We start from the raw sequence: 72,089 nt of genomic DNA on the forward strand, positions 1-72,089 counted from the left end.
TTAAATAAGCAAAGAAAGGATAAATTGAAGATAGTAAAAGATGTATCAGACCCAACTACGTTAAGAAACAACATGTGTGATAAACAAGGTACAAGTTGAGAAAGATTAGCTAATAAGGAAGGAGATGTCAGATGACAGTAGAGAGAAGTAAGAAACGACGATAACCAGTTAAGGAAGAAAGGTGATATTGTCAGATGATAGCAAAGATTAAAAGTCGTAGATTGTGCTTATAAAAGTAAATACTCATAGAAGTACGAATGAAGTAAGTACGTCATTAAAGGTGTAATCGATACGTCGTGACTATTCACGTATAAAAGAGATAAGTAGCGACCCGATGACGATTAAGAATGAGACAATAGAGTTGGAAAGTATCAAGTGAGGATTAATCGACGCTAATGATGATCAGGAAGATCACGACCAGTTGTAGATGACGAAAGAAGACGAGATGAGAGCAACAATAAGAAGATTCTCAGCTATGCTACGATAGGAGACTACTATGAGCAAGATAGACAATCGATTAGTGATAAGTGTAAGGTCACAGCTTTAGGCGGAAAGCTAAGAGTTAAAGTAAAAGAAAAATCTATGATTAACACATAGTAATGGACGTCAAGGGAGATATAAGAATAATTTAAAAGTCCCAACAAGTTTATGAAAATTCGAGGACGAATTTTTATAAGGGGGGAAGAATGTAATACCCCAAAATATTTAATTATATAATTGGACCACGTGTCCATTTTGGATTTGCCAGAGTGGCAAAATCAGAAAGTTTTCCGATAAATAAGTTTTAGTAGGTCGGTTTGGAAAGGATTATATGCGAGGAATTTAATAATATATTTCAATTCTAAAGACAGAATTGGAATTGAAAAGAAAAATGTCAAGAAAAGCCCAAAATAAAGTGCAGGGACCAAAGTGGTAATTTAGCCACTTTGTGTCGGAAAATGAAATATTGGATTTTGACGGAAAAGTGTTAATATCGAGCTTTGTATTATTTATCGGATATAAATAATACTTATAAGTCGTAATAAAAGAGTTTATCGATTTAGGTATGGACTAAATCGTATAAAAGAAAAGTTTAAAGGATAATGATAAGAAACAAAAAGAACAAGGATCAAAGTGAGCTTTTAGCCATTTAATATAAGAGTTTACCATTTGAGTAAAGAAAGGAATCAGCGAGAAGGAAAGGACTCCAGAAGCTTCAAACCATCGCCGATTACGATCTTTTCGTCGCCGTTTCGCCGTTCGGTGTCCGTTTCGAACGATTTTCGCGTCGATCTCTTCGGAATTCAAGCCTCTATCTCTCCCAAGCATCAAAACAAGGTTAGTTACACGTTTCTACCATGAAAAATGAAGATTTAGTGGCTGTTTTACCGTTTCTATCGTGATCATATTGGATTCGCCGTTTTGGAGCGTTTTGTGTTGATTTCGAAGTGATAAAAGTGTTATTAATGTGTCTAAATGATCTAGGTATGTTTTGGAATGAATTTGAAGTGATTTGGGGCTTCGGAAATGGTCCAGGAGCCTCAAAATCGTCGTCCCCGAAGGGTGCACGACGTGCTGAAATTCAGCACGTCGTGCTGGTGCGCGACGTGCACCACAAGGGTGCACGACGTGCACCACAGGGGTGCACGATGTGCCAAGCTGGCACGACGTGCCCTACTTCGACGCCGACCTCCGTGGGACTTCCGGGAGCGAAAATGAGCTTCCGATAGCTTGATTTGGGTATGAAACTCAGTCAAATGTCTTGAAATGGATGTAGAACATTATAAAAGTGAATACTAATATAATAAGTAAGAAGTCGGTTAAGAAAATTATATAATTCCTAAATACGAGGAATAGTACTCGATAAGTCGTAAGTACGACTAAGGATCATCGAGTTTTCGAGCAAACTAGAAGTGAAATCTAATCAACCTAAACTATGAACTTAAAAGTATTATACATATAAACATGAAATCCATGTCTAACTATTAGAAGTTTTATCAGACGTGTCAACGAGCAGAGAGGTCAGTAGACGTGGACTAGCGAGGGCATATCATTTCATAGACCACGTCATTGATTGGATTGCGGTCACTGTGAGTTGCACTTTACTTTCGTGTATTATACATATAAAGTTATTTTGTATAGATATATATATACTGTTTACACGCATCGCATTACATATAATTGATTGAAAGGTTATATGCTTTATTAATTTCTATATGCGAGAACTAGTATGCGATCCGAAGAAACTAGCTACCTATTGGGTGTCAATAGGCTGTGTGATCACCAGTATCGAGTCAGTCTAGTATGTTTGCATTGAGAAATGACTTGACACAGCTGGGAGCTGTTGATGAATATGAAATTTACGATTGGGTTATGATTTCGATACGAGAGTGAACTCGGCTACGGTGTAGCCTGGAAGTCCCCGTATCTAGTGGCTGGGCCACCAGCGAGTTGGACTCGCAATTGATATTTACGATTGGGTTGAATGAGATATTATTATTTGAGAGATGTGTCGCATGCTAGGATATTAGTTTCGTACGGATCAAATACACGTTTATATGTTTTATATTATTGTTTTCTTGAGATGCGATGCTATGTTTTAAATTAATACCGTTAGTAAAATGCAAACTCACTCAGTATTTTCCCAAATACTGACCCCTCACCATTGATGTCTTTCAGGTACTTAGTACGTGGACCTAGCTAGAGGCCAAATTGGAAATCCAGAAGTCAATTGTATATGTTTAGTTTCTGACTTCTGTGAGTGCTGCAGTAGTGGTCCCGTGTTGACAGAGTCGTAGCCTAGTCAGCAGTACATTTTGAATGTACATATTACTTGCTGTCCAGTTTATACGTTTTTGTAGGCTACGTGTTTTATATGTTGTGCACGGCACTAGGTGCCAGTGATATGTTGGATCACTAACTGATGTATATAGTACCGCGAGGCCAGTTCGTACGAGGTACGGTAACTAGAGCCCGCGAGGATAATAAAACAGTTAGTGTAAATGTTTGTGTATACATGTTATGTATTCTTGCTTCTGTTGCTTTATGCTATTTGTTTATCATTTGCGAAAAATTAATATTGATTTAAGGCTTGCTACGGGCTCCGGAGCTACCACTCCCGTTCCCTAGCGCCGGTTGCGGCTCAATATTTTGGGTCGTGACAATCTTACTTTTATCTTTTATTGAGTTTGGCACGGTGGGAAGGAGATGGTTTCCGACTCTAGCCGGCCATCATCTTCTTCCTATCCGGTCGTAGTTTTATTTCTCCGTTTTTAATAAAGTGCCTTTTTTATGGAGTTTTGTATGGTTTGATCTTTTTTTATTGTCATTTTTGAGTGATTTGTTCGATATACAGTTGTGTTTCCTAAATTTTTAGATTGTTCAATTTTTTTTAGCAATTGTTCAACCTTCATATTCAAATTCTTAAAGATTCAAACTTTTTGTATCGTTTGAAGTATACTACTAGCGGAACAAGAGATGAATAAAAGTTCTAAAAGTACGGTAGGTGTCGGGAAATTCTCAACACTTGAATTCTTCCTGAATATATGTCACCTGCAAAATTTGTATCTTTTAATTTTTATTATTATTTCGTTTCTTTTCGTAGATCAATTATAGCGTTTTAGTTTGTTTTTTATTTTTTTGTAATTCGATCTGCGATGTATTTTAACGATTTAAGTTGTAATCTGTTTGCTGTCTCAATATATTATATTTTGATACAAAAAAAAATATATTCTCCGTTGTACTAATTACTAAAAGAACACATGAAATTAATAAATTATACAACAGCATAAGTGGCGGAGCGTATGAGAGACGCGCCACCTATATAGGAAGGGAGAGACTATTAGGGACTAGAGTAGAGAGAGGAGTTTGACAACACATGCAGATGTCATGTGAACACCTGCCAACCAGGCAGCCCTTCAACCTCTCTTCAAGGCCCTGTCTCCTGGACCTACCCCACACACCTGTCCCACATTTACTCAATCACGTTCTTCCACGTGTCGTATTTCTTTCCATGCCACGTTGATTTTGACCCCATCTCCCACCATCCATTTGCATGGCTTGGTCTCTCTGGTTTGTTGTTTGAGTCTAGAGATTGAGGAAATAAAGCTTTACAGGCCCATTTATGAAATGAATATCAATTATTTTAGAAAATATCAGTAAACATAAAATAATATGCATAATGAAAATCAACAATAATATAAATGGCTTTTTATTATTAAAAAGACATTAATAATAAAAAAATTACAACTTCAATGAATTATTCAAAATTAGGATTTCTCAAAGCTTAAATTTCAGATTCAAACTTTTTAACAAATCAAAATTGTTGTGTTTAAAATGAAAACATTTTGAATAAATAAAAATATAAAAATATAGATGGTGCTCAAAACTTTTTAATATTTGAAATTGTTGAATTTATTATATGTTAATATCTTATTTTGAACTTATTATTTTTATTTCATATTAATTTGAAGTCTACAATTTTATCTCAAAAAAAGTATATGATTTATTGTTTTTATTATAATAAAACTAAATCAATCGAATTAGTACGTTCATCGTGATATTTTACAAAAATAATTGAAAACGATACCCCCTATTTTTTAATTTGAAAAAAATGATAAAATTCAAATTCTAGATTCAATAAAAAATACAGAAACTCTTATTAGCAAGTCCCACCTATTTAATGAAACAAATTATACATTCTATATTAAAGAATGCTTAGAAGATGCTAAACTATATAGTTATGTATCTATAAATGGGAATGGGGGATGTAACTAATTATAGGATATAACTAAATTTTTAAATATTATTTATAGGTAAGAGAGATTCTGGGTGAGACTTTCCTTCGGTTAGGCAGGCATTGACATATGGGACCAAATAACTAAAGTGACCCCTCTAATAGAATTATTATTGACTTTATATTATATAATTATTGTTCTAGTATTAAAATAATTATTGGGTTGAGAGATTTGAGTATTTGATAGCGCATAGAAAAAATTGCCAGCTGATAATTTGATTTATCAATAGCATATATGATACAATGGTAAACTAAATGCCAGCTTTTTTTATATTCTTTTAGGATCTCTTTTTGTTTTTTTTGTTATTTTACACCAATTAAAAATTGAGAAATATTTAAATTTTAAATTCGGATCTTCAATACATAAGAGTGTTAAAATTTACATGATATCAAGAGAGTTTTATGATCTATATAATTCAACTCGACTGAAAATTTAGTTACTCGATAATTATTATAATGATGATTGAATAATATGTGGTTGATAAGTATATGCTAGGCAACCAACGAGCTATAACTCAAATGGTATAAGCGCTGGCAGCAAACTGCTAGGTCGTGGGTTTGATTCCTCTCATAAGCGCCGCCTCTCTTCGATTATCAAAAAAAAATTATATTTTCTTAACACAATTTCACTAATAATGATTGGATTAAGGATAAAACTAAAAAAGTGTCAAAGCATATTAACACACCAAGAAATAAAACAATGACAGGACATATAGAGGAATGGTAATTAATTAATAATTGTAAATTTCTTAATGAAAAAAGAAAGAATAAAAAATGAGAAAATAATTGGAGTGTGTTTTTTTTTATTTAGATATACTAGCTAGACAAGAAAATAAAGAGAAATGAAAAAAAAATATCCATCTTTCATTTTTTTTTGTAAGCATAACGCGTCTTTTGTAGAATTCCATGAAAAATCACATAAATAAGCCTAAAAAAATTAAAATTACAATAGATATAGGACATGAGAGCTTTACGGGTAGGCCGACTTTTCTTTCACAGATATCATAATTTTTCTATTCAGTAATTGTTACATCGATTTTTTTTTAATTTTCCAATATGAATTGAGTTTACATATTTAATTATTTTTATTTTTATAATAAAATACATAAAGAAGACAACAACCTTATTAACGGGACATAATATAAAATGTTAGCAAACATATTGAACTACTCCATCTTATCATGAACTAACCAGGTTGATGTTAGAATTATTAGATAAAATTTACTGTTTTTGAGATTATTTTATTTGTTTAATCAGTTCCCAACAATTATATCCTTAAATTTCCTTTTTAAAAAAAAATATCCTTAAATTTGGCCTTTAATCTACTAAATAAAGATATAATTTTGTGTTTTAGTGATCCAAAATTAAGATAGAAATTAACATTAGATGCATTTTGTAATTAAACAGAATTCCAACTAATGCAAATACAATTTCATACTAAAACTTTATTTAGAATATATTTATAAAAACAAAAAATATCATCATTTGAAATGTTACTTTGAGATGATTTTACTTGAGCCAAATGTCAACGGTAAATAGGACAACGTGGCAGGATGCTAATGGTTAGTGAAAATAGTAAAAGTCAAAGAAATTGAAGGATGATGTCAGATTAGCGTCACCCAAATTAGCCAGCTCTATTGGATGGTTGATCTGATAGGTCTGACCAAAACGGCGTCGGTTGGGTGTCCTTTATTTTGAGAAAATAAATATTGCCTTTTTTATTCATCTATTTTTCAGATAGGAAGAGACATAGAAATGAAAGGAAGATAGTCACGTGAGGAAGAGAATGCAGCGTAACTTGTGCCTATATGACCCTAGCCTACGTGGCCTATGTCTGATTAAGTAATGAATATGGTACTACTACCCTACGTGGAAACCGGACAAAATTTATGGGCCAAATTTATTTTAGGATTTTTAAATTATATTATTTTGATTTATCGGGTTCTTCAATTTTTATTTACTTATCTTAAATTTTTACTTTTTGATTCATTAGATCCTTTTGGTCCTTCAACGAAAAACTATTTAAGGAATAAATAAATCAAAAAATAAATATCTGAATAAGTCAAACAGAAATTGAGAAATCTAATAAATAAAAATTGTATAATTTAGAGATTTTAAAATAAATTTAACCAAAATTAGATTCAAATATATTTTGAATTTTGTTTTTATAAAGTGATATGTGAAATAGACTTTCATCTGTCTATATTTCAAGTTATTAGAAGAATGTTTATAATATAATTGCAAAATTAAAATTTGAAATTCCCATTGTCCGTTTAGAGTTTATTTTGTTACTCTTACGCTTTGATTTTTTAATTTCGAATCTTGTTTCAGCTTTTTTTATTTAATTTATAAAATGGTTTAAAGTAGTTTCGAAAATATAGTTTTTCAACCATTTCTAAGAAACAGTTTATAAAATAATTTCAATCGGTTTTAAATCGTTTTTTTTATCTTATTCTACAAACAATTTCAAAATAAATTTAAAATTATTTGTTAACAGTTTATTTGGAAACCTTCCACATATGTTGTAATTCACATTGTCGTTTCCCATTTTTAAAATTCAGTCAACATGATCTTCCATTTTGTTTCTTCAATGATTTAGTCACTTGGTACATTTTTGGCGTTAGACTATTGACATCAAAACTGAACGAAAGGACTAAGCTGTTGATGAAAACAAAAGTGAAGAAATAAATTGTTTGATTTTTCAAATAAGAAGAGAAAAAAAATATAAATTATGACATATGTGACAGAGTCTCAAAATAATGTGATCTGATAGAGTAAATTATTTTAAGACCCACCACATATATCATAATTTTTCAGTTGAAATCTTTAACTCAGTTGACTAACACAAAAAATAGACGGAGGGACTAGATCGTTAGACGGAAAAAATGGAGGACCAAACTGTTTGGTTTTCAAACATGAGGAATGAAAGTATGAATTATAAAATAAATAAGGGGTCTCATAATATTTCTCTCTTTATCTTAACATTTCTAAAATAATAGCTTCAAAAAATAAATGGTTTTTAAACAATGTTTTCAATAGTTTATAGAAGGGTTAATAGTAAGTTAAATTCAAAACTTCAAGTTGTTGTAATTTTAACCTAAGATAATTATTTTTAGGATTAGTTGCATATAAAATCACTATTTTTATATGTTTTAATCACGTCCTTTAAAAAGTGTTAATTAAAATCAGCATCTTTTATTTTTTTTGCAAATTTATCTCCGGTGAAAAAATTCGGTATTTTTTCCTCTTAAATAAATGTCATAATCTGACTATTGTCCTAATTAAGACAAAAAAATACATTTCTCTTATTTTTTTATTCCAGTTGTCAAATTAATAAAGATACACCGAATTTTCACATTCGTGATAGATTTGCAAAAAATGAAAGGTATTGATTTTATTTGATATTTTTTAAAAATATAGTTAAAATAAAAAAAACGTATAAAAATAATGATTATATGAAACTAATCCTAATTTTTCTAGTAATGTTCTAATTTAAACATTTTATTGTAAATCTGAATTTAACCAGCCAAATTACACCAAATCCGACTCGTTTATTGATAGAATGAGGATGCACTTAAAAAGACAATCTTTTTCTCGCTTAGATATGAATGAAGGTCTTTGGATGGCATGCCCTGTTGGACTTTTGTGCAAAAGGACTGTTTCATCCACACACGACATTTTTTTTTAGAATTAAGATTGCATTATATTAATGATTACAAGTTCGTTGACTAAAAAAGGAATACTTCCGTCAAACACGCAATCCCTACCAAAAAAATTACCCCATTTGACTAACGAATGAGCCACTTGATTACAAATTCGATTCGTATAATGAAAACTCACAACGCGATCTTCGCACTCAGCCAAACAATCGTCCACTACGACTTGTAAGTAATCAGCCACGTCGCAAGGACTACAAAGTCTGTTTACAACATTCATTGCATCCATTTCACATATAATCATATTATAGTTCAGGGATTCAGTAAGCCTCAAGCCAAAATTGACACCTTTTGCTTATGCAATTTCAGCATTGGTGCATCCTTTCAAAATTGAGACCCTAGAACGTATCACAGCACTCGTAGAATCTCTGCAAACTGCACTAAGAACCGATAAACCTTTCTCCAGCGATACTGCAGCATCAACATTGATTTTAACAAATAAAGGGGGAGGGGATTGCCAGACACTGTTGGCAAAACTCTTCAAACCAGTCCTTCGTTTAACGCCGCTACTGCTAGACAAAAGCATCGAAGGAATGCAGTTGAATAAACTGTGTGTGGGCATCCGCTGGTTCACGAAGACGATATTGTTGCGGTCGTTCCAAATTAACCACAAAGACATGACGAATACCTAAGCATACTCCACCTTTAACAGACTGAACATCAACAAAAGCCACTCTGGAACAGTTCTAGACTGAAAACTATCTACCCTCACATTAAGCGGCGACATGAGCCATATTCCTCGAACAACTTCACACTCTTTTAGACAATGGATATCTGTTTCCTCCACATTTTTGCACCTCGGACAGAAAACAGAAATCGAGGTCTTCTTCTTCACCAAGTTTACATTACAAGAAAGAGTATTGTGCCCAAGACGCCACAAAAAATGTTCAACTTTCGGAGGTATAGAGAACCATATTGCTTTCCATAACCCTGCATTAGAGTTAGAATTAGATATCTCTTCTCACTAGATTCACAGCAACATAATACGCCGATTTAACTGTGAACATTCCCATCTTGTTGTGTGGCCAAAAAAGCTTATCCGGAGGCGGCCGCTTACTAATTGGAATCTGCAGAATGTTGGCACACACGACATTCTAGTTAGCAAATTCTAATTATAAAAATAATTCAAATCTTTGACTATGTTTACAGTTTTAACCATATGTTTTAATTTTTATAATATTATTTTAATTTTATCATTCGCTGTAATTCTAGCCAATTTGTTTTTCTAATCAATTAAATTATCTCATTTTCAGTTGAATTATATTCTAATTCCACAATTAGATAAATATATTTTCTAAAATTTCAAAATTTAACTTTTATTTTAAAAAAATAAAAAATAATATTAAAATCTAACTCTAAATTCTCTAATTTTTGATGGTTTAAGCAAAACAAAAATTGAATTGATTGAGATAAATGGTTACAATTGAGTAAAATATTAAAACCAGTATATTATTATAAGGCTAAATGAATAAAAGAGGCCAAACCTTTATTTCACAAAAATTCAAATTTTTCAATTTTATTTAATTTGTCTTGAAACGCAGGATTTCGTTTCAATTATGTCCAACTTTAAAATGGCACGCGATTTTTCTTATGTGGCACCTACGTGGCATGTCACATATATGCCACCATGGCAAATACTAAGTAAAAAGTTCAAATAAGTTTTTAGTTTTTTTAAAATATATTTACACCCTCAAACTTCAAATCGTTTCAACTTAATTTTTAAATTTAATTAAAAAATAAAAATAAATTTTTACACCTTCCACCGTTTTCCAGCCGCCCCACCACCGTCGCCAAACCACTGCCGCCAAAATTTTATTTTTTGGCCACGCTGGATATTTTTAATGAATTTATTTAGGTTTGATTGAGTTATTTTTTTAATTAAATTTAAATATTAAGTTGAAACAATTTGGAAGTTTGAGGGTGTAAATATTTTTGAAGTATTTATCATGATGACACATGTGTGGCACACCATTATATAAGCAAAATCGCGTGTCATTTTAGAGTTGGAAATCATTGAAACGAAATGCCGCGTTTCAGGACAAATTGGATAAAAGTAAAATTTTTGAATTTTTATGAAATTTTCATAAAAGATTTGTCTTTTTTAGTCATTTGATTTTATTATAAAAATTAAAAAATTTAATTTTAATTTCAACTATTCATAAAAATATGAATTTCTTTACAAACAATAATTGCTGATTAGGATACCATGTGTATAAATGGAGAAATTTTTAGGTGAATCTAATCCACCACATAGGACGATGAACCGTCCACAAATAATGTGCTACGTGGCATAATTATAATAAATGGCCCATTTATTTATTAATACATCATTTATTGTATTTATAATTAAATTTAAAGACTCATTAATTACAATGACGTGTTAATAAATGAATGAAGCATTTATTATAATTATGCCACGTTATATATTATTTGTAGATGATTCATAATTTTACGTAGTGCACTAAGTTCACCTAAGAATTTCTCGTGTAAATGAAACAATCAATTGGCACAAAAATTCACAATGGCAATACCACCTTGGATGGTAGAATTCGGTTGTTCAAAATTGGCTATTATTATAATAAAATGTTGAAATTAAAACATCATTATAAAAATTAAATTTTTTAATTAAAATTACAATAATTTAAAAATATTTAAATTTAATTTGCTAGCATCTTCAACAATGCTATTTATTTTAAAGAGCATTTTTATATAAAAAGAACAATTTATTGATAATAGAGAGTAAAAATTTAATTTTTTTTAACGCTCTCTAAATTTATTTATTTCTATAGTTTTTTTGACCTTTTTTTTTTCTCTTCGGCTCCTTTTTACTTATTAAAACCATGTCGTATGTACATCCATAACACATATTAGAAATAAATTAAATTTTTATTCCTTTTTTTATTGTTCTTTATTTTTCGCTGATCGCTGTAGTTCTTTTTCTAATTCCGCCTCATACCATTAAAATTTTCCAATTTAGCCTTCTTCAACTTAAAACAAAAAAAGAAGAATGGAAAAGAGATGGAGTTTGGATTTTGAATAGAATAATCTTGAACAGGCTGCACTTTCGACCATTGCGTATTTGAATCCTTCTCAATTGGTGATTGTGAGTCAGACTTATCGAGTTTAGCGATTTGAGAGCTGCATCGCCTGCCACTCCGGTCGAGTTCACTTTCAGAACCAACGAAAAAAAGAAAAAAAAAAAATATTAAATGAAAAAAGAAGAAGTTAGATATATTTTAATAAAAAAAGAAAGATATTTTTATAAAAAGAGTAAATATATTCCTTTACTTAAAAAAAAAATTATTTTTATTTTTGTAACTACTTGCTATTAATGAATGATTATTTTTATCAAAAAAAGAAGAAGAAATGACTGCAATTGAGTAAAAACACGACCTCGGTTTATTCAAATATACAGAATCAAGTGTAAATACAAACTGTTGGCTACACAAATCAAGTGTGGATGCAAACCCAATACACATTCGTACAATTTATACTTCCACAAGTATGAGCAATGAGCATGATCTCTCACCCTAATGCTTGTCGTCTTCATCGAGAAATCCTAATCAAGAACTAACAACATCGCCAAAGTCTTAAATCTACCCATCTGAAAATGCATAACAGTCGTCAGCATCATCAGTGACCATCTCAATATCTGAAAATCCATAAGGGTCATCCTCGTCAGATAATACATATTCTGGAAGTTCGGGATTATAAGGATAGTCATCAGTGGGATCATTGGGAGACCGCACATCTCTGATCTGCTCAGCACATCTTCTCCCTAGCTTTCCTTTCAAATTTACATTGAAACATTGGCGAAGGTCGAGGAATTCAAGATGTGGACAGCCATTAAGAATGGCCTGCACACCATGATTTGTCAGTCTATTTCCAAAAATCTGGAGGTACCGTAAATTAGGCATATGATTTGCAATAGCCAGAGCCTCGTCGTTATCCTCAACATGTGGGCATTTGTACCCCTGGCAGTTCAACTTCAACGATATAAGAAGAGGACAAGAAACTGCAACACCTTTAAGTGCTTCCTTCGATAACGAGCAGTATGAAAGTTCCAGTTCCTCCAGTAACGGAAATCTACTGGCTGCTTCAGCAAGAGCTTCGTCTCCCAAGCTATAGCTAGATACAATCCGAAGTTGTTTGAGATTTTTTGCCCTGTCATCAGAGACCACAACATCCGAAATCAGCAAACTGACAGTAATGCATAACTGATGTATTTACTTAGCAGTTAAACTTGGACAATAACACGGACAAAGATATAAAATGGGTGGTAATTTTGTTCGACATTTTAATCATTGTTTAACGGCTGAAAGAATTCAGAGCCTAAGCATCTTCTCAGATAAACTTAATAAATGTTGCAAAACATTCATATGGATATCTTGACACAGATAGTATATGCATTCACAACTTTTTATATATTTACATAATCCAAAAAATCTAGCACCGCAAATAAGCAACTATACACAATCATCTCAATCAAAGACCGAGAAATAAAAGAATCAACAAAAAGAACATTACCGAGTCTAAATATTAATTCTGTACATCAAATGTCTAACTCTGTAATTCAACCATCGCCTATTCGCGTGTCAAGGAGGGATACCAACAAGTAAGCTTATTTATGTTCAAGTTCATGCTCATTTTTGTTAATGGCTAATTTATCTAAAATTAAGTTGATTTTTGACTGATGAAATGACTCTACCCGTTTTACATATTGATTTATCATGGACTTTTGATAATTTTTGGTCCTGAACGTGATGTGATTCTCTCTGCATAATGCATCTGCACTTAAAAATTCGAGTGCAGAGCTCAAATTTTTTATTAAAATAAGCAGATCATGTCTAACCGCCATGTAATTTAAGGGCGAACCATTGAACCACCATCTCCACATCAAATGGAATTCTTAAGCACACAAGTAAGGAGCTAATTCCCCAGCCACAAAATTGATAATTATAATGATTACCTTATATTTTAGTTTCAGAACACCAAAAGAAAAAACAGCGGATGCAAATAATTTATTTAGATACATTAGACAGTTTAAAACGTATGTCTTAAGATGGCACATCAACATTAAATCATGAAAAAGATAAATAAGCAAAAGTAAAGCTTGCTACTAGTCATTCTTTAAAATCCCTCTACTTAAAATAGTTGCTCTTCCAACACAAAAAGATTAAGTATATAGGTAGAATCCTAGTTGTTTACTCAACATAATTAAGAAACCTAAGCTACCATTTCGTAAATCATTCTAGTAAGTTTATAGGTAGAATTAAAGAACTAATCACCGTTGGCACCCCAATTATCAGTATGTATGCAAAAATACAAGACTAAGTCAAAGGAAAAGAGCCTAAATCCAAGAATAAAGTGCAAAATAGCAATTTCTAATGTAACAAAGAGAGCATTATGGATCATGTCCAATCCCAATTCAACGATAATTTATTCCATTCAATGGTTGTGTCACGTCATTTTCACAAGCCAATGAGCGTTTGAGATGAGTAATACTCAATTATTGCTTATTTTATCATTCACTTTTTTAACACGTCTAACGTGGAACAACCGTTGTGATGTATAATTATTCTGATCCGACATAATTTTTTCCTATAAACAAGACCCACTTCATCAATCTTGACAAATAATTAAAAGATAATCATCAATTTAATGCACAATCTTGCTACTTCCATTTAATCAAACGCATACGACTTTATGAAGCATCAGACAATAAAACCCTAACATCCAGACCAAAGAACATGCAATTGAACGAAAATCAATAACCACAAGCAAAAAAAGAATCAAAAGATTACCTGTGCGAGACATAATTGATAAGTGAATCAGTTGCAATGTACTCAATCCTTAACGAAACCAAGCCACCGCAACTCCGATCAACGGCATTCTTGCATAATGCTTCAAGATTATAAGTTCGCGTATTATAATAATCACCATCCGGGAGCACATTAATGGATCTCCACGTTGCCGGATCCTTGCAGACATTACACCATGAAGAACATACAAATTGAGCAGAGACTAGCATTTCAATTGCGCCTATTTTACTAAGAATTAATGCAATCACATCGCCTGGTAGCTCCGCCCAATTCCGGTTAGGGTTTTGCGGTGGTGGCGAAGGGTTTGATTCCATTTATTTGGGTAATTTTAAAGATGAGAATTTGGGGATTTGCAGTTGTGTTTTTAGTTTTTTTTGGGGTTTTGGAAATTTATACCGATGAGAAAGCCTCGCAACTTTAATATACTTTGTTGGCTAAAGGTACGAATTGAATCCTCATGTTAGATTTTAATTTTACTTTAGACCTTAATGTTTCTTTTATTTCTATTTAGACCATGATATTATAGAACAAATCAAATTAGATATTGTCTTAATAAATTTTTACTTTACCTTTTATCATTCGTTGATGTGGGACACATTATAATAAGGTTAACTACACAAATCATCCAATTTTAAGTTTTAATTACATCAGCTATTCATAATTTTATTTTTACAAAAGGCGAAATAAAATATTGGTTGAATTTCATATAGTAAATTTCACCAAAAGCCATTCAAATATTGGGGATGTTTTTATTTTAACCGAGAAGTTTGCATTAGCCCTTAGTAATCGCAAAAATTTCTTAAAAATTACAAAATTCATATTTATTACTTCGTACATCAAAACTTAAATTTCAAAAACGTTGTGGGTTAAACTCATTTTTCTCTCTCATCTCTCTAAACTCTCTTTTTCTTTTCAGAAACCCTAGCCGCAACAAGAGGGAGGTGATTTTGGCCATTTTTTGGTTCAAAATCACCTCCCTACCTTCTCGTTTTCTGTTCAAATCTCGTATTTAGTTTATTTTGCGTTAATAATCACAGATCTGAGATCTGTTGGTATTTTTATTTCTTCCTTTATGGATGTTTTGTCTTCCTTTGTGGAGTTCTGCCTCTTACCCTTTATGGGTTCTGCTATTTCCTTGATGAAATTATCTACGGAGCGTAGATCTGAAGTGCTATCAGTAGAAATCTTATTTCTAATATTCTCTCAATCGGACTCATTCAAAGACCAAAGAGTCGATTTCTGGTTTAAAATAACCTTTGAGTGGAGCGGGCGGATCGCCGAGTTGCATATTCAAAGAGCTCCGTCAATGCGATTGAAGAAATTAGATATGATTTTCTGTTATTTTACTGATGTTCTATTATTGTACTTCTTGAATGTATTGATTTGTTCAATATTTGATCAAGTTGTATTTTTATTTCCCTATTAATGAAATTTTCATTATTCTCAAAAAAAAAAAACTTAAATTTCAATTGTCTTATAAAAATAGTTAAAAGTTAAAAGTTTACTTTCCAATATCCATAATCTCTATAATACTTATAGTATCAAACGTAATAAATTATTTAAATTTACCTATCCTCTTGTTGTTTTATTTATTTCCTTATAAAAAAATAAAGTTTGATTACTTAAAAACCATACACGTTGATTTTTTTCGTTTACACTTTCACGTTGAAAAAAACCAATTGCATCATTTTTTGGATTTTTAGGTTTTGTCTCTATCTCAAAGCACTAAATTGATATTTTTTTATTTAAAAAAAGTTTAAAAAAATTCTTCAATTTTAATTTATATACTAATTACATGTTAATGTTATTAATAGTACAAAAACACATTCTTTGTTAAAAAATTCAACTAGTAATAATTGTTTAATTTATATTAATCACCAATAATTTTTAAAATCAAAATCCGTAAAACTACACAATTTACATAAAATAAAATTTATTAAAATTTTCCCAAAAAAAAAATTCGATTTTCTCCTCGAAGGAAGAGATCAAACTCCTCCTCCTTGCAGATACTCATCAGGAGAACCGAAAAAAAAATATAATTTTTTCAAAGTCAGTGACAGTGACAGATTCATAAATCAAAAAAGCATGGTGGTGGGTCGGAAATGTTTTGTTTTTTAATTTTTTGATAATTTTTTTTTAAAAAAATTGTTAGAACTTATTTGAATATTTTTAAAACTGAAAGACTTGTTTGTATTATTCCAAATAAAAGAAGTATGATATAACCGTTTTATTTAGTAATTTTTAATATTTTTATCCTTAAATTCATTAAATCGTCAATTGTACCCTTGTTGGGGTAGAGACAAAACCTCAAAACCTAACAAATGGTTCTTTTTCAACATGGGGTGTAAATGAAAAAAAATTCAATATGGGTCGATTTAAAATAATTAGGCCAAAATATAATGTATTAGACAATAATTTTTTTTTTGTATTTAAAATTATATTTCCTCCGTCCTGTTTAAGAAGGGACAAATGAATTTTGCACCAAAATTAATAATGTAAGACAGTATTTTATTTTATCATATATATCCCTATTAATTAGTGTAATCTCACCTAATAATAGTATGATAAATTGAATTGTATTTAATGGATATTGAAATAACTAAAGTGCTTTAAAAAAAAAAACTAAAGGGATAAATTAGTACTCTGTTCGTTTTTTTTATGAATAATTATATAACGCAACGGTTGCGCCACTTCATTCGTGCAACAAACCAATAAGGCGTTAGCCATGTGCAAATGTTTAATGATAAAAAAAAAAAAAATTTCCTATCGCAAATGATTGTTGGCTTGTTATAAAAGTGACGTGACATATCCGTTGTGTGGGATAAACACTCTTTTTTTATCCATGTACGTTTTATCTTCAATACACACTCAAAAAACAAATCCAAACGGCGCCGTTAGAAAGATGTAGTGACAGTGTGATTCTAATTTAGCGACAGTAACGCTTCCTGCTAAAGTTAAAAATTAATTTATCATAAAATGAAAACATTATCTCCTTGTAATATAGCTCACCTCCAGTAAAGAGGTAGTTGTTAAAACCAGCAGCGCAAAAATGGCGAATTTAGGCGGGAAAATGGCCGGCCAGGTTATCAAATTCGGCGGCAACGGTTTCGGCCAGATTTTGACAGCTGCTGCCGTGGCTCTCCTTCTCCGCCTTTTCTCCGGTCCAGGTCCTGCTCTTTCACCCGGGGACGATGAAAAGAACAGCGGCTTCGACGGAGAAGACGAACAACAAACTCCGATGACCGATAAAATTGTTCCGGTTGCAATCCGATGGAGCAACATTACTTGTTGTCTATCCAATAAATCAGACAGCCAAGTAAATTATATCAAACTTCATTTATTTTCGATTGTTATTTTTTAATTTAACATTGATTTTAATTACTTTTAAAGTGTTGGTGTGGTGTGTAGATTAGGTTTTTGCTAAAAAATGTGAGTGGAGAAGCGAAACCAGGAAGATTAGTGGCGATAATGGGACCATCAGGATCAGGCAAAACGACGTTGCTTAATGTATTAGCTGGTCAATTAACGGCATCAACTAAATTACACTTATCAGGTCGTTTAGAGATCAATGGAAAACCTAGTTCACGTCAATCTCTCAAGTAATTAATTTCTTCAAATTTTTAATTCAATTGAATTAGTGTTATGATATTTGAATTGTGTTCGTTAAGTACAGTTACTGTTACTGTTTTAGGTTTGCTTTTGTGAGACAGGAAGATCTTTTTTTCTCGCAGTTGACTGTGAGAGAGACGCTTTCGCTTGCTGCTGAACTTCAGCTTCCTGAGATAAGTTCGGTGGAAGAGAGAGATAAGTATGTCGATAATTTGCTGTTCAAGTTAGGGTTGGTAAGTGATATTTTTTATTTTTCGAGTAGTTTGATGTGAAGATTATGCGGAAAAAAAAATACCCGAGGTTAAGGATTTTGAAAATTTAATTAGGTGAGTTGTGCTGATTCTAATGTTGGCGATGCAAAAGTTCGCGGGATAAGTGGTGGTGAAAAGAAGCGTTTATCGTTAGCTTGTGAACTTATTGCTAGTCCTTCTGTTGTATTTGCTGATGAGCCTACAACAGGTATATATGATAGCTTACTCTCAATCGTTTATCTTTTTGAAGTTGGTTTGTTTTTAACCTATGATTGACACGCTGTTTCAAGCTATAATTTTCATGCACATGACATGTTGTAGAGATGGTGAGATCGCCATTCATTTTTTCATGTATTTGTAGATAGTGGTTCTCAAATGATGTTTGCTAGTTACTACTTGCAAACAATTGCTTGGTATCTAAGTACCATTTCATGCTTATTTATCACATGGTTCAAGTAGCACCTTAAGTCGAAGTGAATAATCTTTCTGAGCGAAGTGGGCTTACTTATGCCGCGTAAACCTAGAGTTGTGCAATAGCTCCATTCACCAGATCCGAAATATCAAGCTGTTTATCCAGTGACTAATTATGTTGACCGCTGATGAATTAATATTTTTCAGGGCTTGATGCTTTCCAGGCAGAGAGGGTAATGGAAACTCTTCGACAGCTTGCCCAGGATGGACATACTGTAATTTGCTCCATTCACCAGCCTAGAGGTTCAGTGTACAATAAATTTGACGACATTGTTCTGCTAACAGAAGGTTCACTTGTTTATAGTGGTCCTGCACATGAAGAACTACTGGCATACTTCTCAAAATTTGGGTCCGACCTTTTCCTTTATTATGTTAGTGGTTTATGTGCTGCTTCCTAGGGAGAATTTGTTTGTCTATCTCTAGATTCTACTGAATTTATGATAACAGGGTGACTGGGTGAGATATGAAGCTACAAGATACATATTTAAAACTTCCAGAGACGAAAAAAGAACCCTTGTCTATAATAATTCGACAATAAGTAAGTTGGCAGATAAGTGCACCCACCTTCACTTGAGTGTTGGTGCTGCTATTCGATCTGCCTTCTTCCATCTGGATATACCCCTTAGTGTTGTTAATTCATTGCCAGATATCGTCCCAGAGATCAGATTATTTAAGATTCACAGAGGTTCAAATTATTAGCTTTGGTTGAGAAGCTATTATGACTTTCATCACTATTCATGGAATTTCTAGTGGATACAAATAGAAAAACATATGTTCACTTCAAGCATGTAAAATCCAATTAAAAATTTAGTTTTCGATCTGATATGAAAGTAGTATTGACAAGCATTATGTTTCTATTGGTAAAAGTATTACCTTCTTCTCTATTATTTACGAATGTGCTTCAAATGAATCTGCAGCAATATAAATAGTAGATTATGATTTACTATGTGTCCGCATGGAACTTTCAATAGCTTTAACTGCTTATTTTAGTTTCTACTTTCAATTAATTCGGTAGCGCTTGTTGAGAAGTTCTTGTTTTTTTTGTTTAGAATAACCTCTTCTCCTTAGAGGTCTTAGCACTTCTTTCATTTCTGCATGTAAGACTTAATGAACTTGGAGCTATGCATGAGGCTTGATGTTCGCATAGTATCGCTCATAGTAGAAGAACAGATCTTCGATGCGTACAAATAAGTAGTGATGATTTATGTAAAGGAACATTTTATCTAATGTTGGAACTGTTAACTTTTAAAATGATAGAATGATAAAGTACTGTTTTATGTAACAGATACCAGTGCCCGGCTCATGTAAATCCTGCAGAGTTTGTGGCTGATCTCATATCCATTGATTACAGCTCTGCTGAAAGTGTGTATTCCTCTCAGAAAAGGGTAGGTGGCCTTGTTGAGTCATTCTCAGAACAGTCCTCCACAGTGCTACTTGCAACACCCCTTACCAAAACGGAGAGCTCCAAGAATGGCGTGAAGACGAGCAAGAAAATTGTAACAAAGAGGAAAAAATGTTGGTGGAAGCAATTCCGTTTACTTCTTAAACGTGCATGGATGCAAGTTGGTTTCTTAACTGTCACTTGACTATTATTTATTTGTTTAGATGTTAATTATTTATGCCATTTGTGAGGCTAATTCTCTACGCTGGGAATGGCCTTCTTCTCAATTAGCTGGGGTGGAAGTGAGCTACATGGATTACATAATTTGTATTACCTATTCATTCATTACCCAATCTGTATTACCGATTCATTCCTTGCATATAGAATGACAACCACATTAATAACAATTATACATGGAACCTTTTCAAGAAAATTCATAATTTTTGCTAGATTCTTCCTGGATGTGAATGAAACCTGCTGGGATGGTCAATTTGTTATTATATTTTTTGTTCTTAGCATTCTTTACATGACTAATATCATCTCTTATGTTTACCTAATTGGCACCTTTTAACGAGTGTTAGGCGTCACGTGATGGACCGACAAACAAAGTTCGGACAAGAATGTCAATTGCATCAGCTATAATATTTGGCTCAGTTTTCTGGAGAATGGGAAGATCTCAAACTTCAATACAAGACAGGATGGGATTGCTCCAGGTATATGATAATATTGATTCCCCTCACAATCCCTGCCTCTTTCCGGATGAGTGAATGTCCAGTCAATCTTTTTCACATAAGTCATTCCGCTGTTCCTTATATAGGCAAAAATTCAAACTACAGCTTAGAATCAAGAATACTGAGGTCTATAATTTAGCCTTTCATTGAAGTCACACTAGTTTTATTTTTCTACGTTTGCTGGGAGATGAGGTGCAAGTAGATTTTCTACATTGTCTGCAAAACATAGTTCTGGTATGGTGTTCTTGTCCACATGCTTGAGCATAGCTTCTATCTCTGCTGCGAGTTTTTGCTACCTTGTTTTACTGAATTCTATCATCATGCTCACAGTTTCTGATTGTAATGTCTGGATATATTTTGACAATAATTAACCTTATGAACTGTTTGATAAGCTACCATGGCATCATACACTTTTATGAAATTTGATGAAGATGTCATAACTTACAGTTTCCATGATGTCCCTTGCAGGTTGCAGCAATAAACACAGCAATGGCTGCTCTCACCAAAACTGCAGGTGTTTTCCCCAAGGAGCGTGCAATTGTAGATAGAGAGCGGGCAAAGGGCTCTTATGCATTAGGACCATATCTTCTCTCTAAATTGATAGCTGAGGTTCCTGTTGGAGCAGCATTTCCGCTTATTTTCGGGGCTGTACTGTATCCAATGGCACGTCTTCATCCTACTTTGTCCAGGTTTGATGGCCCTTTTTGTTATAATCTTTGACTAGTATGCTGATATGGATATGGATTGAAAGTTGAATATACCATACCTGTCATGCAATTACGGCAGGATTTAAGTTGATGAGATCCCAACTTGCCAGTGTTGATCTTCTAGCAATTTTAGTTCTAATGGTCATTTCTAAAGTAGATGGCACACTTTTTTGTGGTCCCTTGGTTTAAGAAAATTTATATATCTCATATTCCAGGTTTGGCAAGTTCTGTGGTATCGTTACGGCAGAATCATTTGCTGCATCGGCAATGGGTCTAACTGTAGGAGCTATGGTTCCGACCACTGAAGCAGCAATGGCAGTAGGACCATCACTAATGACAGTGTTCATTGTATTCGGAGGGTATTATGTCAACTCGGATAATACACCAATCATCTTCAGATGGATACCTAATGTTTCCCTGATAAGATGGTAATTCAACTGTTATTTATTTATGTCTCAAATCCTTTATGCTCATTTTGACTATAATGATGAAACTTGAATATCATTTCATTTCCTTTCCTACCTGATTCTGTGACTCATCGACTGCTTGATGTGATTTCAGGGCCTTTCAAGGGCTTTGCATCAATGAGTTCAGAGGGCTTAAGTTTGACCATCAAAATTCATTTGATATTGAAACTGGCGAACAGGTAAATTGCATCACGACCAGTCATATAGATTAAAACAACATTTAAATTTCATGTTTTGAGGAATAAATTCTAATAAAGAGGGAAATGGTCGATTTATTTAAAATAAATATATTGATCACAATCAAACTACCTTAAAATTTGATGTTATTTAGGGGTGCTCTAAAAGCTAACTGACAAATTTGGTTCAATTTGGTTCAGTTTGTTTGATTTTGGAGTAACATATTTCAGTTCACTTTCGGTGTGAACCAACTGAGATAAAGAACCAATAGGTTTGGTTTGGTTTGGTTTGAACTGAATGCACGCCCTATTTTTACCAAATAAAGATTTTAGACCAAAACAAAAGTAAAGCATAGACTTAATGTAGACCTGGAAAACTTATAAATGTTTGTTGCAGATCAACTGTATTAAAAATTCTGTACTATATGTACTTATAAAACGTTAGAGAAGTGGAAACACTTTAGCGCATAGTTAAATTTACTCACCTTTATACATTTTTTTCTTTTGAACAAATGTTTACTCGCTCATTCCACATGGATTTTGATTCTTGTCGTGCAGGCACTGGAACGCCTCTCCTTCGGAGGAAGCCAAATTAGTGATACAGTGGCAGCTCAAAGTAGAATATTAGTGTTTTGGTATTGCACCACTTACCTTCTCCTTGAGAAAAACAAGCCGAAGTACCAACGCCTTGAGCCACTACCTCTTGAACAGATACAACCACAATCACAGCTCGAGCTTGAGCCTTTGGACCCTGACCAAGTCAAACAACTCGAACTTGATCCTTATCCTTTGAAACAAGATACATCGGACCAGCAGCCTGCTCTTGATCAAATCCGACCATTTATCTTAGAAGGTTTGTAATTATTTAGGCATCAATATTATAGTCACATAGATATACATACCTGTATTTATTAACCTCTCTCATACAGGTGAAAAGTAAAGGGAAATTTTTGGTGTTTGCAATAAAAGGAGGGTCTCATAGTCATGCCTATCTTTGAGCTCATGAGCGGCTCTTATAGAACTTGTCGATCCTCATGTAGAATGTTTGCTATTGTCTTGTCATTGTGTCTTCGGATATAACTGAATCGAAAATTATTACCTATGCCGGATTCATAGAAGATATATCGATCCTACCGATTAAATGTTAGAGAATGAGAAATTAGACTCCATAAATTGAACCCATAACCCTAGCAGAATGATTTCCAACTCTTATATCTTTTGAGCTATATTATAAGTCTAGTTTATGAAATTGAAGGTAGTTTGAAGTCGTTTACACTTACCAACAGAATAGTTATAGATTTCCTAAGATTTCTGATTTTTCAACCATTCTCCGAACCTGTATTGCAGCATTTATTTACTCATCTCTTCTAGAAGGAGCTTGCTTATACCAATAAGGTTTCTTCTAGAAGGAGCTTGCTTATACCGATAGGGGTGAGTCGAAATTCGGCTAAACCGAATAAACTATCAATTTAAGTTCGGTTTAAAGTTTTGGTTCATTTGTTTAGTTTGTTTGGCTTGGTTATGGTTAAGTCTTAAAATTCCATATTTTTGTTTTGTTTATTTTTAATTATTATCTAATTAATCTACTAATTTGATTGGTTGAGCTTCGTATTTTTAAGATTTTGACTAAATTGATAAGTTTTATTAAAGAGATAAATTAATTTTATTTATTCAGTTTTGGTTAAATTAATTGATTTAATTGAACCTACCATTTGCTCATCTGTTACCAATTCAAATGGTCTGGTATGATCCACTGAGTTGGATCATTTTCACTTTGACTTGTGATACGAGTGATAACAGGATTGGCAAGCTGAGTTAATATATCAGTAAAGTCATTGTCATTTAAATTTTTAAAATATTTCAGCTCAATTTAATTATTAAGTTAAAAAACTGTTAAATTAATTTTTACAAATAATAATACTAGATTCTTTTGTATTTAAGTGATTTCGTTATACTTTTTACTTTTAGAAAAATTGTGTAATAGATAAACTGAATTGAGTGGAATAGAATCAAATTTTATTTTCTACTGTAATTTATTTGTTTTTTATTTCCTTCCAATCCAAACTGAAAACTGATTACGCATCCCTAGGACTCAAAAGTCTTCCGTAGGAACTTTCTATTTCTTTTCGTAATAAAGATTTGGTTAGTTTTTTTATAAGAAGCTTCTTTTCAGGAGAAAGTTTCCTTCTAATCAGCCAACAAATTCTATTACGTAAGAATCCAACTCGCTACTTTACGCGGTGATGTGTTTATCTATCTCTCAACCTTCAAATCTCTTATAAAAATCACACAAAAATAATAATCTGGCCACCTTTAAGTAATGCATCCAATTACCCTATCATCACAAATATTTTATGTCAAAATCTTGCACTTCAACCAAAATGCCGGGTTTAATCGGAATCATAATAAATTCTACACCAAGATTTCGGCATTGAAAAAAGACGAATTTGACGGAAAATTGATCGACGAGAACATGTTTCTTCTGAGAAAAAGGATTCAAGAGATGAAGATTATGGAGAGGAATAGTGAAGCCCCATCTGATTGGATGGAGTGGGAGAAGAAATATTATGCACACTATAATTCAGATGTATGTGAAGCAGTTGGGATTTTGCAGTCTGTATTGATGAACACTAGGCCTAGCTTTGCATTGGCAATGGTTTTTCTTTTCATGTTGAGTATGCCAACCTCATTAATGATCATTATGTGCAACTTGTGGGGATGGAGTAATGGATTCTTTATGTGAATATGTTTCGATCACTCTATGTAAATATGTATGTTCTAAATTCTTCACATTTATTTATGTATACATCTACAGATTAATTAGAATGTGCTTGTTGTGTATAGTACAATGTTAATCGACATTTAGTGTATAAAAACACAGTTAAATGTCAATAAACACTACCGCAGCCTTTTCCGAAGAGATTTTTTTTTTGAATTTCAATCGATTGAACATTCACTATTAGCTCTAAATTTGCAATAGTTCAGTATGTAGTTTGAAAGTAGTCTTATCCCATCAAATGACAACCGGCTCGAGTAGAAGTCGACTTCGATCTAGCATGGAAATAGAAACGCTGAAACCGTATTTTTTTTATAACAAAAAGTTTGGAGTTTGAAAATCATTTTCAAAACTAGAAAGGAAACATCAAACACAAGAATCGAAAAGTTGATGTGTAACATAGAATGACTTTAAAGCGGTGATGCTATATAAAATAGGCAAAACGAAAGTATTCATCTTTCATATCGACAACTGTCACAAACTCAACCTAATGTTAGCATCTCATAGTGCTAAAAAACAGAGACTGTATCAACATTCTAAGAAGTGTTAAGTGCTAACTAATTCAATAATTGCCAAGCCTTTCACCAGAACTTCTCCTTCTATCAAAACAATTAACAAGTAAAGAAGCCGCAGTAAAGGCGCTCAACCTGTCACATTTGGACAAACAGACACAACAGAAGAGACATTATTTAGCTGTTTCCAACTGAAGAAGGAAGATATAGATCAGGAAATATACATCGGCAAAAAAAACAGTTCAATTTCCAACTGAAGAAGAGACATTATTTAGTATTATGTTCACTTAGTCTGATAAGAGGGCACTATATTAGTCAATTTGCATGCGCATGTGAAGTGATACAGGAGGAGATGCTAATGTCGTGTGCGCTATGTAGCACAAAAACAAAACTTGAAAATATAGAGCATTAAAAGTTTTCGTACAACATAGCTTGTGGGTGAAGTAAAACTATATATTAAAATGTAAAAGCAATATTGGATAAGATAGCATTTGCATGTGCAACAACTGAACTGTACTTTAGTTGATTGATAAGGAAAAGAGAAGCTTAATGGCTCCAAAAAAATTTTGCAATTAAATGCAAAGCTGATGAGATATACCTCAGGTTTTTCTCCCTTTCAGCGTCTTCCACTTCTTCAATAAAAATTCCGATCCTTCCCTTAATGTTGCCCTTCTGTTCTCCTTAGAATGCCACATTTCCCTTATAATGTACCTCCCACTAGGGTTGTACTCATTTATCTCCTTTAAAGCTTTTATAACAGCATTGTAAACTTCATCACCCAACTCATTCTTCAGATACTTCAATTTCTCATCATCTTCATTGATCATCTCCTACACAGTTAGATTGAAGATCGATAATAATTAGAAGCAAAAAGGCATAAAGGATATGATAAAAAACATAAAGAAAACAAAGGGTGGGTAAGACAATGGAAAGAGTTGTCTTGGGGATAGAGTAACAAAAAAACTGTTATTTGGGAAATCTCGCCATAGTAAGGTCATTTACTTCCCTTTTAACGACACCAAATTAATAGCAATGAATCTAATGTAAGTTATGTAACTTAGACTCTTGAAATTCTAGCACTCTCCAATTGTACCATGTTCTGCTTTTATGACATAATTAATTAGCTTTTTTAGAATATAATGCTAAAGCAGACTCTAGCTATAAGAAAAAATAAGTTGAACAAAAAGTATAAATGGACAATTACCAACATATACGATCTTGCAAATGTGAGATAAATTGTAATGTGTTATGTTACATTGATTTATTGTTTCTTGGCAATGCCATTCATATAATTGGGAAACAAGTTTACTAACATAGACACAGACCTGTTGTTCGATAAACAGAAAAGGAGAGAGAACATATACCTCACTGTTCCCTGCTTTATCAGTGATGACCTTAAATGGGTGCCAATTAGGGTCTCTCAAATTATGATCCCATAATGAGCATAGTTCCCCTGCTTTCACATCGGCATCTTCATCGGGAAATTTGCTCTTGGCTGCCGCCTGGAATGGCTTACCATCAAGCTCTCCCATTTTCTTTACACGAATTAAAGCGCGGGTATTCTCACCTAAACCCTATGGAGAGAGAAAATTACATGTCTGTTTTATAGGGTAGGCAGCATAACATAAGAGATTTGATACTATCCAATTCCATACTAAAATTCCAAGAACTCTTTCGCCATCAAAGTTAGCTTTTGATTTTAAATTTAGTAGTACATTACTCCATGATAGTTAATTTAAAATAAAACTTTTAATGAAAAAGATTATAGTTGTAAATGCTTACACTTATTAATTCCTTGCGAGCATCTTGCAACTGATCATTATTCATTCTCTCCTTGATCATAAGAGTTTGATTAAGAGCGTCCAAGGCTTCTAAATCTTCTTCTTTTTCATTTAGTTCTTCTTGTATTGCCTCCATCTTTTTCTTGACATCATTGTCCTCTTCATTTCCCATGTGGTTCATTACTTGTAAAGTACCCTTCATGCGCTCTATCTCCAACTCCAAAGCTTGTTTAGCATCAAGTTGCTTTTCCAGCTCAAGAATCTTCTTTCGAAGTTTCTCTTTTTGTGTCTGTCATAGATAGTTGGTCACAAACACAATTAAGATATATTCAAGCAGTATATTATACTTAACAGTATATTTTAGGGTATAGGATGCACCTTTTGTTCTTCTGCTAGCCTCCATATACTCTTATTTACCTTCTTCTGCTCCAAGATTGCATTCTCATTCTATAAGAAGGAACATGTCTTATTATAAATTTTATACAATTAACTTTAAGAGAATAGAAACCAATTGAAGTTATTCCCATAGGCAGCCAATTGAACTATGGAAGAAACCTGAAATGCATATTTCTTGATAAATCAAATGAAATTACTGAATAATGAAAAGTACAAAAAGAAAGAATCCAAGCAGAGGCCATGTTATTAATAAACCTCATTAATCATGCAAATATCCTGTTCTAGCTAGCATATGAAAGTCTTAAAATGGGCACATACCATTTTCCTTTTGTCATGAAGTTTCCTCATCTCAATGTCATTCTCGCGTTGTTGTAGATGCCGCGCATGCTGGTCCAAATCTTTTCTCTGAGCTTCCAGATGTTGGGTCACCTTCTCATGCTCGAAGGAGATCTTCTCAAAATAATCACGAGAATCCTGCTCCATCCTTCTTCTTTCTAGTCAACATAATATCACAGAAACAAAAACAGAGAAATAAGCAACTGCAGATTATAATCTATTGTTAATTCAGTAGGAATTTAATATTGAGTTTTGGGATCTGGGGAGGGGAATATAATTTGCAGCCTTTTAAGTGAACTCAGAAATGAAGACAGCACCATCATTATAACGTATGACAATAGCCTCCAATTCCAACATTTTCTTGTCCAAAGCTGCTTTTTTCTTGGTGCATTTGATCTCCATTTTTGCAACACTCTCGTTCTTCATTTGTAAAGTATTGGTCAACTTGGTCAGAAGAGTCGAATTCTTCCTTTGATCCTCAGCTTCTTTGCTGGAGACACTTTTTAAATCCCCACTCTTTCTCAAATGATCAGCAATAACACCTCTGTTGTTATAATCATCTTCTCTCGCAACCCATCCAAACAACTCATCTCCCCTTTCTTTCTCTGTGAGCCTTCCATAATCCTTCTTCCCACAATGATTAACTTGAAAGTCTTTCTCAAACATAAGCGCATCCGCGAAACCATCCCAATCTTTCTTAAAGTCGACAATTGCAAACCCAGAGTGGCCAAAGCGATTCCATATAGGATTCACCTTGACTGGGTTAAATCCTTTTATAGTTAACTCATCCCTGAGTTTGGACCCACTCTCACCCACCCGACGTCCACCTTCCATCTTAGTCTGGATATTAGCAACAATCCCCATCCAAGGACAAACAAACAATTGCTCATCCTCATGATGCACAATGGAAGACTCATTTATCATGGGGAGACTACGCCTCGGCTTCTTGTCCTCATGATGTACAATGGGAGACTCATTTCGCCTTTGCTTCTTCTCCTTACCCTTAAGGTACCTAACCATATAACACTCCAAAGCGGAATGCCTACCTTGATCCTTGACATCAATTCTCTGATAAGACCGGCGTTTAATATGGCGATAGGCATGCTCGAGAAGCTCATCAAAAGGGACATAATCTCCCTTACAAAAAGGGCACATATAGTCTGAATTTGAAGTTCTAATTTCAATGGTCCCCCGCTTCAGATCTTCATAATACCTATATTCATAACGTTTGAACTCAGAATCACTTCCAATATCTCCTGCTCTTCTCGAAAAATGAGACATCATGCAACTTAACCTGCCACACAACCAGCATAACAAAAAAAAACTTAAAAACAGAATTTAAAACCCTAGACTACAACTTTTACTTGATCAAACTAGAAGAATTTCTGCTAAAAACAGTAAAAATAAACATAATACAGTAACACACTATACAGAGACGGCCAACTAAGTCAACAAAACAGCTTCACCGGAGCATTAACGAAGCACCGGCGAGTTCTACTCAGACGAAACAAATTAGAGCTAAAGAAATCGAAATTTCACTAAAACAACGAAACAGAGCATGATCTAGTGAGTATATTTGATCAAAAAAACCAAAAAAAAACGGTAAGAAATGATTTGAAAAGGATTTTACGGCGTTACCTGAGCTTGAAAATCCGATCAGAAACCCTAGAGAATAATGCTTGTTCTTGTTTTAGTTCAAAATTAAAAGTTTTTCTGGTTTGGTATAGTCAGAGTAGCAGCTGAGTGGTTTACTGTGCGGAAAGAAATGACTCAAAGAAGTAAGCGGAGAGTCAGCAACGGGTGTGTTTGTGGGACTCGCGCGATTGTGAAAATGTTGTGTACGCGCGATTTATTGGTTGGTTTTTTGGTCTTTTGTGCTGAGAACGGTCGCGTGGGAACAAAGTGAGCGTGGGAGGTGAGTGGTATTGACTAGGCTTTGATTTTGCGGGGCCTTTGTACACTTGGAGCGTGGAGAGGGATCGTTTTGATTCTCCAGTGAAGAAGAAAAACAAAACCATTGATTTTGAGAGTAGAAAACTTTGAAAAATTATATATTTTTTTGTCTAATTATAATAAATTATTATTCTAAGATAAACAATATATATTATTTCAATAATTTATAATTTATACGTAGTCTATAAGAATTATGTATAAATGAAATATGTTCTTTTTATTTATTTATAAAAATAGTGTATATTTTGATATAAAACCCTAATCAGATTACTTTTAAAATATAAACATTGTGAAAAAAATATATAATAAAGATGAATTTAATAGAAAATTTATGTGGTACAATCTAACAACTATAAATACTCTAAATAGATAAAATAAAAAATTACTAATATTATTTTTAAATATATGCAAAATGAATTTGTTTCCTTTTAAACAGGAAAAAAAGTAATATATTATGATTTCACTTTATAAAATACAGTCTCTAATTTATTGTGTGATAATATGTTATTTTATTATTAATTTTTCTTTATTTTTGGTATAAGATCCGTGAGGTTTTTTAAACTGGTTTCAACTATAAGACGACACTTTTAAACTTTTTATATTTAGATTAATTCTCATTCGAGCCATGTAGGTCTCTTGCGGAAGGCAAACTCTAACTCTAAATTTTAAATGACTGCATACATGAGTATGATTTGAACCCGCGACATTACTTAAACTAAAAGAGTGCCTTACTAACTCAACTACACCTTGAGGTTTTATTAATTCTCTTTCAAGATATGTTCTATAGTGGGATGTGTATCTTTGGTTTGGTATAAATTCTAAACTGATTGTTTTTTTAGATAATAAAAACCTAAACATAACCAAAATAAAAATAAAATGAGAAAATAAGTTTGCTTCGATCGGTAACCAATATATGTATATATTATTGTCAGAATTAACAGAAGATGCGTGATAGTGTTGTGGTAAACCATGATTTTAATTATTCACGTATCGAGAATAAAACTTTACTTTCTATTTTATATATTATTAATGAGATTTTATTTTCAAAATAAATCAAGTATTTTTTTCATGAACTACTTAAAGTTGCAAATTGAGTATATACTTTGAAAAAAAGATTAAATTTAAGTACTCAAAATTTAATACTGAAAGATCAAAAGTAACTTTTAAAATCATAATTAATTGTAAAAATTACCAATGAGTTATAATTCAAATGGTATAAGCGTTCGCAGAAAAACTGTTAAAGTCGTGAGTTCAATTCCTTACACAAGAATTCCCCTCCCCTAAATTATCAAAAAAAAAAAAAATTAATTGTAAATCTTTAAAAATATTTAATTGAGTTCAATTTAAATTATGTTTTAAAAAATATTCATTCTATATGGATCTTTATAAAGCATTCGACTATTAATTATTATTTAATAAATTTATATTTTTAAATAATATCATAAATTTTAATGACGGGGAGAGTGGGTGGCATGAGATGGTCATGGCCGCCTCCAACTTTTTAAAAATATTAAAATTAACACTTAAAGTTTTTGAATTTATAATATGGCCCTCCCTAATTTTTAAAATTGTCTCTTCATATGAAACATATTATAATTTGGCCTTTTTAATGATAAAAATTTGGCTCCACCGCTGATTAATTTATATGAATTTAATATGAAGTATATCTCAATCAAAAGAATTTATGAAGTGTAATTTTTTCATCTTATTTTTTTTAATTTGCTCATTTTAATTTTTTCCATCATTTATGAAGTGTAATTTTTTCATCTTAATTTTTTTTTAATTTACTCATATAATTTTTTCCATCTTTATACATCAATAATAAAATATTCATTATTTTTCTTCTCAAAAAACAAATATCCATTATTTTATATTTTTTTATAGCTTAAGAATTTTTTTAATTAGCGGAATGAGCCACTAGTAGTCACCATCACAAAATGCAATCCGACGTAATTACGCGCTATATTTGCAGCTGTTTCCCGTTATTTAACACACGGTTTCGCCTCTAAACTTCCTTCTCTCCCAAGTTATTGCTAATTAAACCTAAAACCTAATCACCACGTCACCACCGCCACTCAAGTTGATCCGCTACACAACCCTTATAAATAACACTAAATAACCAAAATAAACACATACAAAAATCAAAAATGGAATCAGCTAACCTATTCTCATCATCATCATCGTCTCTTATCTATCATCCATTTTCCAAGACGTTACGTTCTTCAAGAACTAGGGTTTTCACAGTAGCGGCAAGAAGCAGAAAAGCACACGACGCAAGCTACAGTAGCTGCAGCGGCGGCGGCGGCGGAGGCGGTGGCAGACTAGTGGATGTGAACATGATTGTTCTGAGGAAAAGAATTCATGAAATGAAGATGGTTGAGAGGAACTATGAGCCTCCGAGTGATTGGATGGAGTGGGAGAAGCAATGTTTTACGAGCTATGATGGTTTAATATGTGATTTGGTTGGTGTTTTGCAGTCTCAGATGATGAACACAAGGCCTAGCTTGGTGCTGGCGATGGTGGCTTTGGTTTCTTTGAGTGTGCCATTTTCAACGGCTGTGGTTTTTTCTCATTTTGTGGAAGTTACTCAGATGATTTTCTGTGGGATTCATAGTTGCTACTAAATTATTTAGATTATTTAATGATTACAATTTGTTAATTTTTTTGAAAGTGTATAAATTAATAATGGCAACTTAAGTACTACTGATCTCTCTTTCTTGTTGTTTGAAAAGTAAGATTATTAAGAAATTTATCAAAAAAATAGAAAGATTAACAAATACCTTTTTGTTAACCTATATTCCTAAACTTTTGTTTTATTAGTTTTAATTGTATATTAAATTCAAAGAAGTAATAGTAATACAAACACACTTCTTATCTAATTTATAGTTAGTTTAATTTTATTTTATTTGTAGATGACTTCTTTTTTTGAATACAGATGACTAATTTTATATTTAAAAAATGATCAATTCTACACAATCTAATATATAGAGTTTCAAAGTGATTTTCTAATAGTTTCTTTAACCAATCTCAAGAATAGAGATTGATTTTTAATATTATTTATTTCTTATATTAAAGAGTTTTAGTCTTATTAGAGTAGATTTTCTTATTTTAGGCGTTTGTCCCTGTAAATAGCTAATTTGTCATTTAATAAAGGCTACACATCAATTATCAAACAAATCAAAAATTGATATTCATACTTTTTTCTCTTAATTTCCGGATTTAATATAACTTAGAGTAGATTAATATTAATTCTGCTTCGCTTCCTTAATCTCCAAATTGATACTTTAGCTTTAACATCAGTCCCACTTGCATCTCTGGGTTCCCGGATTAGTACCTACCTGCAAGTAAATCTCGCCTGGACTTTAGGTTCCCGGATTGACTTGTACCTGGATATGACTCATGAGTTACCACTAGTGACTCGTGAGTTACACTTTTTGACCTTTGAACCTACCTTCCGACGAACCGATTAAAGCATTAGACCTAAATGGTACCTATTTATAAATTCAAAGATTCGAGCTTGGAATTATTTTCGTGCAAACATCTTTTGTCGACTCCACTGGAGACAAGTTTATGGTTAGCATAAAAATTGATGACTTAAAAGACGACCAAAGGTACACCCGATTAATAAGCCGTTCATTAGCTGAAGAAAGAAAATACTTTTTGACGGTGTTTACTCGGATATTGAAGAAATTATGGCTAAGGATAAGAATGTACCACCATCAGCCAAAAATATTTGGGGGGAGGAGGGGGGGGGGGGGGGGGGGTTACCAACGATCCTCCAAGCAAGGACCCGACCCTCGGGTTTGAGGACGGTTCGGCCGATTATGTGCAAGACTTACCTCCAACTCGGCCGTCCCTCTCACTTGCTGATTTCACTCAACTGAGGAACGAGATTAATGCCTCAAAGAATTAGCTAATGTTCGACTGTGTCATGAATCAAGTGGGGCTATCCTTAGAAAACTTGATGACTGATCACTCGATTGTTCAAAAGGAGATGAGGGAGAATATGACTAAGATGAATAACTCCATTGAATGCAAAGTTACTGAACGTGCAACACATCGCCGAGACAACCAAGAGAAGGGTTGATATCGACAGAAGCCCAGCTCGAATCGGCCATCAGGTGGGGGCCGATCAAACTCCACAACACAGCCGAACCACCATGTAGTATGGTATGGTTAGACTCCTTAATTGATATGACTCGGAATCGAGTGGTGCAGGAGAATTTCCAGCGCATAGGCCAGGAAAGGAAGTAGTGGTTGAACCTATGATTAATTTATAATAGAACTCCGCTCAGATTGGCAAATGAGCTAGAGAAATACGACCTATACCAAGGCCGTCATATATGAAGCCATATGCAGATTGGATTGACAAGTTACACCTTTTTCTGAGAGGATACAATGTACCTGAGTTTAGTCTGTTTTCTGGCGATGAGAGGAGCCAGTCGACCGTAGAGCATGTGGCGCAGCTTTTAGCTCATCGCGGAGAAGTTAGGGTGCATGATTTTTAAAAATTGAGGTTATTTGCGAGTTCATTGATAAAGATGGCTTTCACACGGTAATGCCGTTTAGAACCGAACCCAGTCGACTCTTGGAAAGATTTGGAGAATAAATTTCATGAAGAATTTTATACAACCCCTTCTAATGTTATCTTAGCATCTTATCTCAAATTTCATAGCTATCCAGCGAGACCGTTGAGAAGTATATAGCAAGTTTTAGAATTCGAGGACTTTTTCCATGACACCCATTGCTGAGTTAAGCTGTGTACCTATGGTAGTGAAAGGAATGAACTTCGCTTTGAGGGGGAACTTTGAGGGACACTGATTCAGAGATTTGTTTGAGGTTACCAATAAGGTAACGAGCTACGAAAGGTTTTTAAAACGAGAGGCGCCTCAAAGGGAACTTATTACCGGGACCAGCTAGACGTGGCAGTTGTAAGTGATGAAAGTGATAGTGAGGAGGAGTTTGATGAAGAAATTAACTTGGCCGAATTTTTAGGCAAAAAACCTCACGAGTGCGCGACACTGAGGAATCCTGGCTTTTTGAAGAAAAGTAAAAATTTGGCTAGACATTAAAATTATACTTTCGATCTCACCAAGGCAGATGACATTTTCGATGCCTTGCTAAATGATGGTCAAATCGTCTTAGGTAAGGGGCATGTGATTCCACCTGTCGACAAGAAAAATGGTCGAGATTACTGCAAGTATCACAACTCATAAAGGCATAGTACAAATAATTGTGTCATATTCATAAATGTGAACAAGAAGGAAATTACCGAAGGAAAGTAACTGTTCCCAAGGAAGAAGGAGGCCGAAGCTAAGTGCATCACTATAAACATGGTTCAGCTAAACTTGGAAAGAGTTTTGGGTAGGGTTCAGATTATGGACAAATGATATACAAAAAGACCAAGGCACCGGGTAGAGAATGAGACTAACGAGAGGATTGGTGGCTAGGTAAAGAGGAGTCGAGATCAAACACCCGATGTAACTTGCCTTGCTTGCAGTACATGTTTTACAATAGGTCACCCCCGAGCAAAAGCAAAAACATTTAAGCCTATGTCCCCAACCAAAGAATGGAAAAAACATCAACTTAGGCGACATGTTGGAAGTACGGTTTTGTAATACCCCGTAAAAATTAAAGGATTAAATTATTTCACGTAAGGAATAATTTATAGGACCGGGAGAACGTAAATTAGATTTAAGGATAAATTTAATTTATAGTATCTCCGGAAATATAAAATAGTTATAGAAGTTAAAATATAAAAATTGGATATTTATATTTTAACTAACGGGAATTAAGAAATGCTTATAAATTAAAATAGGATAATTTATAAGTCCCGTGTGAATATTTTTGGAGTCAATATTCACGAAATATTTTTAGAAAGTTACCCCTAAAATTTTATAGAATTTGGAGATAGAAATTTTATTAAGTAGGTCTAATTTAGCCCTAATAAATCTTTAATGATTTATTAAAGATAAAATATAATTCCCGCGAGAATAAAAATTATGTTTTTATTCTAATTGCGAATTATGGAATTCGTGGTTAAAATTTCATAAAATTTGGAGTTCGTTGTCCGTTTTAGTTACGGACGAGTATTTAAGAATTTGGGTTAAAGTAACGTGTGAATACCTAGGGGCTAGTTTGGAATTTAACCAAACTATATATTATAAACATTTCAAATGAAATGTTTATTAGTTGCAGAACCTAAAACATTAGGTTTAGGTGCAGAGAGAACGGCGACGACGGCACGCGACGGTAGGTTCGACGGTTTCGATCCAATTTCTCGTTTTTAACTCAAATTTCTTCGGTAATCCATTAATAATCGAAGTTATAACCGTTATTTTGAATTTGGATATATAGAAAATGGATTATATTCGAATATATAACGGTTACCGTATCGAATCGAACGTATACGTAATGATTTTACGTTCCGATAGTGAAAATGGATAGATTGGTATTTGTATATGCGTTTTGGATCGAAAAATGGGTTTAACTCGACGGAAATCGGCCCGGGAACGGAGTTCCCGTGGCTGTGCGGCACAGCCACTATGCGTCGCACAGTGACTGTGCGCACGCACAGCCCAACTGTGCGAGCGCACAGTCTCTTTGAGAATGTGCGACCGCACAGTCACCTGTGCGGACGCACAGGGACACTGTGCGGGCGCACAGTGTCTTGTGCGAGCGCACAGGGCCTCGCGCTAGCGCGCGTTTCCGACGTGCTTTCGCACGTCGGGTTCCGAACCGACTAGTTTTGAACAATTTTGAACGGTACGTTCAATAAGGACTAAAAAGAACTTGGACGTTTAAGGAAGTTCGATTAATTAAAACTTAGAGATGTTTTAATTAGGTCCTCTATTAATTAAAGTGATTAATAGTTAGAGGACTATGAGTTGAGATCAAGAATGAGTATAGTCTAGATATGTTATATATCTAGTAATGTCTATATAGTCTACTCTTTAGAGTTAGAATTCATATTTCAATTGTGTTTAATAATTGTTTTCTAATTAGATCCGACGAGCAAGCAAGCTACCGGACCGGGAGAGTAGAGGGTGAACGAGAACTGTTTTGTGGATAACGGTTTTGTGAGTTCGCATATTTACTTTTGAATATTGATGCCAAAACATATATAACTAAAAATGTGTTTGAAATTGCATTGCATAGAGTCGATTTGAAACCAGTATATAGATCCACTGGAACGTGCTATCTATTGGGCAGCAATAGAACTGTGTGATCACCGGTATTCATAAATCATTGCATTGCATACTAGTTGGGTTCTTTGGCCAGATGCTTGCAAAGCGGCCTAGACCTAACAGGTTATCCTGGGGAGCCAGTAATTCAATTTACGGCCCAGCAAACCTTACACAGAGATAAGATGATTGTGATAACGTGAGTTCACATTTCATCCTGTGTTAAACAAAAGCACGAACTGTGACGTTAATCACAGTTAATCAAATGGGGTTTCTCTTAGGGTTTCATTTGGATTGGTTATTTGGCTGCACAAAGTGTGTTTACATGCGATTTCTGCTTTTATTAATATGCTTGAGTAACTATGTGAATTCACTCATATTTGACCCCCGTTTATTTCCTTTTTCACAGGTAAAAGATATTTTGACGTGACAAGACTTCCAATTCTTTCTCTGGAAGTTGTAACTAAATAAAGGTCACTCTAGAGTTGCAGAGTAGTTCTAGCTCCGAACAGTAGTTCAAATGTAAATGCTTAAACTCTGATATGAAACTACTGTCAGTATCATTTTGAGACAAAAGCATGTTTTTATAAAAAGGGCTTTTGCGAGTTGTTTATAAGAAACCTGGTTTTAATAAAAGTTTTGTGATTAATTAATTGGCAATGCTTAAACCAGTACTTGATGTGATAACTGGTTTGCACCTCTGACATTGTTTTCGGACAGGGTTGTGTCAAGGTGTGTGCAGTGTACACGTATTACCCTGAGTCCAGAAATGCAATTGCATGGTTTTGATTACACGTTTATCTAAAGGTTTTCAACTAATTACGAAAAGAGATTGAGACCTTTTATGTTTTCAAAACGCGAAAAGTTTTTACTGTTTTTCCTAGGCTTGCTACGGGTTTCAGAACAACCATTCTCATTCCCTAGCGCCGGTCTCGACACGAGTTTCTAGGCGTAAATCGGGTCGTGACAGGTTTTTAGGAAAAAAATTTCGGCCAAATAGAAGAGCAACCTCGAATGAGTAAAACTCATTAGAAGAGAATGAAAAGGTTGAGACAAAAGTCTCGACAGCTGGCCGATTCATCAGAGGCGGAGAGTAAAAAGTCAATTACGGATATCCTATCGGTTCAAAGGCGTTTGGTGTTTTCAAGCGAACTTATCAAGTAACCTAACCAACTTACCTTGAAAAAAACTGATGGGTCATGGTCACCGCCTAAGAAGGTGCAAAATATATGGGTGAAAAGAAGGGAGAGGTAACGAAAAATGAGAATACCCAGACCTAGGTGAAATAGAACTAGTTTGAAAAGGAGGTACCACTCCGTAAAGTTGAAATGGCAGAGAAAGTTTCATAAAGGTTGAAAAATAAGAATACCCAGACCTAGGTGAAAATAAATGAATTATGTCCTTTGTCCTTGTTTGTGGTCATAAAAGTGATTATATAAGTAAACCTTTGGAAAATTGCTTGCTTGTTTGGGGTTTGAAAATATTTTCACTGTGACAATGGATAATGCTGGAAATAACAATACAGCAATTGCTGCTTTTAAGAAAAAAATGATTTCATGGGGCACTGATGTGTCTAAATGTCAGTTTTTACATATGAGGTGTATTGCACATGTCATAGATTTGGTTGTTTCTGATGGCTTAAAAGAGATGAATACTTTTGTTAAAAAAATTAGGGATTGCATTAGATATATTAGAAACACTCCATCTAGACTTAAACAATTCAATGATCTTGCTAAAGATGCTAAACTTGGTACTAAAAAGAGTCTCTGTCTTGATGTTGCCAGTAGATGGAATTCCACTTATTTGATGCTAGACACTGCCTGTTTGTTTAAGTCTGTTTTTGATTCTTATGAAGAGGTGAATGAAAATTTTAGGAATGACATGATTAAAAATATTCCTAACATTCTTGATTGGCAAATTGCGAAGAAATTTGCTATTTGTTTGTCTTATTTTTATGTCACCACCCTTCGCATATCTGGCTCATTATATATGACCTCAAACATGCATTTTTTGGAGATATGTGATTTGCCAATTATGTTGGATGAAATGCTTGTTAGTGAGGATGCAGAGATATAAAATATAGGTAAAAAAATGAGAGAAAAATTTAATAAGTGGGTTGATCCCTTTAAGATGAACAAATTGATTTTCTTCTCTTATGTTCTAACCCTTCATCTAAGTTCAATGATTTGCTGTTTTCCCGTAGCAATTTGTTTGGCAAAATTTTTAGTAGAGCTTTATTTGATAGAGTCAAGTCTGAATTGTATGCCTTATTTGATGAGTACCAAAGTGCATACTTGACTAATGTTAGTGGGTCTAGCTTTCAGTTAAGTTCTAGTCAGCCAATAGAGGGACATGTTTCTAATCAAATGCCGATTTTGAGTCCCCCTCTTGCTAAGAGGCATACTTCTTTAATAAAAGCCAAATTTGTTGAGCATAATAAAGGGCAAGCTGAAACTGGGCCAAGAAAATCTGAGTTGGAAACTTATTTGAATGAGGCCCCTATTGAGAATGATGAGGATTTTAGTATCCGTAAATGGTGGAAGCTTAATGCTAGAAGATTTCCAATCCTTTCGAGGGTGGCTCGAGATATTCTTGCTGTCCCATTTCAACAGTTGCCTCTGAATTCGCATTTAACACTTCTGGCAGAGTGCTTGACTGTTTTAAGAGTTCATTAACTCCTAGAATTGTGGAAGCCTTAAGCATATTATTTTTGCATATAATTTTTAAGGTGAAATTGTTTGTAAACATAGCATAATTCGGTTCATTTTGAGGATACAAATTGTATATGTATCCATATAGATATACTATATATTATATGATGTTTATTATTTTGTAATTTGTAATAGAATAGGACTATTAATTCAATTTTTCATTCATTTGGTCTGTGATAGAGTAGTTTATATCTTGATTGTTTTGTATTTATCTTATAATTTTGATGGTTTATTATTATCTGTTATAAATTTGCAATTCATTTTAATTTTATTCTCAGTTTTATAAATTTAAGAAAAAGCTTTTTATAAAAAAAATGGGCTTCTGAAAATGGACTTCGGTACTAGCCCATACCGATTAATTAAACCGAAACCGAACTGAAAGAAATTTTTGGTGAAAATATACTTTGGTGTTCGATTAAAATATAAAGGTTTGAATTTTAATTTTAGCAACTTCGATACCCTCGGTTTTCAAGTTTTTAAAACCGAACCGACCGATGCTCTGCCCTAGTTATGCTAATTAGATTAGGTAAATAAAGGTCAATTAAAGTTTTAATTAATTAGCATTAATTAGAATCTTAATTAAGATTAATTAATGTTAATTAGGATTAATTAAGGTGAATTAAGGTTGCTTTTTTTAATTAAGGTAATTCCATTCTATTTGTTTGTCACAAGGGTGAAACGGATCTAATTCGGCATAGTCGTGTGCTGAAATGATCCGGGTTCGCCAATTTAGACCTTTTCAGTATTTCGTTCTAAAGCTGAGGGGTGAATTGACCCTTTGTTCAATTATAAATCATTGGAGCAGCAGTAAATTACAGAATTGACCTGTGTACAATATCAATCAACACCTAACCTTTCGAGATATGTCCCACCTTCTTCATTGTACTATTTTTTTTTTTACTAATAAATACAATAAACTAGTCATAATAATCTTACAAATAGAAAAAAAAATATCTTTTACTTAAAAATAATTCAAAATTTCTATTGTTTTCCTTAATGAAATTGAAACAAACATAAACAAAAAAAAGGGTTTTTTACACAAATCCCCTAAAAATGCTATGGTGTTTCACTTTTCCCTCACCATTTTGATTTTGGCAAAAATCTCTCAAAAAAATAAAAAGTTTACAAAAATCCCTCATAACCCAAAATAAAAGAAAATGAGACAATATTGTCCTTGGTATTTGTCAACATTTCATTGGTCTATGTTTGAGTCAATCAAATGATGACACGTGGCAAATCTAAATTTGGTTAGACAATCTAACCAACTGCCACAGACCACCGGTCAAATTCCGGTCTGACCGGCCCGACCACCGCGGTCAACGCCGGTCAACGGCCGGACCACCGCGGTCAACGCCGGTCAACGGCCGGACCACCGCGGTCAACGCCGGTCAACGGCCGGACCACCGCGGTCAACAGCGGTCAACCCGCGGTCAACGACAGTCAACTATAGTGGTGAGATTTTAAAAGAATTAAATAAAATATAAATTTGCTATTAGTAGGAATAAAACCCATGACCTCTCACACTTTGTCCATGTGTCTAACCATCAAGGCAAGACATGTTTGTTGTCTTTAATTACTCTTTAATATATATACATATACTCTTTAATAATGTATAAGGAAGCATTTAAACTAAATATAAACATATTAAAATGGTTGATTATAAATTATATATTATTATAAAATACTAATAAAATATTATGCTTGTTAAAATTTAAATTAATTTATTCTAATTAAATTAATACTAGTGTAAATTAAATATTAACTTAAAATAAATTAAGTTAAAATAAATTTATAAATTAATGTATTAGAAACACAATTAACTTAATGTCAACTCGATATAAACTCAAAATAAATTATATAAGTTAATTTAGTTGATATAAAGTTAGTTTTTAAAATTATAATAAATTACTAAAAAAATTGCTTTAAATTAACATGTAACCTTCATCAAGTTTACATTGAGTTGACATTAGGTTTATATCGAGTTGACATTAGGTTTACGTTGAGTTGATATTAAGTTACATTTCAAAATTAAAATAATTTACTATTTCGGATTGACATTAAATTTATACTGAGTTGACATTAGGTTTGCATGCATTGACATGAGATTTACACTGAGTTGACATTAGGATTACATTGAATTGGCATTAGGTTTACATTGAGTTGACATTGAGCTGTCATTAAATTGATATTAAGTCGACGTTGAGTTGATATTAAGTTAATGTTTAAAATTATAATAATTTACTAAAACATTTACTTTGAATTGACATGTAGTTTACATCAATTTTACATTGAGTTTATATTAGATTTACATTCACTTGACATTGAGTCGACATTGAGTTGATATTAAATTTAATTTATATTAAGTTTAAATTGAGTTGATATTAGGTTTATATTGAGTTGACATTGAGTCATCATTGAATCGACATTAGCTTTACATTGAGTTGACATTGAGTCGACATTAGTTTGACATTGAGTCGACGTTCAGTTCTTAAGTTTGCATTCAGTTGATATTAATTTACATTTCAAAATTAAAATAATTTACTAAAAAATTACTTTGGATTGAAATTAGGTTTATATTGAGTCGGCATTAGGTTTACATTGAGTTGACATAGAGTCGCCATTAGGCGTACATTGAGTTGACGTTGAGTTATTAAGTTTACATTGAGTTGATATTAATTTACATTTGAAAATTAAAATAATTTACTAAAACATTACTTCGGATTGACATTAGGTTTACATTGAGTTGATATTGAGTTGACATTGAGTCGATATTAGATTTACATTGAGTTGACATTGAGTTATTAAGTTTACATTGAGTTGATATTAATTTACATTTTAAAATTAAAATAATTTACTAAAAAATTACTTCGGATTTACATTAGGTTTACATTGAGTTGATATTAGGATTACATTGAGTTGACATTGAGTCGACATTGAGTTGATATTAAATTTACATTGAGCTGATATTAAGTTAATTTTTAAAGGTATACTTACTAAAATACATTAAACTTACATTGAGTTGACATTAGGTTTACATTGAGTTGATATTGGGTCGTCATTGAGTTGACATTAAGTCCATATTGAGTTGACATTAAATTTACACAAATTACTGTAATAAAAAATTAAATAATTTACTTTCAATCTACTATAGTTTAGTTTTGAAAGTATAAATTATAGAAAAATTATTTTATATAATAATATAAAATAATTTCATTTTAAATTTATAATTATTTATCAAAACATTTACTTTGAATTAACATTCAGTGAACATTAAATTTATATTGAATTTACATTGAGTTCACATTAAGTTTACTTTGAGTTTATATTGAGTTCACATTGAGTTAATATTAAGTTTATATTCAGTTCACTTATATTAAAATTACTTTCGGTTTATTTTATTTTAATAAAACCTTAAATAATTTACTTTCAAATTACTATTAGTTTATTTGTTATATTATAAATTACTTTTAATAGTATACATAATGAAGTTGACATTAAGTTATCATTGAATTGACATTAAGTCGTCATTGAATTTATATTGAGTTCTTATTGAGTTTACGCACACCACGGGGGTCCCACTACCACATATCCGACTACGACCACTAAAAACCATTATATTTTTCAATTTTAAAAAGTGAAATATTTTTACTAGTTTTACTTATATATTAATAAATTGTAAAATATAAATATATGTATATTTTATTTTTTTATTGTATAAATATTTAATAAATAAATAAATTTAATTAGACTAATTTAATATTAAACTTATAATAAATTTAATTTAAGTTGATATTTAGTTGATATTTAATTTACATTATAAATTAATTTCATTCTAATAAGTTAATTTAAATTTATAATCAGTTATACATATATATTATAGAGTAAATGTTGACAACAAATAGCCTTTGCCTTAATGGCAAAGCACAACCTCTCTCTTATAAAAGGTCAAGGGTTCAAATCCCCTCAATCCCAAAATGGTGTTTTATTTAATTTTTAATTATCTAACTAAAATTGGTCCAACCATTAAAAATGGTTAGACCACAAACCATTAATGGTGGTGGTCTGGGCGTTGACCGCGATGGTCCGGCCGTTGACCGGCGTTGGCCGCGGTGGTCCGGCCGTTGACCGGCGTTGGCCGCGGTGGTCCGGCCGTTGACCGGCCAATAATGGTCTGACCGGTGGTGGTTCAGTTTGAATTGGCCCGGTTTATGTAAAATGAGGAGAAATTATTAGGTGTAATGGAAACACAATAGGTAAAATACACCATAGGGATAAAATAGTAATCACAACTATTAAAAGGTAGAGATGAAAAGAATCTTTTAAAATTGACCGGTGGTGGTTCGGTTTGAATTGGCCCGGTTTATGTAAAATGAGGAGAAATTATTAGGTGTAATGGAAACACAATAGGTAAAATACACCATAGGGATAAAATAGTAATCACAACTATTAAAAGGTAGAGATGAAAAGAATCTTTTAAAATTGAGAGATTTTTACAAAAAAAAAAAAGTTGGGTGATTTATACAAACTTTTGAGTTTTTGGGTGATTTGGTATAATTTTCTCCAAAAAAAACCCGTAAATATTAATTGTTGTTATTCTTACTGGCAAAATATTATTATGGAATCTAATCATAGACTGAAAAAAATAATTGCCCTTTTTGAATGGTGATGCTGATGGGGATCTTTCTTTTTTGTTTTTCTCGTGAAAACATAAGCCTTTATCGTGAATCTTGGCTGCTTCTTCCATCTTTTTCTAGAGCCCTCTGATCTGTAAGTATCTCTTATCTTTTCTTGATTTTACTTTGTAAATTATTATACTTAAAACTAATTAAATCTTTGCTTTTTATTTATTTTTCCAATCAAAAAATTTCTAACCCATGTTGTAAATTTGAGTTTCATGGTATTTTCTTGTGTGTTGCTGTCTGTTTGTTTCTGTTGATTTTGACCTTCAAGATCATTACTTTAATGTGTTAACTTCAATTTTATTTGATGGGTTTTGTTATAAATTGTGGTAGTGATTTGATTTAATTTGTTTATTGCAGGAAGGACAAAAAATTGTTCTTGGTAGTTAAAGATGTTTCATTTAATGTCTAATTTGCTTGAAAACAGTATGAAATCTAGTGGTGAAAATCTGTCTACTGCTATTGTTCCTTTGATGAAACTTCTGTCTCTTACGGTTATCGGTTCGATTCTTGCACACCCCATAACCCAAATTACCCCCAAAGCAACTTTTAAGCTTTTGAGTAAGCTAGTTTTTGCTCTGTTCCTGCCATGCCTGATTTTTACGGAGCTCGGCGAAAATATTACATTGGCAAACTTTAAGCTTTGGTGGTTTATCCCTGTTAATGTGCTGGTTAGTACAGTCATTGGATTCTTTCTTGGGTTGTTAGTTGTGGCTATATGTCGCCCGCCGCCGCAGTTTAATAGATTCACTATTATTATGACTGCCTTTGGGAATACTGGAAATCTTCCTATAGCTATTGTTGAATCGGTATGTCATACTAAGGATAGTCCGTTTGGTCCTAATTGCCATTCGAGAGGAGTGGCGTATGTGTCTTTTGCTCAATGGGTTGCTGTAATTTTGGTTTACACCCTTGTTTATCATATGATGGAGCCACCGATGCAGTTTTACGAGGTTGTTGACGAAGGTTCTGAAATTGAGGAGCTACAGCCGAGTAGTGATGCCAGTAGGCCACTTCTTGTAGAAGCAGAATGGCCTGGCATTGAGGATAAAGAAACTGAACATACTAAGACTCCTTTTATTGCTCGGATTTTCAATAGCATATCGTCCCGTTCGCAGACTAATTTTCCGGATCTTGATCTCAATGGAGAGAGTTCCTCAACCAGTCCGAGATCCATTAGCTGTTTAGCTGAGCCGAGAGTTGTGAGGAGAATCAGAATTGTTGCTGAACAAACTCCGATACAACACATACTTCAACCTCCGACAATTGCTTCTCTATTAGCTATCATTATCGGATTGGTGCCTCAGCTAAAAGCAATAGTCTTCGGATACGATGCTCCATTATCCTTTATCACTGATAGTTTAGAAATTTTAGCAGGAGCTATGGTGCCTTCAGTGATGCTTATTCTCGGAGGTATGCTTGCGGAGGGGCCGAAAGAGTCTGCCCTTGGTTTGCGAACAACTATCGGCATAAGCGTAGCAAGGCTTTTGGTGCTTCCTCTGCTGGGAATCGGTGTAGTAGCAGCGGCGGATAAGCTGAATTTTCTTGTAAACGGTGACGCAATGTACAGATTCGTGCTTTTGTTACAGTACACCACGCCGAGTGCCATTTTACTGGGAGCAATTGCCAGCTTGAGGGGGTATGCGGTGAAGGAAGCTTCTGCTCTTCTCTTCTGGCAGCACATTTTTGCTCTTTTCTCACTTACCTTGTATATTGTCATCTACTTTAAATTACTTACATACATTTAAGTTTTTGCTTTGTATGATATGGTTCTATTTATTCGACTGTATGCGGAACTAGGCGGGGACAAGGTGGGCAGCCGCTACTCCAGTCACGCTGCCGCTTACCCCATTGATTATTTGAAATATTTTTCTCTTATTTTATGTCTTGTTTCTCTCAAAAAGTTATGGGTTTTTTCTTCTAATTCATCCTCTTTTTTGACTTGTATTCTTCTGTATATTCGTTTCAGTATCTTAATTTTATGATTCCACCGTTGGTTGTATGCGCATGATGGTAGTATCTCGTAGCTAGAGCATGATGAAGCTGATAGAGATGCATGAAATTCGTGTTAATAGAGATGCATTAAAGGCCATAAATGTTTACAAACTATAATTACCATTAATAAAGTGATAAGTCCGCATTTTAAGCATCAACCAGTGACGTAGCCGGCAGAATTTTTTAGGTGAACTAAGTCCACCACGTAGGATTATGAACCATCCATAGTAAAAACATCTTCGTAAAATTACTCATAATGTCATAATTAGATAGATTACTCTGATCATTCTGTAAGTTTTAAACTGTCAAAAGAGAATTATTTTCCACAATAACTTGCCTAAAAGTTGCAAGCTTTGAAGCCTTTCATGTTTACTATCATGTACCAGGATAAACAAAAAATTGTCATTGTGAGTGTGTTATTCTGACTAAGCGCCTGCGTCAATGCTACTTTATCCCATCAGGTTTCTACCTAAGAAAAATTATGACAGAAAGATGCCATTTTCCGTTTAAATTTAATCAGATATATGTCCTTATTATATCAAATTTGGAGTAGTCACTCAAGTGTGAAGATGAATTCGATTGTTAAACCAACCTATAAATATAAAATTATTTCAATTTAATTTTAATTAGTTTTACTTTATAATTTTATTTAAATGAAGAAGAGGGTGAAAATTGTTAAAAAATTTATAAATATAAAATTGGTAAGTATTTTAAATATTAAAGTTGTTTTTGAACCTTTTTCTCTATGTGTCACGTCATCAGTTAAAGATTTTGGACGGAAGAGTTTTTTTTGTTCAATTTAAAAAGTTCGAGGGTCGATTTATACCAAATATAAATGAAAGGGCTGACTTATATTTGCTGAAAAAGTTCAAGGAAATTTTGTACCTTTAGCCGTAAAATTATGCTCCCTCCGTTCTACTTTATTTGTCCATTATACTATATTTAGATGTCCAAAATATTTGTCACCATTGTATTATACACATATTTTTCTCTTTTACACTTAATATTTATGGATATAATTTATAAAATAATGTGTACTATCAATACATTTGTGTTGATATTTAATATTATTACTATTGTATTGACTATTTTTCCTTTTTTAATATAATAATTTTAAATTAATTCAAGAACCAAAAAAAAGTATAAAAAGAATTATTAATATTTAATATTTTATTAATATATGTGAAATAGAAAATGGACAATAAATTGGGACGGAGGGAGTGCTAAACTTCAAATAGTTGAGATGGCGTAGTCTCATTTAACTCCATTCAAAAAGCAACAGTGTCTCCATGTTGCTGCCGCCATAGAGGATGGAGCTAATGAAGTGAGATATGGTGGATTTGAGGACTTTTTTTAATTATTCATTTAAATCTCGCATGTTCATTTTATTTCTTATTTGTTGCTTTTCCTTGATAAGCATGATCACCTGGTGCTGAATAATTTCTTGTAAGCTTACTTACTTTTCTTGTTTTGAACTAATTAAATTCGGCCTAATATTTTAAAAAATTCTGACTTTTTATCTCCTTTTCGATCCTACCCTGACATTATAAATCAGTCATTTTTTTTATTTTATATTTTTTCATTTTAATTGTACACTAAACATAAAAATTGATCTTTTTTTATTTAATAAAAATTCTCTAAATTGGTCCTTTTTATATTAAATTGATCATTTTTAAAAAATTCTTTTGACTTTTTTTAAATAAATAAAGGTCAATTTTATGCTCATTGAAATGAAAAAATGCAAATGGATAAAATTGACAAATTTTCAACGTCACGGTAGAATTGAAAAAGGAATGAAAGGTCGGGATTTTTTAAGGCATTAAGCCATTAAATTCAGGCTAAATATACAATTTATACTCTCATATTTTTGCTTGATTATTTACATCATAATGACCTTTTTTCTTGAAAAATGGAACCTAAAGCTATCAAATATTACAAAATGAAACCCCACCCCCCACCTAAACATATTTTTTTCACAGTTACTCATGACATACACGTGGCATTGACAGAGAGTTCAATTTATATTTTTAATAACAATAAACTTCAAATTGAAATAAATCATTTATAATCTAATTGACTAAAATATCACGTGTATGTCATATGTCGTCTAGCGGGCTAATAATCACCAACGGTCCTCGATTTTTACCTTAAACGTCCATAAATCCCTTATATTTTCAAAAGATTCTCTAAAACCTCCAAACTTTATGGCGGCTCCACCCACGGCCCTTATGAACGAAACTACCATTTATTTTTTAGCGGCTATCATTTTTTTGAAAAAGAAAATAGTGGCGCCACATGTCAGTTAACACGTCATTTAATGTCAAAAAAAATTGAAACACTCAAATTACCCCTAAAAGAATTAAATCAAATCAAAATTTAACCACACTTAATCAAATCCGACCCACCGATCAACTAATTTACCACCGCCAGCCGCCCGCCAGCCAGAACCACTCACCGCCGCCCGCCACTCACAGCCACCCCCCGCCGACCAAACCGATTTGTTCTTGGTCCAAGAACAGATCTGTTCTTGGTCTAAGAACAGATCTGAATCTGTTCTTGGATCAAGAAGATATCAGAAGACGAGCTTCTCACCTGAGAAGACGATGAGCTTGGTCGTTTTTTCATCTGAAAAGATGACCGGAGACGGGTTCAGTTGCGGTGGTTCGGTTGCAATGATTGGGTAGTTTGAATGGGTTGATTTGATTTGATTTTTTATTTTTATTTTGAATTAAATTTTAATAGTTGTAGGGGTGTTTTGGGTGTTTTAAATTTTTCTTAGATATTTTTCCACATGTCAAATGACACGTGGCACCGTTATTTTTTTAAGAATTACAACCGCAAAAAAAAGACGACGTTGAGGGGTATTTTCGTCCATAAGAACCGTGAATGAGCGCCGTCATAAAGTCTGGGGGTTTAGGGAAGCTTTTGAAAGTATAGGAGGTTTAGGGAAGTTTAGGATAAAAGTCGAGGAACGTCGGTGATTATTAGCCAGTCCAGCGAGAAAAAGAATCTCTAACAGGAGGGTCTGTTTTTACGTTTTTAATAATTCTTGATAATAAGAGAGATGGAACAATCTCAAAAAGGAACTTAACCGAGCACACTTACCATCAAAACCGATATAATCCAGAAGGGAAGAGTAAATAAACAATAGCCGACGTGTTATAATATGACGTGTTATAATATGATTACCTCGGTCCACAGATGACGTGGTAGACTAAATATATATAATAATTTCTTGATATTTTTAATAACTCATTAGAAGATGTATTAGTTTTAGAAAGATATTAAAATAGTGGACTTTGTTTCGTCCAGATTAAAATGATTGTTAGTTATGTAAAAACTTCTGATGAGTCAGTGTCGATCTAAAAATGTAAAAAATAATTCTTAAATTAATTATATATAAATAGTGCTTGTCATAATTTTTTTATTTTTCGTCTTTTTTGATTTAAATATATTTTATCAAACATGGCATTTCATATTTGATTTTTTTAAAATATTTTATTTTATAACCCAGATGTTGTTTTAAGCGTTGTTTTTTTTAATGAAAAACGATATCGTTTTGACTGTATTAAATAACTAAAATAACATCAGATAAAATATTGGGATGTAAAATGCAAAAAAAAGTTAACTTTTTAATATTAAATATAAAATATAAAGTGTCATGTTTAATAAATTATATTTAAATTAAGAAAACATAAAAGTTGGGAATTTTTATGATAATAACCTAAGTATATATTGGCAAAAAAAAAACCTAAGTATATAAAATCATTAGGATTGCATAAGTCAAAGATTGCCCACTTCACGTTTTTTTTTTTTTTTTTATAACAAGCTCTATCAAATTTGTAGGAAGCCATATTTTTGCATGTGCGAATAAGGTTGGTACACTAACACATCACTGAAATCCAATTGAATTATTTTTTCTCCTTTCCTCTAAAGTTAAATGTGGAGAAATACAAGCCCACCATTTGATATGCAGGGTGGCACACAATAATATTCAATTCATCAAATAAATTAGGTTATTGGTTCAAGATCATAGTTTTTTTTATAAGTATATATTAGTATCGCTTAACGTGTTTTACACGTTATTCATGGTATATTTTGTCAAATAATAATACTAATAATTAAATTATTATAAATTAAAAAAATCATATTTATGTTTAGTTAATTATTTTAAATTTATAAATTTTATTTAAATATAAAATATTAAATCATTATTATAATAATAATTAATTGTAAATAATTATTTTATTTATAGAAAATATAAAAATAATAAAATCAACTATTTTTTAAAAGTAGTTTATCTTCATTGGAATTTTATATAATTAAAATAATAATTAAAGTTGTCTATTTAAATTAGTAATCTAGATAATCATTTTGACATAGTATTATAAGTGGTTTATTTTAAAATTAATGCCATAAAAATTCACCAACTTTACACGTTTTCTCAATTTAATTACACTTTTTAAAATTTGTCATAAAAATACGTCCACTTGTATAATCTCTCAAATTCATACACGATCCTAAGCTGACATTCATTCATTGGCGTAATTTGCCGAGTTAGGGGTCTTTTTTTGGCTGCCACCTCAATAAATTATGACTTCATGTGTAAATTTGAAAAAATAAAATAAAAATTGGTATAATTTTTATGACTATTTTCAAAACAGGTGGTTAACTGAAGAAAACGTATTTATCCAAAAAAATAAAAATTTGAGAGAACATGTAAAGTTGATGATTTTTTGAGCCATTACTCTTTTATTTTAACTAGTATTCTAACTCTAATCATCATTTCAATAGGTTTTTTAATTAATAATAAAATTTTATATAGTAAAAGGACATTAATATAAATATGCCCCTCCTCCTTCTGTGCTTTTCTATATAGTATAAACAACACTGCAAATTTTGAATAATAGTTAACGTTCTCTTACGTTCAATAAAGTTGCAACAAATTTTAGTTTTTTTTTTAAATATTGTAAAATTAGAATCATTGTGTTGATTAATTTTAAAATTTTATAAAATCACCACTCTATATCTAATCAGACTATATCATCTTTAATTGTACTTAATTTTAAAAATAAATTAATCATTTGTAAAAATAATTTTTATTTATATATATATATATATATAATATTTTTAATATTGCGAAGCTACTTAATAATTTAAATTATAAACAGAAAATAATAGAAGAAGAAATAAATTGACATACAAGGGCATTATATAAATATTTAAAATCCAGGGTTTGGGAATATGCGGAGAATAGCAATGAGAGCAAGGCCACCATCTGTTGTTTGCCATTTAAATGGTCTTGAAATGACGGAAGAATGCTTTTCAAATTTCTTTTATATCAAGCGGTTTATGAATCGAAGAATTTTAGATGAATTTTTTTATCATTGGATAAAAAAATAACATTATAAGTTTATGAATTTTAATATTTTCAAACAGTTAAATTGAACTTTTACATACTATAAAATTTTGAATTTAACGATATTTATGATTTATTAAAATAGTGACATGTCTAATATTTTAACAATTTGAGTATAATTTTGAAAATAAATTCTTACACATATTTTTTTATAATCTTAGAGCGTAAAAAAGCAATCATGAAGACATTAGTTGATAAGTTATAGTAATTAAGATGAATGTAATATTTTATACTCCATAAATTGAAAAAAAGAGTAAAATATATAATATATTATAGTAATTAAAACTAAACTATATAAACCCATAAATTGAAAAATAAATAAATATTAGCCTGATTAAGATAAAATTCGGCCAGATGGATAATTAGAGAAAAGGAAAGAAATATTTCAAAGAGTTTTATCGAGACTTATTTTCTTTCTGTTATAAAATCATTTTTTTTATTTCTTTAATATTAAAAAACTATTATTTCTAGGGTTACACACCATAGGATAATTCTATTTATCAATATTAATATTATACTCCCTCCGTCCCAATAGAGTTGTCCACTTTGCCTTTATCACACAGTTTAATAAAAACAATTATTGTTTATGGATTTTGTAAAATTTACCTTACTTTTCTTGTCATACCCCTATTTAATATGGGGTCCACTTACAATTTACTCATTAGTAGATTTTTAATAGGGGTAATATAGAAATATTAAATGTAAAAGTTAATTATTTTTTAAAAGTGGACAAGAGTTTTGGGACAAATTTTTTTCTCAAAGTGGACAACTCTATTGGGACGGAGGGAGTACAACAAAAGAATAATATAGGAATCTCCTTTTCATAATTTAATTTCCCAACCAAAAACTTTTAAATTCATAAAAATCAGTTTTGTTTCCCCTTCCTCCACAGCACACCACACCCTCTCTATAAATCCCACATTCCCTCACTTTCCCTTCATACACCACAAACCCTATCTTCCCCTTCCCGCCACACACATATTTTCTCACACTTTCTCTCGCTTTCTCTCTATCCAAACAGAACTAAATGGCAATCCCATGTCCGCCTTTTCTCACATCCGAGAAACTGACGCCAACCGAATCCCCCACACCCCCGCCACCCGTCTCTCAAGAAGAACTCAAAAAAATCGCCGCCTATAAAGCCGTGGACTTCGTCCAGTCCGGCATGGTTCTCGGCCTCGGAACCGGCTCCACCGCCAAACACGCCGTCGACAGAATCGGCGAGCTTCTAAACCTCGGCAAACTAACCAACATTACAGGAATACCCACTTCAAAACAGACCCAAAAACAAGCTTTATCGCTGGGGATCCCCTTGTCAGACCTCGACTCACACCCAGTCGTTGATCTCGCCATTGATGGAGCTGATGAAGTCGACGGGCACCTCAATTTAGTTAAAGGACGAGGCGGGTCGTTACTCCGAGAGAAAATGATTGAGAGTGCTTGTCGGAAGTTCATTGTCATTGTTGATCAGAGTAAAATTGTGTCTCACATTGGTGCTCATGGTGGTGCTATGCCGGTTGAAGTGGTGCCGTTTTGCTGGAAGTTTACTCAAGAAAAGCTTCAGGTTTTGTTTGATTATGCTGGCTGTGAAGCGAAATTGAGAAGAATTGGAAATGGGGATGACCCTTATGTTACTGATAATGGGAATTATATTGTGGATTTGTTTTTTGAGAAGGAGATTGGTGATTTAGAGGTGGCCAGTGATAAAATGTTGAGATTGGCTGGTGTTGTTGAGCATGGTTTGTTTCTTGGTATGGCCTCTACTGTGATTGTTGCTGGTGAACTTGGTGTTACTATCAAGCATAGATTTGATTGAGATGTAATACTAATTGAATTAGTGAATAATTTAAGCTTAATTGAATTAATATCCTTTGAATTGATAGTAAAATTATCTTCTTATTTAATTGTATATTTCTCTGTTTTACATAATTTTTTAGACCTTGTTTTAACTGAGAGAACATCAATTTTTGATTACATGGTGAGTGTAAGATGGTCAATGATTGTATGGGTACTGTGATCTGTTTTTGCTGTATAAATGATTGGCTTTATTCATTGAGTAATATGGGAGCTATTCATGGAGGACTAGTCATATTCATTACTGTTGGTTGAAAATAGGCTAATCAGTTGGAGAGGCAAATATGTTCCGGAACTGCCGGGGCGGAATTAGAAAATGAACGAAAAGGATAGGAGGATAGCCGAATTACATTAGTAACCGGCGGCCAGGGGACGGCTGCCCATCCTGCATTGCCCTTGCTTGGATCTCTACATAGTTTTGGTAAATTAGCTGAGACTCAAATTGGAGACTTCATATCCCTTGGAATGGCTTCAGTGCTAGTTGATGTATAGATGATTGATCTGTTGGGCAGGGGCGGAACTAGGGAGGGTCGAAGAGGGTCGGCCGACCCTCCTCGCCGGAAAAAAATTAAAAAAAAAATAGATTTTTCGGATTTTTTTTCTGTAGGGGCGGTTACAACTGAAAATTAACACATTTAAATTGTTTTACAGCAGTTTATTTTTTTAAATAGCCGAACGTAAAATTTCAACCCTTCTAAATTAGTGTCATGCTGTTTGGGATATGTAAAGGTGTTGTTAAAGAGATTAGCACTCATTGACGATTTGCTACATTGTCCTGTCTTTACTCTAAACACATTTTTCTGCTTCAACAAATTTTGATCAACAAAGGTTTATTTTGCTCTTACAACTTGGAATGAAAGACAACACATCCAAAATAGGTATTAACTGATTTTTGGACATATTATAATGAGAGAGGAGAGAATAAACTAGAATATTATTTAACTTTTTTTCATGATTCTTTTTATTGGCAACAAACAAATGAAGAGATTAAGTTCACTTTTTAAACTACACACTTTTGTAAAAAGGTTAAGTAAATGAAAATTTAACAGATAAAAGAAATAATATAAATTTGTGGGTGAAAAAGCATTTTCCTTATGATTTATTAATCATTATATAATAAAAGTTATCTAGCACGGAAACGGAAAACAAAAATGACACGAAACAGACATAAGGGAATGGTATATTTTTAAAATGAAGGACACGAAACGTTGGGGAAACGTGTAAATAATAAAAAAATATAAGAATATATTTATAATATTAGAAATTATAAAATATTATATATATATTAAATTTTATTTATATATTTATACAAATTAATAAAATAAATCAAATATGATTAAATCCAATAAAAATAAGAAGATAAATTTTATTATAGATAAAGTAAACAATAAAAATTGTGGGTAGCCCGCACGAGTTTGATATAGTGTGTCTAAGCCCCGGGCCATCCGAACTTAAAAAATGACACGTGTACGTTAGTGACTGGCATACTTAGCGCTGACATATTAGGTCTGATGGTTCAAATCTACCAAGCATTGACAGACATGTGGCATTTTAGGTTTGGAGGGTCCGATTTGAAGTATTTTTATAACGTTAAGTACCTCCATCGAAAAAAGAAGTCCAAATTCAAAACCGAACCAAACATGAGGGTCCAATATGTACATTTAGCCTTAATTTGTGCATCTCTGGTTGGTGGGTTGGTGTAATACCCCGTACGTTTGGGTTGCCGGAATTGGCAATTTGTCATTTTGTCCGATAACCCGAACTAATAGGATAAAGAATATCAAAGTGATTGGATAGGCAAGACCCGAGTAGGTTGGTCTTAAGAATTCTAATACAGAAAGTTAATATTAGAATTCATTTAAAAGATTAAAATTGAGACTAAAAGGAACGGTAAGAAAAGTTATAAAAATAAAATTTAGGTCCCAATTTGGTAAATAATAAGTTAATTCTCGAGAATTACAAATAAAATATTATCGACGAAAATTAATGATTATGAGTTAGTATTATTTATTTGGATATAAATAATACGTATGTAACTGAGTTAAAGCGAATAATTAACCGTTTGGTTAAAAGGATAAGTTTGAAAGAGAAATGGTTTAAGTTAATGAAATGAGGGATTAAAGTGACTAATTAGCCATTATATATATATATATATATATATAAAAAGCAAAACATATGAATTTGAATTAAGAAGCAAGAAGAAGATACAGAAGGAGAAAACTGATAGGAGTAAAATACTCCTATGTTTCTAGGTGTTTTTCGTATTATCCACTAATTGTATAATGAATATGAACTTAGACTAAGTCTTAGTCTAAACACACAAGTTCTTTTTATGGAAATACATAAGCACCTTATGTGTCTAATGGTGGCAATACTTAAGTTAACTGTATGATATGTGCCTTATGAAGAGCTAATGCTCACTTATATAAAGTGGTGGAGTTTGTTCTCAACATACACAATTATGAAACAACATATTCTCCCTACATCTTATGTTTGAGAGAAGCTAAGTTTATAAATAAAACTATGTAAAAACATTGTTGTATAAAGTTGCTAATTGTTGAGAATATTCACTTGAAAGGAGTTCAAGCGAAAGTTTTGCGAAAGCTCCAAGTTACTTGAAGGAACTAAAGTGGAAGATTTGAGAAAAGGTTACTAGAAAAAATTCAAGTATAAGTTCATTAAAATAACTTGGAGAAGTTTTCAAACATCCGAGAAAGAAAGTAATAATATCAAGAGTCGAGCTTACGTGATTATGTTGGAAGCATACTCGAGCGAACATTTCAGGAAAATGATTCTATTGGAAGCATACTCGTATGGAGGAGGTAGAGGTTTCCGTACTCTTGGGACTACAAGAATCATTGAGAAACAACATAGGTATTCTTCTTGATTTTTAGATGTTTGCTATTTGAACTAGATGATACGTTGATCCTACATGTTTATGTTGATGTGATCAATACAAAAATTGTGTATTTTGGTTTTAAAATAAAATACACTTTTTGAACTCACGCCCCCGCTGCGCCCTTTTATAATTACCTCATCAAATATAATTAGAATATTTTTTCTTGGGACTCATTTAAAAGTGCTCTTTGAAAAAACAGAATCATAAACATTCATGTAAAACTGAAAGTTATAAGAGAAAACTAATTAATTATCTTGGTTCTGATATAATAGAAGCTAAATCTTGAGTAACTATGGTTATAGATGACGTATAAGATACGTTAAAGTCAAAATTACATTCATCTATTACAACACCTTCCATGCCTTTAACTTTTTTGGACATGGATAGACTTCTTGCACAATCCGTCTGCAGACACCATGGAACAAGCTTCATCATTTTTCAATTTTCCTTCTCTATTTAACTCTTCTTCTATATTTAACTCCATAATTACGCTGGGATAATTATATACAAAATCTAATAGCTTATAGTCTTATGCTTTCTTCATGAAAATGCCAAGTAGAAACATTTAATCCACTGACTAAGAGAGATCTGAATTTCATCTTCCGTATAGTATTTGCAACAAACCAACTTCAAAGCTATATACGTCTGCTTTTTCTGAGACCACATGGTGAAGCTTGTATAGTTCGGGAGCCATATAACCTCTAGTTCCTCCTGAGGCTATCACATCATTGCTTTGGTTTCAATCCACCTATTTAGCCAATCAAAAATCACAAATTTTTGCATTACATTTCTGGCATAAGAGAATGGTTATGGTTTGGTATCTAAGTAAAGGATCTTATGTGTACATTAATCATGAAGATACGTTAGTCTTTTTGCTATATCAACAATTATTTTCTTTCTCCGTTGCCAATCAAAAGCTTGGTTTTGATGGAATATCCACTTACCAAATGATCAATTCTGTATGAACTCAAAAACGAGACTCATGTAAGAATTATCATCATAAAATCTAATCAATTTTACAAAATTGACATGATGGGTGATTTTGATAGATTTAGCTTCAACCAAGAATGATTAAAGTTGGCCTAGATCTTTTAGACATTTCACTGCTATCTTAGTCCATCAACTACAGTTCCTTCATAAACAGAGCCAAATCCTCATTTACCAAGCACCTGGGAAAACTTGTCAGTAAACAACTTCAATTCATCATAGCAAACTTTTGTAAACATTCCTGGCATTTGGTCCAAATAATCTTAATCACCATTTCTTTTATTACATGCCCATACTACTGCAATTCCTATAATAAGAAACAAACTAAAAATAGATTCAAGGATGGACCACAGTATAGTTGAATTACGACTTTTCTCTTTTCGGTTTTTGGTGCAATTGAGAGATCTTACACCTTTCAGTATATTGTCGAATTAAATATAATCTTGTTATCATCATTATCACTATTGACTAATGAAAATACTTGATTTGACACGTAGCTGACCCATTGGAAGAATTAAGATAAATTATAACTTTACAAGAACAAATCTTCAAACAAGTCAACTTGCATGTCTCTAAATCCATATTTGTGATGTTTGAATAGAATGAGAAATACCATGTATCACTGAGTAGTAACAGACTGTGATTTTGTGAATCTTCACATAATAGAGTGCAATCATAGAACATCCAAGATAAGACTTTTTATAATTTATTTGCTCAAAATACATTGTCGAAAGACATTTGCATTGTCCATTGGAGCAAATTCTGTAACCATCACAAACTCTTGGGTCGAGACATTCAGGCGATTCAGACCGTGAAGGTGAAAGAAAGTCTTATATCATTTATCACCCTTTGAATCGCCATTCATAAACATGAAAATGACCATTCGACAAAAACCTTTCATATCGTGTTGATGAGGCCACTAGAATGCAATGGTCAAGTCTGGTTCACTCGGCTCCGAAGAATTCATAATCAAAGCATAACTTTTATTTTTTTAGAGTAACATGAGTTGGTTATTTGTTAGGTTTTCGGCCAACCAGTGTAAAGTCATTGTAAACTTGTGGTGGACTAGACTCTACTACATGAAACATGCCTTGATTAGTTACTGAGAGCAAAAACAAATTTATCTGAGTCCAATTTGTTGCAGAAGCACTAGGAAGAAGTTTCTTTCCGGTATCTACTTCTGCCTAAAAACAAAAAAAATTATAGGATGATCAAAGGATTGACAAATTACTCTATTTATATCATTATATAGCACAAGATTTCCTATTTCAATCAAGTTCAATCCCGAAAAATACTTGCCAGAAGTGTTCGTCGACCATGCTATCGTTCCATCACCATCTTTCAAGACCAAATCTCCATATGACTTGAAGTGTACGGTCACTTTAATGCTTACAAGTTATTTCTACTAGTAGAGAAAACTACTTGAGGATAACCAATATTACGAGAGGTTACATCAACATTATTCATTTAAAAAATGAAAATGGCTAAAATATAAGAGGTGAAAATTCAATTGTAGTTGAAACCACAAGCATACCTCGGACTAAAAGTTCCTTAAAGAAGGATGGCTCTAATGGTGTATCCATCGGTGAAATTTGCAGAATATAGAAGAGATGGGGTATTTCCCCATGAAGTAGAGAGATTTACATATGGTTATAATCAAACGTTTCGACATTTGACAAGTAAACACTTGTTAAGTGCAAAAGTGTTTAATTATCCATATGAAAATCTCTTTAATTCATGGAAAAAAACCACATCTCTTCCACATTCTATAAATTTCACCGATGGATCTACCATTAGAGCCAACCTTCTTAAAGGAACCTTTACTTCAAGGTATGCTTGCGGTTTCTACGACAATTGAATTTGCAAATCATATCTTTTTGCCATTTTCATTTACTAAATAAATAACGTTGATATAACCTCTCGTAATATTGGTTATCCTCAAGTAGCTATCTCTTATAGTAGAAACAACCCTGTCAGCATTAAAGTGATCACATACTTCACGTCATATGGAGGTTTGGTCTTGAAAGATGGTGATGGAACGATAGCATGGTCGACAAACACTTTTGGCAAGTCTGTTTCGAGATTAAACTTAATTGAAATAGGAAATCATGTGCTATATGATGATATAAATAGAGTAATATGTCAATCCTTTGATCATCCTACTGATTTTTTGGTTTTCAGGCAGAACTAGATATCAGGAAGAAACTTCTTCCTAGTGCTTATGCAACAAATGGACTCAAATAAGTTTGTTTTTGCTCTAGGTAACTTATCAAGGCATGTTTGTTGTAGCAGAGTCTAGTCCATCACAAGTGTACAATGACTTTTCACTGGTTGGTCGAAAAACTAACAAAGAACCAACTCATGTTACTCTAAAAAAATAAAAGTTATGGGTTGTTTATGAATTCTTCGGAGCCGAGTGAACCAGACTTGACTATTGCCATTTTAGTGGCCCCCTCAACACGATATGCAAGATATTTTTTATCTAATGGGAATTTTCATGTTTGCGAATGGAGATTCCAAGGGTGGAAAATGATAGAAGATTTTGTTTCACCTTCAGGGTCTGAAATGCCTGAATGTCTCAACCCAACAGTTTGTGATGGTTATGGAATTTGCTCCAGTGGACAACGTAAATGTCTTTAGACAACGTATTTTGAGCAAATAAATTATGAAAAGTATGATCTTGGATGTTTTGCGTTGCTCTTTTATCATGTGAAAATTCATAAAATCACAGTTTGTTACTACTCAGTGATACATGGTATTTCTTATTCTATTCAAACATCACAAATGTGGATTTAGAGACATGCAAGTTGGCTTGTTTGAAGAGTTGTTCTTGTAAAGTTGTAATTTATCTTAATTCTTCCAATGGGTCGAGCTACTTGTCAAATCAGGTATTTCAATTAGTCAATATTGATAATAATGATAAAAAGATTATATTTAATTTGACAATATACTTAAAGGTGTAAGATGTCTCCTTTGCGCCAAACAACCAAAAACAGAAAAAATATAATTCAACTATAATGTGGTCCGTCCTTGGATCTATTTTTAGTTTGTTTTTTTACTATAGGAATTGCAGTATTATGGGCTTGTAATAAAAGAAATGGTGATATAGATTATTTGGACCAAATATTAGGAATGCTTACAGAATTTTGCTATGATGAATTGAAGGTGTTTACTGACAATTTTCAAGGTGCTTGGTAAATGAGGATTTAGGTATGTTTATGAAAGGATTGTAGTTTATGGAATTAAGACAGCAGTGAAGTGGTCTAAAAGATCTAGGCCAACTTTAATCATTCTTGATTGAAGCTGAATCTATCAGAATGATCCATCATGTCAATTTGGTAAAATTGATTGCCTTTTATGATGATAAATCTCACATGAGTCTCATTTTTAAGTTCATACAGAATGGATCATTGGATAAGTGGATATTCCATCAAAACCCATATTTTGATTGGCAACAGAGAAAGAAAATAATTTTTGATATAGCAAAAAGACTAACAGATCTTCATGATGAATGTACCATAAGATCTTTTACTTAGATATCAAACCATAAAACATTCTCTTATGCCAGAAATTTAATGCAAAAATTTGTGATTTTCGATTGGCTAAATAATTGGATTGAAGCAAAAGCAATGATGTGATAGCCTCGGGAGGAACTAGAGGTTATATGGCTCCCAAACTATACAAGCTTCCCCATGTGGTCTCAGAAAAAGCAGACATATATAGCTTTGAAGTTATTTTAATGGAAATACTATGCAGAAGATGAAATTTGAACCTCTCTCGGACGGAGAATGAAATGTGTTTATTTAGTATTTTCATGATGAAAATAGAAGAAGACAAGCTATTAGATCTGATACATAATTATCCCAACATAAATATGTAGTTAAATAGAAAAGAAGAGTTAAATAGAGAAAAAACATTGAAAATGAAGGTTAAAGCATGGTGTCTACAGAGGGATTATGCAAAAAGGCTATCCATGTCCATGGTGTTTAAAGTTGTGAAAGGTGTTGTGAAAGTTGAATGTAATTTGAATTTCATCATATCTTATACGTCATCCATAACCACTACTACTCCAGATTTAACTTCTATTTTATCAGGACCTAGATAATTAATTTAATTTCCTTGTATAACTTTATGTTCTAAATGAATATTTATGAGTTTGTTTTTTTAACGAGCACTTTTAAATGAGTAACAAAGAAAGAATATTCTAGTCATATTTGATGAGGTATTGTAAAAGCGCACAACGGGGGCGAGGGTCCAAAAAGTATATTTTAATTCAAAATCAAAATACACAATTCAGATTTTGATCACATCGACACAATCACGTAAGATCAACGTATCATTTAGTTTTAATAGCAAGCATATAGAAATCAAGAAGAATACCTATATCGTTTCTCCAAGATTATTGTAGTCCCGAAAGTACGGTGACCTTTAACTCGTCCATACAACTATGCTTCCAATTGAATCCTTTCTATGAAGTGATCCACTCGAGTTCCTCTTGTCGAGAGACCTAATGTTTAACTCTTGCTACAATCACCTCCTTGCTCGGATGCTTGAAAATTTCTCCAAACTATTTTGATGAACTTGTTACTTGAACCCCTTCAAGTAACCTTGAGCTTTCCCAAAACTTTCACTTAAACTCCTTTAAGTAATTTTGAGCTTTTTCACAACTTTTACTTAAACTCATTCAAGTCGATATTCTCAATAACTAGCAACTTTCTATAACAATTTTTGCACATAGTTTTAGTTTTAAACTTAGCTTCTCTCAAACATATAATATATTGAGAATATTTTGATTCACAATTGTATATGTTGAGAGCAAACTCCATCTTTTTCTATAGGTGAGAGCATTATCTCTCATAAGACACATGCTAAGTTAAGTGTCACACTTTTAAATTAAACATTGCCACCAACTTATGTGTTTCCAGAAAAATTGACTTGTGTGATTAGACTAATACTTATTCTATATTCATATTCATCATGTAATTAGCAATGTTTTTAAAACCGGACTGCAAAGCGAACCGACTTTATCGAGGGTTCATGGTTCGACCGGTTCAACCGGATTGGATTGGATTTTTTAATTATAATATATATAAATTATTTAAATTAAAAATATATGATATTTATAGATATGATGAAATATTAATACTGATATATTTTAAAAATAATAATTCTTAAAATATAATTATAATGGACACTTTTTAAGAGTATATAGAATGATTATTTATATGAAAGAAAATAAAAATTTTTAAATTTCTATAAATAACAATTATTAAATTAAAATTATATAGTAAAACTTTATAAATAAAAAAAACAATATATTTAAATAAAATTAACTATTTAATATGTAAAATATAATTTTAATAGATTTAAAAATGACAATATATTTAAATAAAATTGATTATTGGAAGTGTTGTATTACTTTTGTAAAAAAGAGGGTGTGTATTGGGAGTAATATTTTTGAAACCGGACGAGAAATCAAATAGACTTCATGAGGGGTCCAAAATTCATTTTGGATTTTTAAATTTTAATATTATTAATAATAAAAGAATCTAAAAAATATGATTTTTTTCATGTGTTTATGTTTAATTTTAAACATAAATTAAATTATTTAATTAAATTAATAATAAAAATGAATTTTGATTAATAAAATTAATATGTTATATTTATTAAACAAAGTCTATTAATTTTATAATGCAACCTGATACTTCAAACTTTCTGCATTAACAAATTTTATTTTTAAATATCAAATTATTTTAAATGGAAAAAAATATTCCCTCTATTCTTTTTTAGTTATCCATTTAGCCAATATTGCACATACCAAGATAGTGCTCCTTTTGTCTTGATTTATAAAGAGAAATACTAATATAACCCTATTAGTTAATAAATACCTTTTAAGTTAAAACATAGAGTCATTTATTAGGGATGGGTAAATTTGGAAGATAATAGCTAAAATCACATTGAAATCCTAAATGGACAACTAATTAGAGACAATTATATTTTACTAAATGGACAACTAAAAAAAACCGGAGGGAGTACAATTTAAATGAGTATTAGGATTCCTCATGTTCATTTGAACATGAGAGGTCATGTTCATTAAATATACAGGTTTTTGATATTTGGGTGCCTCATAGGCACCAAATTTTCATTGTTGTGCCTCTTTTGGAATTAATTCCAAAAGAGTGCCTGGACCCACATGTTCCGCATTCTAGAAATGCGGAACATGTGGGGTTCCGCATTCCTAGAATGCGGAACACCACTAATTTTGACCCAAATTAGTGGTGTTCCGCATTGTAGGAATGCGGAACCCCACATGTTCCGCATTTCTAGAATGCGGAACATGTGGGTCCAGGCACTCTTTCGGAATTATTTCCGAAAGAGGCACTGATCCGGAAATTTGGGTGCCTTTGAGGCACCCAAATATCAAAAATCCAAATCTACACCATTCATTACAAAATGAATGGTATAGATCACAAAAATCTAAATTTAATTAAATTAATCTACACCATCTATTTTATAATGAATGATGTAGATTAGTGAACATGACCTATCATGTTCAAATGAATATGAAAGAATCTCAATCCAATAAATGAAGTGCATAGGTACCTATAGTAAGTGACATAGAATGAAAAATCGAATCCACGATCAAATCATGTCTCCCTTTAAAAACAAGAGATATTCAAAACCGGAGCTGTCCGGTTTTGTCCATGAACCGGATTTTTTCGGTTTAACCCGATTCTTATCCGATTTTTTAAATGTTTGATTTTTATATTTAACCAGACCGGATAGATGACCGATTCCCGCTTAACCCGGTTCGACCGTCCGATCCGTTTTAATAACATTGTTAATTAGTGGATATCCAACATGGACTATTCCACTAACTTGGAATTAGTGCAAAATTTCATTTATTCCACTAATTAATTTCTTTTAAATCACTAATCACTAAATTTGGCTAAAATATAATTAAAATTCTCTAATTTATAACTCTTATAAATTAGTTCTTAAATTAAAATTCGTTTTCAACTTAGATCAAATTTTGAGATATGCTAGTATCTATTTCAAATTTGATCTTTCGTAAAATAAGCGATTACAATTTAACAAGATATCAAATATTAAAAAGATAACTTTATGCTATATAAAAATATAAAATTACAATATAAATAATTAAAATGGTCAGTTAACCATTTAAAAGTATTGACTGGTTAATAGCCAGATTTGTGAAAAGAATATGGGATGGACATGTCAGTCCTACAACCAAAGCCTGCTGGGATTTCCTGCTGCCTAGACCTTATGAAATTTTTTTTCGTAAACTATTACTAATTTTTTTTTTCCGAATGTGTGCAGGGAAAGAATACAAGGCAATAAAAAATTGTAAAAAATGCTTTGGCACATACAAATACAAAATCTTTAAATGATGCTTGCAAAAAGAGTATTTCATATTTAATTAGGATAAATAGCCTACGAGAAAAATATGATATAAAACTGTTTGAGATTTTATAACTTTGAATATTAAATTTCAAAATGAACTAAAAATGATTACTAACATAAAATTTTGAGATATTTTATCAAATCAAGTTGAAAATAATAAGGTGGAGGTAATCCAACACTTTTAGGATCTGTTTGGTTCAAATGGCTTTCTAGATTTTTATGGAGTTCAATTGAATTTCTATAAGATATATGTGTAGTTCAATTGAATTTTTACAATTCAAATTTGCATTTACATTCGAAATACAATATTCAATTTATTTCATTTCACTTAAAATTAATTTCATATTTAAAATTCGAAAAACCAAACATAAAAATTTATTTTAAAATAATTTTTAAATAAAATTCATTAAAAATGAAATGAAATGAAATCAGTTCTACACTAGAATTGACCCAAACAGATCCTTATTGTTCTATAAAATCACACCTAAAAGAGTGTAAATTGTAAACCATTACTCAATGCAAACTCATTGAAAATCCCTCTCAAGTCAAAGTAATTGCGTGTTGGAAATCTGAATTTTTTTTAATGTCTGTATGATTTTAAAATGCATGAAAAAACTGGGTACACCACTGTTTGAAAAAAACTTGAATTTGGAAGATCCTATTAGAAATATTGGTGGGAGTAATTAATTATAAATTGGTGAGAATGTGATAATCCACCCACATGCTTATGAGAGTGTTTAGGTTCAACCATGACCTAATAACTAGAACTAGTTAATAGGTGGTTGAACCTTTACACTTATAAACTCATTTATATTTGTTCTCCTAAGCAATGTGGGATTATCTTTAACACTCCCCCTCAAGTGCAACCGGGACTGGACATCCGGTTGTCACTTGAAATTGACTCCCCCTGAAACTGAAACTTTTTGATTTAACAAGCAGCGGCAACACCGGACCGGGCCGCTGGGAATGAACATCCAGACGGACAACCGGCAATTTAAGAATCCGGGCCAGACCCACTGAAATTTTTGATTTAATACGCAGCGGCAATACCGGACCGGGCCGCTGGGACTGGACATCCAGACGGACAACCGGCAAATTAAGAAAACGAGCCAGACCCGCTCTGATACCATATTAGAAATATTGGTGGGAGTAATTAATTATAAATTGGTGAGAATGTGATAATCCACCCACATGCTTATGAGAGTGTTTAGGTTCAACCATGACCTAATAACTAGAACTAGTTAATAGGTGGTTGAACCTTTACACTTATAAACTCATTTATATTTGTTCTCCTAAGCAATGTGGGATTATCTTTAACAGATCCAAAGAATAAACAAAAAATCAGAGAAAGGATTACTAACTAACACAAATTTGGTTCATCAGTCTGATAATTTTGATGACCGCAGCAATAAATCCAAGTAACAGAAGCCATTTCCAAGTAAATGAAGTTAGAAAAGTAAAAAAATGATTACCAGTTGTGATTCTAATTTATGAATTATGGCACTATCACCAACACCAGTTCTAACACTAAAAACCTCGTCACCATAAAGTCGATCGATCGATGATTGAACCGGTGAATATTAATTTCACAAAACGGTTACTGGTTTTATGAAGAAGTATTTTTTCTTCGTCATCATCCGAAAACGGGGTTGGCGAATTCGGATGACTACTTTCGCAGTTAATTGGTAGTTGGTGGCATATCGCAAATTAAGAAAAGTGGTTGCAAGTGATCATTTATGCATCAAATTGTATTATCAATTGTGTGTTGTATCTTGTATCATTTACAAAGGAATCAATATATAGACAGAGTGTACTAGCTATACAAGGAACTTACTGTCAAACAAAATTTAATTTTATTGTATGAAATAGTCAAAATCAATTAAAAGATAAGTAAATTTATAAATAGTTTAAAGTTGATGAAATCTCTTACAGTCAAACCATATATATAAACGATAAACTAGCTATTTTTCATATTTATAAATATTAAATGTTAGACTTATAAAAATTATAATGTATTTGCAGTGAAATTATATGCATCACGTATATATTAATTTTATGAAAAAAAAAACACATTGGATTAAATAATTTATATACCTGTTGAAAAAACAGATCTCTCAGTACCATTTCCACCAGCAACAGAGAGCAAGACAAGCAGCAGTGGAGGAATCAAGCCCAGATCTACACCGTGAAGAGGGTGGAAGCAGCAGCAGAAGCACCACTTAGGCGGAGCGAGGGTGGAAGCAACAGCAGAAGCACCGTGAAGAGGGTGGACGCACGAGCAGAAGCACCGCGAGTGAGGCGGAATAGGGAAGTTTTTAAGAGAGAAATTCTCTGAAAATGAACTAGGGTTTTCTGGTTTTTTTTTTCTTTATGACTAGTTATCTGAAGATGAACTAGGGTTTCCTTGTGATGTATATCATTAGTAAAGCTTTTAAAGGAGGGAGTGAGTACCAATGGGGGTTGGTTCAAGTCGTAAGCGGCTTTGTATCGTTTAAGCAAGGTCTCGGGTTCGAGTTCTTGTGAATGCAGAAAATTCCCACTGGCAGACTCACCCACCATGCCAGGTGCGCGATGCGGGTCGGATCCGGAATAGTCAGGGCGAAGTCTTGGAAACCGGATGGGCTTACAAAAAAAGAGAGGGAGTGAGGGGTTCTTTTATTCTATATTTTGGTACACTCAACATCTAAAATCAAACAAAATAAAGAAAGCCATGCAATTAAAAGAAGAAAATGATATCTCACCTTACAAACAGATAATTTTATAGCATTTTTTTCTGTATTTAACCAATCCAAAACAAATTCTGACTGCCAATAAAAACAGACAAAAGGAGAATCCCTTCACATGGCTCGACAGACAAACCTATTTTATGTGTCAAAAGTAATTTATATTGCTGAGTTTTTGCAAATATTGCATGAACTTTAAATTTTATTATTATTCGACTTTTATAAAATATATTCATAATTCATTTAAAGCTGACGTCGCACGATATTATCTACATGGTGTGGTATAAATTTTAAACACATAAATATATATCGTTACGTCGCAGTATCTTTTTTATAATAAATTAATAATTTGATAGTTTTTTAGAAATAAATCATTATTCGGTATTTTGCTTAAAATAAATTAACAGTTTTAAAACCTACAAAAAATTTGACCTCTTTAATTTTGCAGTTGCCGAAATTATGATCTAGCGTATTAGAGCCCGCCTGCCTTGAACGCATGTAAACTGTAACAGAAGGCATTCTAATTTAGACTATGATTTAATGTAGAGGGACAATATTCTAGCTGGGAAGCACAACACAAGATCTTCAAATGAAAAAACCGAAATAAATTTACGTACCCAAATTCGACTATACCAATTCATTGTTTCGTAAACGATAGTTTATGTATGACTACTTATATTTGTAGAAATAAATTTTAAAAATATTAAATTTCAAACTAAAAAAAAATATATAAATAAATAAACTTGATGTTATTTTTACTGAATTTTAATACTTTACTCATCAACATTTATAATAGAAATTAAAAAAGTTATACTAAACTCTCAATGGTTTAAATCCCCACAAATAACACATAAGAAAGAAAAACTACAATCATACGACAAATTACAAACAAAAAAATAAATAAATATTTACAGTTGATATACATACAAGATTAAGAATACTTTTAAACCGGCCCTTGCAGAAGATATTGCAGTGAAGCTGGAAGATATTGTGTTTAGGAACATATTTGATTTATTTTACGAAACTGATGTAATGTCGGCATCCATCTATGAGGATGACGACTTCTTCGCTTCCAAAGTCGATGATATAACCAGTAATTATGCGCATTTATGTGATGTCCTGCCTGATGGACATATTATTTTTTAATGATCATCCCATACGCATATATGACATAAGGTCTATAAAAACTGATTCATACAACATAGGTACAACGGATCATCCCAGAGAAATTATTGTTTCAAGCGATCTTACCCAAGAAGGGAGGAAAAGTGTCGAAAAAGTCATACTAAAGAGAAAATCAATAGCCCATCACATGGCTCTACAAACGCCCACAATGGCTCCATAATGCTACTAAGAAAGAAAGCAAATTGCAAAAGCTAGAAAGTGAAAATGCAAAGTGAAAGATAATCACACTCCCTTCAAGGTTTATAAAGAGCAATCTAGCTAAAAGACGAACTTGCACAAGGACGACACGACTGCTCTATTGAAGAATAAGAGAGCCAGACTGACGAAAGAGTCCCAAGAAGATGCAGAAAGAGCTGAATACCAGAAGCAAGTGAGCCCAGTCTTCCGCAGACTTGGCATCCCACATCAATACCAATCAGACTGAAGTAATGACCCCTCCCATATTTGGGACATTTGGAGATCTGTTCTCTTAAACTATCTTTATTTTCTGTAATAATTTAGCTTAGCTGTAGCTTTTATTTCTGCATTTGAATTCTGTTTTTGAACAATTAGTTTATTTCAATTCAGTTTGATTCTCGGCGTCGATGATGAACTCTAAATTTGCTCTTTTATGAGATGTCTTGACCTGGTGGACATGTTATTTTAAATAGCCATATATGCATGCATTGATGAGATTGATTATCTCATTCAATAACCAGTACAAAGAAGCGAAAAACTTCTAGAGATAATTCGGTCGCAAGAGACTATACCCCTGAATAATGACAAAAACTGGACAGCTATCTTAACGGGATATCGGCTTGCGGGGTAGTACCCACAAGAGATCTCTCACATGTCTCTAAAAGATTTGGCCATAAATCGGAAGGCTTACACGACTTAAATGCGTCTAACAGTAGAGGCACACGTTACAACGGACGTCTAGTTCGGATAGGACACCACCAACAAAGAAGTCCACCACCAATTAACGATATGCATGACTCGACAAACTCTCAAGTCCTGAACTTAAAAAAATTAACTATTTCATGAAATTGTGTTTGATAAGGAGATAAAACCTATGGTGGTTACAGCTATGAAGAAGAAAATAATCTCGCCATGTGACCTCCGAATAGATCTGGAAATTCGTGTATGCGGGTCATAAACGGGTCAAGCCCGTTTAGACACGAACACGATAAGACTAAACACGAACACGACACGATTATTAATCAGGTTTGCTATACAAAATCCAAACACGACACGAATAATACACGGGTTACACGACACGACACGTATAAACACGTTTATTTAAACATGTTAATGGATCAACCCGTTTAAAGTGACACGTTTAAACCTGTTTAATTATTTAACTATTTTTTTAATTTATTTAATATAATACTAAAAGAATTATTACTATATTTTGAGATAACTATTATTTTAATTATATATAATATAAAAATTTAATCAAAATTAAGAATTTAATAACATTTAAATTATAAAAATAAATAATATTTAATTAAAAATAGTTAACAGTGTTTAAACGGATTTAAACGGATTAGGCGTGTATAACCCATTTAGATCCGAAATTAATCGTGTCATTAACAGGTGACCCGTTTATGACCCAAACCCATTTACATCAAAATCAAACCCGTTTAACTTCGTGTCGTGTCGTATCATTTAATCGTGTCGTGTCTAAAATTGCCAGGTCTACCTTCGAATAAATTAAACCTATGTAGTTTTGCCAAGTTTCTAATCAAATTCGACGAAGGCAAAGCAGTAGAGCTGGTTAGAGAAGAAGTAGGGGTCTAAAAACATTGTGTTATGCATTTGAGAATTTGGATTTTATTTTGACTATATCATAATGTAGTTCGAATTAAGGTTTGGTTATTAGGGGTGTTGGCATGTCAGCTATCCTCAATGTATTTTGTTGAATTAGCAGTAAGTAACGTACCTACTAGCAAAAAAAAGTAATTTATTTTAAAAATTTCTTTAAAAAAAAAAGACAATAGCTAAATAGGATGCCTTTTAAAGATTCATTTATAATTGCAAAGGTTCATATATTTAAGTGCCTGAGCCATAAATGAATTATATATATTGAAAATTTATATCATGTGAAAGGACAGAGTCATGGTTAGGGGTGGGCATGAACCGGTTAACCGGTCCACGAAGGTAATATGTAAACCGGTTCATAGTAGTTCGATTTTTAAAATTAAAAACCTAAACCTAAAATTTTAAACGGTTAACCACTAAATCGATTAACCATTTAAAACGGTTTGATTTTTTGGTTTCGCGATTTTTAACCATTAAAAAAAATTAGATATAAAAAAGATAAAATTTCTAGATAAAATTTTAAATATAGTCTAATAATTAAACTTTAATTTTCATTCTATTTAATTAGTAAAATATAAATTTTATTTATTTCTATTTCAATTGGGTATATATATATTTTATTAAAAAAATAAAGTTCTTTCAATATATATATATATATATATATATATATATATATAGGCCTAATGTCTTAAAAAAATCCCGACCTTTTAGCCCCTTTTCAATCATACCCTGACGTTGAAAATTTGTTAATTTTATCCTATTTTGCATTTTTGTGTTTCAATTGTACCCTGAAAAATTAAATTAACGTCTTTTGCGTTTGAAAATTTGTTTAAAACATTCTCCATGTCTCGCATATATTGATTGTATATTTTTAAAATTTATTTAAATTTAGTTAAATTAATTAAGAATTTAAATTAGTGTTAATTTGATTATGGTTTTTAGTTAGTTTTTAAAAATAAAGAACTTATTTGTACTTTTTTGAATAAAAAAGAATTTAATTACATGTTTAGATTTAATTAATTGAATGATTTCATCATTTAAGTAAAAAAAAATAACAAAAATTAAAATATTGGGGTACAATTGAAAACGGAAAATTCAAAAGTGGGTAAAATTGAAAAAAATTCAACGTCGGGGTGAAATTGAAAAAAAAGTTTAAAGGTGAGGGGTTTTTGAGTGATTAGGCCATATATATATATATATATATATATATATATATATATATATATATATATATATATATATATATATATATATATATATATATATATATATATATACTCCTAAAATAAAAATATATTGATAAATAAAATATTTTTTTATTTAGAATTTTCATAAGTGTAGGTTATAAAATATATTTTATTTGAATAAT

The 72,089-nt window shown here is 32.3% G+C and overlaps 8 protein-coding genes and 1 long non-coding RNA gene across 9 annotated transcripts; 6 read left to right on the top strand and 3 right to left on the bottom strand.

Moving 5' to 3' along the window:
- Positions 1-11,866: 11,866 nt before the first annotated feature.
- Positions 11,867-14,717, bottom strand: LOC126675539 (putative F-box/LRR-repeat protein 23). Its single transcript, XM_050370193.2, has 2 exons — positions 14,295-14,717; positions 11,867-12,654 (listed from the first exon to the last, which is right to left on the bottom strand). The coding sequence occupies exons 1-2, from the start codon at positions 14,624-14,626 to the stop codon at positions 12,087-12,089; spliced, it is 900 nt and encodes a 299-aa protein (XP_050226150.1). The 5' UTR covers positions 14,627-14,717; the 3' UTR covers positions 11,867-12,086.
- A 2,576-nt stretch (positions 14,718-17,293) lies between these two features.
- LOC126671987 (ABC transporter G family member 7) lies at positions 17,294-23,354 on the top strand. The gene is made up of 12 exons (XM_050365837.2): positions 17,294-17,628; positions 17,721-17,911; positions 18,004-18,154; positions 18,248-18,380; positions 18,791-18,992; positions 19,929-20,205; positions 20,606-20,737; positions 21,224-21,444; positions 21,678-21,890; positions 22,024-22,108; positions 22,664-22,958; positions 23,035-23,354. Exons 1-12 carry the CDS (start codon positions 17,362-17,364, stop codon positions 23,043-23,045), a joined length of 2,178 nt encoding a protein of 725 aa, XP_050221794.1. The 5' UTR covers positions 17,294-17,361; the 3' UTR covers positions 23,046-23,354.
- LOC126671991 (uncharacterized) lies at positions 20,868-21,287 on the bottom strand. Its single transcript, XR_008790325.1, has 2 exons — positions 21,201-21,287; positions 20,868-21,101 (listed from the first exon to the last, which is right to left on the bottom strand). It is a non-coding gene; the product is annotated as an uncharacterized LOC126671991 (long non-coding RNA).
- Positions 23,355-24,425: 1,071 nt separating the features above from the next.
- LOC126671990 (uncharacterized) lies at positions 24,426-24,848 on the top strand. The gene has a single exon (XM_050365839.2). It carries the CDS (start codon positions 24,426-24,428, stop codon positions 24,846-24,848), a length of 423 nt encoding a protein of 140 aa, XP_050221796.1.
- Positions 24,849-25,286: 438 nt separating this feature from the next.
- Positions 25,287-29,659, bottom strand: LOC126671988 (factor of DNA methylation 4-like). Its single transcript, XM_050365838.2, has 8 exons — positions 29,545-29,659; positions 28,224-29,200; positions 27,889-28,064; positions 27,553-27,621; positions 27,176-27,463; positions 26,758-26,967; positions 25,992-26,223; positions 25,287-25,528 (listed from the first exon to the last, which is right to left on the bottom strand). Exons 2-7 carry the CDS (start codon positions 29,188-29,190, stop codon positions 25,993-25,995), a joined length of 1,941 nt encoding a protein of 646 aa, XP_050221795.1. The 5' UTR covers positions 29,191-29,200; positions 29,545-29,659; the 3' UTR covers positions 25,287-25,528; position 25,992.
- A 2,236-nt stretch (positions 29,660-31,895) lies between these two features.
- On the top strand, positions 31,896-32,562 carry LOC126674424 (uncharacterized). Its single transcript, XM_050368869.2, has one exon. It carries the CDS (start codon positions 32,007-32,009, stop codon positions 32,481-32,483), a length of 477 nt encoding a protein of 158 aa, XP_050224826.1. The 5' UTR covers positions 31,896-32,006; the 3' UTR covers positions 32,484-32,562.
- A 5,978-nt stretch (positions 32,563-38,540) lies between these two features.
- LOC126672749 (zinc finger BED domain-containing protein RICESLEEPER 2-like) lies at positions 38,541-39,718 on the top strand. The gene is made up of 2 exons (XM_050366703.1): positions 38,541-39,095; positions 39,221-39,718. Exons 1-2 carry the CDS (start codon positions 38,541-38,543, stop codon positions 39,716-39,718), a joined length of 1,053 nt encoding a protein of 350 aa, XP_050222660.1.
- Positions 39,719-44,321: 4,603 nt separating this feature from the next.
- LOC126675147 (protein PIN-LIKES 2) lies at positions 44,322-46,316 on the top strand. Its single transcript, XM_050369750.1, has 2 exons — positions 44,322-44,521; positions 44,794-46,316. Exon 2 carries the CDS (start codon positions 44,826-44,828, stop codon positions 46,179-46,181), a length of 1,356 nt encoding a protein of 451 aa, XP_050225707.1. The 5' UTR covers positions 44,322-44,521; positions 44,794-44,825; the 3' UTR covers positions 46,182-46,316.
- Positions 46,317-52,720: 6,404 nt separating this feature from the next.
- On the top strand, positions 52,721-53,756 carry LOC126675218 (probable ribose-5-phosphate isomerase 2). Its single transcript, XM_050369827.2, has one exon. The coding sequence runs from the start codon at positions 52,875-52,877 to the stop codon at positions 53,661-53,663; it is 789 nt and encodes a 262-aa protein (XP_050225784.1). The 5' UTR covers positions 52,721-52,874; the 3' UTR covers positions 53,664-53,756.
- Positions 53,757-72,089: the final 18,333 nt, after the last annotated feature.

This window comes from Mercurialis annua, linkage group LG3, assembly GCF_937616625.2.
Source record: "Mercurialis annua linkage group LG3, ddMerAnnu1.2, whole genome shotgun sequence".
NCBI classification, from domain to species: domain Eukaryota; kingdom Viridiplantae; phylum Streptophyta; class Magnoliopsida; order Malpighiales; family Euphorbiaceae; genus Mercurialis; species Mercurialis annua.

Bases quoted from the DNA above. Each gene is read 5' to 3' on its own strand.
- LOC126671987 (XM_050365837.2), top strand. From the start codon at position 17,362: ATGGCGAATTTAGGCGGGAAAATGGCCGGCCAGGTTATCAAATTCGGC. The intron at 18,993-19,928 runs GTCCGACCTTTT...TTTATGTAACAG, and splicing joins GCATACTTCTCAAAATTTGG to ATACCAGTGCCCGGCTCATG. The intron at 21,445-21,677 runs GTTTGATGGCCC...CTCATATTCCAG, and splicing joins CTTCATCCTACTTTGTCCAG to GTTTGGCAAGTTCTGTGGTA.
- LOC126671990 (XM_050365839.2), top strand. From the start codon at position 24,426: ATGCATCCAATTACCCTATCATCACAAATATTTTATGTCAAAATCTTG.
- LOC126675218 (XM_050369827.2), top strand. From the start codon at position 52,875: ATGGCAATCCCATGTCCGCCTTTTCTCACATCCGAGAAACTGACGCCA.
- LOC126671988 (XM_050365838.2), bottom strand. From the start codon at position 29,190: ATGATGTCTCATTTTTCGAGAAGAGCAGGAGATATTGGAAGTGATTCT. The intron at 27,464-27,552 runs GTGCATCCTATA...TATCTATGACAG, and splicing joins GGCTAGCAGAAGAACAAAAG to ACACAAAAAGAGAAACTTCG. The intron at 26,224-26,757 runs GTATATGTTCTC...CTAACTGTGTAG, and splicing joins ATAAAGCAGGGAACAGTGAG to GAGATGATCAATGAAGATGA.
- LOC126675147 (XM_050369750.1), top strand. From the start codon at position 44,826: ATGTTTCATTTAATGTCTAATTTGCTTGAAAACAGTATGAAATCTAGT.
- LOC126675539 (XM_050370193.2), bottom strand. From the start codon at position 14,626: ATGGAATCAAACCCTTCGCCACCACCGCAAAACCCTAACCGGAATTGG. The intron at 12,655-14,294 runs GTAATCTTTTGA...CTCTGATGACAG, and splicing joins ATCAATTATGTCTCGCACAG to GGCAAAAAATCTCAAACAAC.
- LOC126672749 (XM_050366703.1), top strand. From the start codon at position 38,541: ATGGATAATGCTGGAAATAACAATACAGCAATTGCTGCTTTTAAGAAA. The intron at 39,096-39,220 runs GTTAGTGAGGAT...CCTTCATCTAAG, and splicing joins TTATGTTGGATGAAATGCTT to TTCAATGATTTGCTGTTTTC.
- LOC126674424 (XM_050368869.2), top strand. From the start codon at position 32,007: ATGGAATCAGCTAACCTATTCTCATCATCATCATCGTCTCTTATCTAT.